Genomic DNA, 72,089 nt, shown 5'->3' with positions numbered 1-72,089 from the left:
AGCTCTCCAGTGACCTGGCTTGCACCCACTGTGTAATCCACACCCCTCCTGACCATGAGGGCGACTGAAAAACTTTCTAAGGAAAATCCTGTAGCCCAAAAGAAAAGACATACAGCTCTGGGATGTGGCCAAGAAAATGGTCCTCTCCCTAATCACTAAATTATGAAGCCCCCAAGTTGATAAGCCCACCTCACACAGAGAACATGCAATCAGCTTTTCCTTGCCTCATTTTTAAATAAGAATCACCAGATGCTTACACAAGGCTACAAAACTAAAGATAGAGACCAAAGCTAAAAGGAAAAAAGAAACTCACAAAAAATAGAGTAATTCAAGAAGATAGAAAAACTTAAAACAAATCTATACTTTTAATACTGTCAGTGGGATAAGACCAATAAAACCAAAAAGATTTTAAAAAGAAGCACGTGAAGAAAAAGAAACAGCTGTTAAAAATTAAAAATGTGGGCCAGGCACACTGGCTCACACCTGTAATCCCAGCACTTTGGGAGGCTGAGGCCAGTGGATCATAAGGTCAGGAGTTCATGACCAGCCTGGCCAACATGGTGAAACCCCGTCTCTACTAAAACTACAAAAAGTAGCTGGGCATGGTGGCACGTGCCTGTAATCCCAGCTACTTGGGAGGCTGAGGCAAGAGAATTGCTTGAACTAAGACCCGGGAGGCAGAAGTTGCAGTGAGCCAAGATCATGCCACTGCACTCCAGCCTGGGCGACAGAGCCAGACTCCATCTCAAAAAAAAGAATAAAAGAACATTTTTGGACATGCAAAGTATTAAACTAATCTACCTTTTATGTTTCTCCGGAAGCTACAGGAAGATATGACATTTAGGAAATCAGTGATGCAGCATAGAAAAAAGGGGGGCAAGAATGCTCAAGAGGTAAGCGAAGGAAATCCTTCGGGCACAGAGGGATCCTCGAGGAGAACCACCAAGAACTAAATGGAGGTTCATCCAAAAATTAGAAATAGAACTACCCTATGATCCAGCAATCCCACTTCTGAGTACTTATCCAAAAGATGTGAAATCAGTATCTCAAAGACATATCTGCACACCCACAGTCATTGCAGCGCTATTCACAATAGACAAGACATGGAAGCAAACTAAATGTCTACCAACAGATGAATGGATTAAGAAACAGGATATATACATATAATAGAATATACAGTATGCTAAGTGAAATAAGTCAGTCACAAAAAGATAAATGCTGCATGATTCACTTATATGAAGTAATCAAACTAGGTCGGGCACAGTGGCTCTCACCTGTAATCCCAGTACTCTGAGAGACCGAGGCAGGAGGATTGCTTGAGCCCAGGAGTTCAAGACCAGCCCGGGCAACACAGTGAAATCCTGTCTCTATTTTTTTTAATAAGATAAAATAAAAAATAAAGCAATCAAACTATAGAGGTAGAAAGAAGAATGGCAGTTGCCAGGGGATGAGGGGAGAGGGAAACAATTACTGTTTAATGAGTATAAAATTTCAGTTATGCAAGATGAAAAAGCTCTAGAGACCTGTTGTACAACATTATGCTTATGGTTAATGATACCGTATTACACACATAAAAATCTGTTAACAGAATAGAGCTCATTATGTTTTCTCACCACATACACGCACACAAATGCAACTCGGAGAGGCAATTATTAACTCTAAAAAAATTATTCAACAAACAAAATATAGTCAAAATATATGAAATGGTGCCAGGCACAGTGGCTCACACCTGTAATCCCAGCACTTTGGGAGGCCAACATGGGCAGAGTGCTTGAGCTCAGGAGTTCAAGACCAGCCTGGGCAACATGGCGAAACCTCATCTCTACAAAAAATACAAAAATTAGCCAGGCATGGTGGCACACGCCTATAGTCCCAACTACTAAGAAAGCTGAGGTGGGAGGATCACTTGAGCCCGGAAGGTCGAGGCTGCAGTGAGCCATAATTTCCACACTGCCCTCCAGCCTGGGTCACAATATGAGAAATGGCTTCCTGTGGATGTTTACTGTTATAATAAGGATATTAATTTTGAATACTCATTTAACTAAAGATTGTGGTTTCACTATTTCAGGAAGATGTAGCAAGATGTGTGTGTGTAGAATATCTAACAAAATATATTCCTAATATCCTACAACTGGAAGTCAATATAATTAAAATATCAAGAAATAGCAATTAAGTATGTTGTTTCAAAAATATGGTGATAAGAGACAGTAGAAGAAGTAGTCAAAAATAATTGAATGTCATTATCTCTGGGATAGGTATTCAGGGGTAAAGAATAAGAAAAAAGACATACATGTTAATTTTCATAAACATAATAATTTTTCTAAACATATAATTGACAAAATTTCAGTTCACTTTTCAAATTACAACAACATACCGCTCAATTGCACGAAGCTTAACCTTATTCATATCCTTTAGAACGTCCAACATGTTTGGAATATCTTTATTTCTCTGGCTTTTTGAATGATGACTATAATTGGTCTTATTAGCAGCCAGGTTCTGTTTGTTCATTTCAGTAGCTGGATTATCTGAGTCACAAATATTACTAGATCTTGGTTGTACGGGAGGAAAACACAGTGGCTGGAGAGATGAAAACTGAGGAGGAAGTGGTGGTGGAGGAGGAGGAGAAGAAAGCACTGAACTTGGAAACTGATCCGGCTCCACATTCAGATGGGCAGCCCGCGATGATGACAACTGGCCCAAACTAATGGGCTTGTCATTCAAGCCAAAGGAACCTACAAACAAAGTGGTTGATTACAAAATCATGCACAATTATCTCTAACGTAATATATATTAATAACACTAATTAGAACCAAAACAGGAGCAATTTCTGTAATGCTACTAAAAGTAGCGATATAGTAGCAAGGAAAGAGAATCAATTCCATCTGCTTAGTAATTTAAGAGTCAGGTCAAATTGTGAATTCATTTTTAATCCAGTTAGGAATTTTCAGTGTAGGCCCAAGAGCAGAGGGGGTTGGAGAATGAATTTTAAACAAACAAACAAAAAAGTGTGTTTTTTCAGTAATTCGCATATACTCTGAACTTCATCCTCTATTTTAAAAAGCTAAAACATAATCAACAACTTGTAGTTAGAAATACAATTTGATGTATTCACTCTATAATGACATTGAGAAATAAGCATATTATTTTCTAAGCAAAGCTTAAGATAGGTACTGAGTATTTAACTTTTCCACAACAGATTTGCTCCTAAAGGACTGTGGGTAAACATGATTGCTTAAGAAAACTGTGTATAGTTATATATCATTTTACTTATTATGTATAAGTTATTATATATTATATAATGTGTTGATATGTAAATTATGTTATAAATATATACTGTGTAAATATATTAAATTATATGTGTATTTATGCATTTGTATACATATGTATTAAAAATTTTTTAGCAATTATATTTACACACAGCCCTTTACAGCCAAATCTGTTATGAAAAGCATTCAGTACCTAGATTGCTTTACATTTTATACACACATACACAAATATATACATGTTGTGTGTGTGTGTGCATGTGTTTAAAGCAAGCTATACCTCTATAAATTTATAAAACAATCATCAGGAAAACATTACTCACCTCAACTTGCTGGACGTGTAGCAGCAATAACTAAAAACTATAAACATATGATGCCTCAAACCTATATCCTCTTTCAAACCAATGCATTCTTCCTCTTTAATCTCCAATGCTTTCATGAAGAGTTAGAAAAGCTTTTTGAGGGCCGGGCACAGTGGCTCATGCCTGTAATCCCAGCACTTTGGGAGGCCGAGGCGGGTGGATCACGAGGTCAGTAGATCGAGACCATCCTGGCTAACACGGTGAAACCCCGTCTCCACTAAAAATACAAAAAATTAGCCAGGCATGGTGGTGGGCGCCTGTAGTCCCAGCTACTCAGGAGGCTGAGGCAGGAGAATGGCGTGAACCTGGGAGGCAGAGCTTGCAGTGAGCCGAGATCACGCCACTGCACTCCAGCCTGGGCAACAGAGGGAGACTCCGTCTCAAAAAAAAAAAAAGAAAAGAAAAGCTCACATAGAAGACAACAGACTTTTTAATACAAAAATACAATCTTCTAGTATAGTGAAGCTAGTTCTTCTTTAAATCAAAGCCATCCCCTCACTACAAATGTGTCTTAATTTATCTTGAATAAACATCAGACATAACAATTTTGTATATCCAACATCCTTTTATGTGCATTTAATGTTTTCATGGTACTTATTCAGAATTGTACTCACTTAAACACTAGATGTTCCTGTATGCTACTGTATGTACTATATTCAGTACAGTATCATGCTGTACAGGTTGGTATAGGCTATCCCATGAGTTATCATCTAACTGAAACAAAACTCCTGGTGTTACTTACTAGAATTTGCACTGTTTTTCAGTTCCTGCATTTCTACAATTGCTGCAATCTGAGAGCGAAGAAAAGTCAGCTCATTTTCAAGGGCAGCTATTTTTTTAATTGTAGCTTCATTTACAGGCATATCATTTTTCACTGTTTCTTTCTGTCTTACAGCAGGTGACAGTGTATCCCGAACTAGTTGCAAAGGATGAAAAATTTCCACCTTCTCTTCTTCATTTTTCCATATACTATTTCTGTGGGTGAAAAAAACAAGAAATGAAAATCAAAAGACAATAAAACAAAATAAAAGCTACTCTCAGGCCAGGCACGGTGGCTCACGTCTGTAATCCCAACACTTTGGGAGGCTGAGGCAGTGAATCACCTGAGGACAGGAGTTTAAGACCAGCCTGGTCAAAATGGCGAAACCCTGTCTCTACTAAAAATATTTTTAAAAATTAGCTGGGTGTGATGGCGTGGCCCTGTAGTCCCAGCTACTCGGGAGGCTGTGGCAGGAGAATCGCTTGAGCCTGGGAGGCAGAGGTTGCAGTGAGCCAAGATCGTGCCATTGCACTCCAGCCTGGTTGACAGAGTGAAACTTCGTCTCAAAAAAAAAAAAAAAAACTACTCTCTACCCCCCATGATTGTTTCCAGAGTCACTGAGGACAAAGAAAACATCTTATTTAGCTTTGTATTCCCCATACAAACAGAACGTAGCCTCCAATAAAGGACCATTCAGTGACCAGGGAATAAACAAAACAAACTTTGCTTTTAGATTATAAAACAAAAATAATTATCCTGCAATTGCTCTACTTACTAACTTTAAATGCAGGTAAGTTAATTTATTTAGAAGTTCTATATAAGTTAATAAAGAGTCTTACATTCAGGATTACGTTAGGGTGAAATGTATGTTCTTTTAACTATCTGAAAATTGGTGCCAACAGGTAAGTTAATTTATTTAGAAGTTCTATATAAGTTAATAAAGAGTCTTACATTCAGGATTACGTTAGGGTGAAATGTATGTTCTTTTAACTATTTGAAAATTGGTGCCAGTTTGATACATAAAAAAATCAGCCAGAATACTTAAATAATTGACACTGTGCTTAGAGCCTGTATCTGAATATACTAACATATAAGGTAATACTCTCTAGGAGTAACACATCCAAATTTTGAAATACATTTAACATCATTGCCTGGTGCACAGTAAACACTATGTAAGTTTTGGCTAAACATATGATTCTAATATCCCTTTGATAACCACTCCCTCCTAGGCCTGGTGTTAGGTTTAAATGTGCATTTAAAAAAAAAACTGGCTAAAAAAATGAAAAACAGCCAGGCTTCTTTACTAAGAAGATATAGTAGGGCACAGCACAGTTTGAAGATAAACAAAACAAAAAAAAGCTCAATCAATCGGACCAAGCTTCGACAAAAGCAAGAATTCAGTTTATAGCCCATTTCCCAAGGTAAGCATAAAAAATTACCGAAATCTGAGATAACTGGCTTCTTCATCATTTGCCACATACAAAATATCAGCAAAAGAAGGAACCACAGATCCACAATTATCAGAGTCTACAGAGTTCAAGAGCGGGATCAACTAAAGTAAAAAAAAAAAAAAGTCAGAGCTCTGCAGGGAGTCAGGAGAAGACACATGCCCCATGGTATTAAATTAGTTAATGATCCAAAAGAAAGAAAAAGAAAAAGAATATTCAATAGAAAAACATGCACCTGTTAGCAAGAAAGAACACTGGGAAAAATGTTATGCTGAAGTCTAAGCACTAAGCAATATTCTCTCTGGTTAATTTCATCTATCATAAAATGCAAAATAAAATTAAATAAGCTCTTCAGTTATTGTTCACACTTGCCCATCTGTGAATGTCATTACAGACATGTACCACGTAACATTTAGGTTGATGATGGACTGCATATACATGGGGTCACATAAGATTACAATGAAACTGAAATATTCCTACCATGAGTATTTACTATATTATACTTTTTATTATTTTAGAGTGTATTCCTTCTACTTTAAAAGAAAAGTTGGCTGAGCATGGTGGTGCATTCCGGTAATCCCAGCACTTTGGGAGGCTAAGGCAGGAGGCTCAATTAAGGCCAGCAGTTCAAGACCAGCCAGGGCAACATGGCAAGATCCTGTCTCTATCAGACAAAAAAAAAGTTAGCCAGGTGTGGTGGCGCGCACCTCCCAAGTAGTTCCAGCTACTCAGGAGGCTGAGGTGGGAGGATCACTTGAGCCCAGGAGGTTGAGGCTGCAGTGAGCCATTATCATGTCACTGCACTTCGGCCTGGGCGACAGCAAGACCTTATCTAAAAAAAAAAATTAAAAAAAATAAAAAGTTAACTATAACGCAGCCTTAGGAAGATCCTTCAGAAGGTATTCCAGAAGGTATTGTTATCGTAGGAGGTGACAGCTCCATGCATGTTATTGCCACTGAAGGTCTTCCAACAGGACAAAATGTGGAGGTAGAAGACAGTGATACTGATGATTCTGCCCTGGGTAGGCCTAGGCTAACATGTGTGCTTGTGTCTTAGTTTTAACAAAAAAATTTAAAAAGTACAAAAAATTAAAAAAATTTTAAATCATAAAAAGCTTATAGAATAAGGATATAAAAAATATTTGGATAGCTGTACAATGTGTTTTAAGATAAGTGTTACTACAAAAGAGTCAAAAAGTTTTTACAAAATAAAAACATTTATAAAAAAGTTACAGTAAGCTAAGGTTAATGTATTATTGAAGAAAGGATTTTTGTATAAATTTAGTGTAGCCTAAGTGTACAGTGTTTATAAAGTCTACAGTAGTGTACAGTAATGTCCTAGGCCTTCAAATTCACTCGCCACTCACTGACTCACCCAGAGCAACTTCCCGTCTTCCATTCATGGTAGGTGCCCTATACAGAGGTAACATTTTTTATCTTTTTATTAGACTGTTACTGTACGTTTTCTATGTTTTTTTTTTTTTTTTTTTTTTGAGATGGAGTCTCGCTCTGTCGCCCGGGCTGGAGTGCAGTGGCCGGATCTCAGCTCACTGCAAGCTCCACCTCCCGGGTTTACGCCATTCTCCTGCCTCAGCCTCCCGAGTAGCTGGGACTACAGGCGCCCGCCACCACGCCCGGCTAGTTTTTTGTATTTTTTTAGTAGAGACGGGGTTTCACCGTGTTAGCCAGGATGGTCTCGATCTCCTGACCTCGTGATCCGCCCATCTCGGCCTCCCAAAGTGCTGGGATTACAGGCTTGAGCCACCGCGCCCGGCCGTTTTCTATGTTTAGATACACAAACACTTATCATTATGTAACAACTGCCTACAGTATTCAGTACAGTAACATGTTGTACAGGTTTGCAGACGAGAAGCAACAGGTCATACCATATAGCCTGGGTGCGCAGTAGGCCATATACCATCTAGGTTTGTGCCAGTATACTCTGTGATGTCTGCACAGTGACAAAATCACTGAACAATGCATTTCTCAGAATGTATCCCGCCATCATTAAATGATGCATGATTGTATTTAAATAAACAAAACCACAAAAACATATATGAAATGGCTTGTTCCCAAGGGTAAATTAAAGGTTTTTGGCTTGCAGGAAATGTTTCTTCCTTTGTTGTTCTACCCTGTATCTGTCAGAGTACCTAGGATTATTTTGTACGTGGTACTATGTTGACTGACTTACCTCAAAATTAGGTCTTCGACAAGGTTCTAATGGAAGCATTTTCCCAATAATACGAACAATACTCCTAGTTGATCCATAGTCTTTATTTTCCCAAATCAGCAAAATCTATTTTAAACATAAAGTATGAATTAAAATGCACTCTGATTAAGCAGATTTATATAAGTATGAAAAAAGGAGATGTAAAAAAGATGCGGTGGCATTTTTTTAAAAATACAGGGAGTCCTGTAAAATACATTTATTTTTAAAAAGAAGTATAGAATGGCAGAGGCTTTCTTCAAATAATAGAACTTTATGAGTATTTGTCTTAAAAAAAGATGGTAGTAAACATATATATATTCCAGGAAGATCTTTTAAAAAGCACAATTCATTTTGTTCTGTTTCTGATAATGTCCAAATACCCTGAAGGAAACTTTGTTCAAAAAAATTGCATCCCCTCCTCCAGCTACAAATCCCATCTTTTTGGCCCAACCAAAAATTGACAATTTCAATTTATCCAAGCAACGAGGTAATACGGAGTATACTTATGTAATATCCTTTAAAGGAGAAATAAAAAAGGGAATGAATAAATCAGGTCCTAGACAATTCAGAGTTATTGACATAAAGCAAAATGTATCTGCTGGCAGTAAGCTCTTGAAAAGGTATTAGAAGTGCAAATGTGCCACTATAGCTCAAATACTACTTCGTCCTTCAGTGTGGGCTTCCCAAATTAGTGTAAACCATTGCCACAGGAACTACTCTCCCCTACCAGCCAAAAGATATAATAAATTGGACATTTTTCCTAATATCCCAACAGATACAAGTAGCATCCTATAAGCATCCTCGTTAAAACATCCAATAAACAGCCTGTCTCAGCTGTTAAACAACAGCAACAACCAAAAACGGCAGGCTAAGTAAACTGTGGGTTATGCACCTGTGTGTTGATTGTGACCCATCATATGAGGTGAGGTGTAAAATTTTCCCATTGTGGTGTCATGCTGGCACTCAAGTAGTTTGGGATTTTGGAGCATTTCAGATTTCAGGTTTTGAGTGATGCTCAACTGATAATATTTTTAAATTGCTAAGATTATTGGCCGGGCGCGGTGGCTCAAGCCTGTAATCCCAGCACTTTGGGAGGCCGAGACGGGCGGATCACGAGGTCAGGAGATCCAGACCATCCTGGCTAACACGGTGAAACCTCATCTCTACTAAAAATACAAAAACGAGCCGGGCGAGGTGGCGGGCGCCTGTAGTCCCAGCTACTCGGGAGGCTGAGGCAGGAGAATGGCGTAAATCCGGGAGGCGGAGCTTGCAGTGAGCTGAGATCCGGCCACTGCACTCCAGCCCCGGCAACGAGACTCCGCCTCAAAAAAATAAAATAAAATAAAAAGATTATTTTACATTTTTTTCACACTCAGTCTTCAAAATCCCTTATATAGTTTACACCTACAGAAGATCTCAATTCAGATATTTTGAGTACTTAAAAGTGACATGTGGCCAGTGGCTATCATACTGGATTTCACAGCCTAGAGGATATAGATCCCAGACCTATTACTATTGGAATATTTGGAGGATTGAGCATCTATATTTAAAGTGTTCTATAGACCATTCATCTGCGCAGCCCTGCTAAGAACCACAGGCATAGAGGCTTTGCTACCATGAGGGCTACCTACGGCATATACAGTCACCCAAGAGTTGGGTTTGCTCTTAGTTAATTTAAATGATACCTTCCTATCTTGCTCAGCAGTTTCCATCCTAATAAACTCCTGTCCTTTCTCTCATTCCTTCATTGCCCCTGGACATCTTCACTACTTCCGTTGTTGTTGTTTGCTTTTTGAGACGGAGTCTCTGGGTCGCCTAGGCTGGAGTGCAGGGGCATGATCAGGGTTCACTGCAACCTCCATCTCCCGGGCTCAAGCAGTCCTCCTACCTCATCTTCTGGAGTAGCTGGGACCACAGGTGCACATGACCATGCCTGGTTAATTTTTGTATTTTTTATAGAGACGAAGTTTCATCATGTTGCCCAAGCTGGTCTTGAAAACCTGAGCTCAAGTGATCTGCCTGCCTCAGCCTCCCAAAGTGTTGGGATTACAGGAGTGACCCACCACATCTGGCCATCTTCATCATTCTTGTTATTTCATCTTCCCTCTATTCCTGGTCTAGCATCCACATGTCGACTTCACTAATTTTCCTACCAAGTATGGATTTTCTGGTTAATTATTTCAGTAATATGTTCAATGTCACTCAAAAATGGTTCATTCTTTTGATATTATGTGTTCCCACATTGCTAATGAATACATGACCCTAATTACTCTTAGCTAGGAAAAAAAAAAAACGACAATATTTAGAAAAACTACGACTCCATGAGGACTTCAGCTGGGTTCTCACAGGTATTCTGAAATCCCTTCATAACAAGTTAGATTCTATACCACATTGCCCAGAGCAGTCTCCAATCTCTGAAATCCCTTCTCAAATCCCACCACTTCATTACCTGCAAGTGACCTTGTCTCTGCTCTTACTGAGAAAACCAAGAACTTCAACTTGACATACCTCAACTTCATTTCTCTTACTTAGCTCCATTCAAAATCTCTTTTCAGGCCGGGCGCGGGGGCTCACGCCTGTAATCCCAGCACTTCGGAAGGCCAAGGCAGGTAGATCACTTGAGGTTAGGAATTCAAGACCAGTCTGTCCAACGTGGTAAAACCCCATCTCTACTAAAAATACAAAAATCATTGGGCATTGGTGGCAGGCTCCTGTAATCCCAGCTACTCAGCAGGCTGGGGCAGGTGAATCACTTGAACCTGGGAGCAGAGGTTGCAGTGAGCCAAGATTGCACCACTGCACTCCAACCTGGGCAACAGAGCAAGACTCAATCTTAGAAAAAAAAAAAAAATCTCTTTCACTCTCTCTCACTTTCATTCTGTTCTTTAAGGCAGGAGGGTCTCTCTCCTTTCCAAGACTTATTTAATTAGATCCCTTGCCCAACTACCTTCTCAAAGGTGTTGTTCAATCACTCTCTCATGTGTATCTTAAATTTCTTCCTGTCTGTTTCTTCCAGAGTGATGACAAATATGCTGAAGTTACTTTTAACTTTAAAAATAAAAATAAAAATTCCATTCTGCAGCCCCTTCAGGTTGATGGCCTCTCTCAATTTCTTTTCACAAGCAAACTTTTCAAAAGAAGGTTGCTGATCCCACTTCCCTTCCTGACATTTTTCAAACTACTCCAACACAGTCCCATTCTCCACTTACAGAAATTCCTAAGGGCATCAATAATGCAATAGTGATAAACAACTGTTCAGCTGTTATCTTCAGTCTCTTGATTACTGAAACGTAAAATGTTTCAATCACATCTAATGACATTTGCCATTATCAAGGTCCATGGCTTCAAATATCAAATCAAAGCAGGTAACCCCTAAAACTGAACCTTTTTCTTTCCTACATTCTAAAACCATATATATATATCCAATTGTCTGAAGGATATTTCTACTTACATGTTCTAACATCACCTCTGACTCACCTCATCTCCATATTCAAACTACTTTCTCATACTAAGATGCCAATTCATAATAATGGCACCATCATTTTTCAACTTACTTTTGCTTTAAAAAAATCTTAAATTATCCTTGACTACTTTCTTCTAATTCACCCCACCTGTTTTCCTTATAGTCAATCTCATATTCTAGTTATCTTTATTGTTTCTTATTCCTCATATTTTAAGCATTATGAATACAAGAACCATGTATTACTCCTCTGTATTACCTGCAGAAACAAGCGTATTGTCTTTAGATACAGTAGATGTTCCACAAGTAGATAAAATTTGATTTGCTTATGATAGAGTTTGGCTGTGTCCCCACCCAAATCTCACCTTGAATTGTAATTATCCTCACGTGTCAAGGGTGGGGCCAGGTGAAGATAACTGAATCATGGGGGCAGCTTCCCCCATACTATGCTTGTGGTAGTGAATAAGTCTCATGAGATGTGATCGTTTTATAAAAGGGAGTTCCCCTGCACAAGTTCTCTTGCCTGCCACATGTAAGATGTGACTTTGCTCCTCATTTGCCTTCAGCCATGACTGTGAGGCCTCCCCAGCCATGTGGAACTGTGAGTCAATTAAACCTCTTTCCTTTATAAATAACCCAGTCTCGGGTATGTCTTTACTAGCAGCATGAGAACAGACTAATACAGTTTATAATTCTCAGGCCTAAATCATCCTCTTTCCATTAGATTTATTCTGGATTTATCGAGGTTTAAATATTGAACTTGTTTATAAATTACCCTGAATGGAAGTTTTAATGTATCTGTGCAATAAATGTAATTCTGTGAAGGTCATGTCTATATTTTGCTTCCTTTGTATCTTCTGTTGGCATTTGTCCTATCAGGTAAATATGTTCTCAATAATCTCATCCCTCTTCTAACTCAAACCATCAAAGCTATACTATTGCAAACTCACCTTTGTTCCACCTAAAAAGAAGTAACAATTTTGCCTTAAATCAAATGACTACATACAAGTCATTTCAAAATGAAACCCAAGAACAAATACAACAGATCCATTCCAATCCATTAAAAGATATTTACCTGGTCTACAGGAACGCCAAAATACTCCAGCATCTCTCTTAAAATATTCAGTACGAGAGACATTGATGAAGCAAATACAGAAGCCAATTCAAAGGAACATTATCAGTTTCTCGGTGCCTTTGGGGAAAATTTTAGAAAATGTTACTCTTGACAAATAAATGCCACACAAATTGTACTACATAACCTGGAAAAGTCCTCTTGATACACACTACACCGTCAACTAATTTCTCCTAGCCAGCACTATTTTGAAGGAAGTCAAAGAAAAAGAAAGGAAGGGGAAGTCTGGGGGAAAGAGAGGGTTGTAAAGGAAATTTCAATTTATTGGTTAAATTACATTAAAACCTCATAGGATGTCTGAGCTTATGAAGGGGCCTAGTTAATAGAGACCAATCAAGAACAAACTGGACATCTACTTAGTAGGCAAGGCTTCCAGTTACATGCCACAGCGAAGCTCGCTTTCCTGAAAGCTTTGGGCTGAGACTCTTAGCAGATGGGTGAGTTTAGCCGACCCTTGAAAGCAGGTAAGGGCCCGACTCAGTTTTTTAAAAATGAACAGCTCTTCTCACACACATATCGAAGTACTGCCCATCCCTCCTCGCTCTTTTAAAATAAGGAGCATGAATTCCAGATAGGTGACGTGACTTGGTCACCCATCTAGTAACAGGCCGTGACCAGAGCCGGATCGCGTCCCTCGCTTTGGCCACAAGCTTCCTGGTGCTCTCCAAACACAGCGTGGTAGCCTTGCTCACCTTCCTCCGAAGCCGAGCCCCCGGGAATCACCAGAACATCAAGTGGAAGGGTTAAGAATTCTCAATCAAATTCCAGACTGCGCCACTCCTTGTCCACATCACTCAGACGTCTACCCAGACCTCGACCCAGTTTCCACCCGCGCGCCTCGTCTTGCAGCCACAGGCGGTAACGATGACCTCAGTGAAGAACAAGAGGTCGACCCAGTGCCCAGCCCTGGAGCCTCACGTTCAGCCAGGATAACGTTACGGGAAGCTCGCCCACCTCCTCCCGCACCCAACCAACCCACCTTCTAGTCCCTAGGACTGGACTGCTACTTCCGCATGACGAGACAGCTACTTCCGCATCCCAGGACGAAATCAAACTCCGCGGGCTAGGACCCGTACCCAGTCTCATTGGGCAAAACTGAAGATCGCTGCTTCTTATTGGTCATTGCATGACGTCAGGCAATTCAGGAAGCGACCGCTTTTCCTTCTCAAGAGGCGGGTCTTCCGAGAGGCAGCCAATAGGAGATGACGGGCGGGGCAGGTCGCGTTGGGACGGCGGCGCTCGCGCAAGGCAAGGTTTTAGGTACAAACCCGTGAGCTGGACTCGCGGTCCAGAGTTCGTACTCCATGTAACTCTTCGCAGGGAGTGTGTTACTCACTACAGCCGGACCCTAAGCGCATCTGCCTTCCCAAGTTCACCTGACACAGTCGCGATTAATTTTTTGGTTATTTCATTTATTCAGCTAATATTAAAATACCTGTGGGACTAGCAGAAGCCAAGCACTACCCCCGAGGGTTTTGAAGCTTTGCAGTGGCTAGGATTCATTTGTTAGTTCACTAAATACACCTAAGTATCCAGGCTACCGAATATGGGTCGGACATTCCTGGCTTAGCCGAGGATGGCAAGTGATGACAGGTGATATCTGTTTTCATTTCTGATTTGAGATTATTGGCTTCATACGAAACAGCTTCCTCTTCTGAATTTCAGCAAGACGTGCACTGGAGTAATATAACAATTTAAGATGTGTGCCTGCTACTGACATAATTTGAAAGTGTAAGTTTTTAACTAATTTATCTAAAATTTATTTTAACTATTTATCAACATCATTTACTCATTCAACCAATAATGGATATCTACTAGGTAGCAGACACCATTCTAAGCACGAAAAATGCCTTAATGAGCAGGGCGGGTCCTTGTCTCTTGGAGCTTACATGCCAGTGGGGCATCTCTTTCCATTCTAACCCTAATGTGCTTTCTCTATAGCACTTATCGTCATATTCAGATATGCTTCCCCTACCACCAAACAAAATTGTAGACTCCAGCAGAACAGGAATTTGTTTTGATCCATGCTGTATCTTTCCCCAGTGCTTTAGAAGAGTGTCTGGTGTATAATAGGCATTCAGTTTGTGTGTTGAATAAAATACCTAAATGTGGTATGACAGAAAAGATGATAAAGAATGATTTGGGACTAAGCAACCAGCAAAACAATTGATAGCAATTATAGTGATATGCCCAGTAGTCTGAGCTGGATATGGCTGAAAGTTAAGTGCAGAACAAGGATAATGATGGATCAGAAACCCCACATTAAGTCACAATTTTCTCAAGTTCCTTGTCCTTCCCTATACCCTTGTGAATAAACCACGGCTTTATAACCCCCTCCCTTTCCCACTCTTATCAAACAGCAGAGTCAGAATGAAAACATTCCTGCAGAATAAGAAGGGAACCACTACTGTTCCAGCTGCACTATTAACATAGCTTAATATTCCAACTGATTTAGGTAGCAAAGAGGGCCCAGGTCAAACACTACATCCATGAATGCTTTGCTGACAACTTTCTTCTAAATTCTTCAGATATTTCCTCCACGGTTTACTAAAGCATTCATAATTCCATTTTGACAAAATCCTTTTATGTGATTGGACATTTTTTCCATTGCTCATTTTTACATGAAATTAGATTTTCCTGAACTCTTAGAATGATAAGGTCCAAGAAAGCTTTTCTGACACCACAAAGCTAGCTTTTCTGTTGTCTCTGAGTAGTGTTCAAAAATATGCTGGCTTGCTTTCTGAGGTTTTCCTGTGTTCCCCTCCCCCAGTTTGATCCAGGCAGAAAACTTGCTATTCACAAGCTGCATGTAACACTTTTTAAAGTATCTAGTTGTCCATTATTAGCTCATTATATTGAATTAGCTCATTATATTGAGCTCGCAAGCCTATGTCCCTAAGATTTTTTACCTACTGACTCTGATTTCTGTCCTTTAAATATGTAACATGTTAAAATGAGGAGATCGGACAAGGAAGTATCAAATACCAGTCTCCTGATCCTATGTGATTTGAACATGTCTCTTATCTGGAAATGCCCTTTAAGGATTTGAACACAGCAATCAAGAACCTATCTCGGCCAGGAGCGGTGGCTCACGCCTGTAATCCCAGCACATTTTTAACACAACTCAGAATGTACTTGTTTCAAGCAGCAGCAGCAGCCATAAAATTAAATCAAGCCTTTATAAATATGGAATTACCATTCTTTCATTTATACACTCAAGGACCTTTTATTACATAACTACAGTATGTGTGCCAACCACAATACTAAATGCTAATTATTTTATTTTGGCGGAGACACGTAAGTGGAATGAATTACTAGTCTAAAGGTATGTGCTGCATTCAGTGGCCTCAGAACAAAAACAGGAATTGGAAAGTTTTTGCTAGGGTGTAAGACTTTAAGATAGATAAGTGAACAAGTAGCAGCATAAGGCAAAGCGGCCAAAAACAGTTCATAGGGAGTTTCTACAGTTCATCATGACTAAGGTTCATAAAACAGGAAGACATCAATGAGTAAATTTTGGTTTTAAAATTATTCTAATTTTGCACTTGAAAAAATCCCAGAGATGGCAATATAAAGATTAAATTTATGGGTAGAGTCCAAACTAGGAGACCAATGCAGCAGTTGGGGATAGTGATGAGCATCTATTATTGGGGTGGGGGTTTTGGGGGGGCAGCGGTGGAGAGGAAAAGACAGAGCATACACTTTATAGGGATGTCCAACTAGCTTAATGGATAAAGGAAAGAACATCAGTTTGCAGTAGGATGGGGTACAGGTGATGAATTCAGTTTGGAGTGTTGAAGTTCCAGCAGAACTATCCAGGGAAGAGTTGGAGAGAAAAAATGGAGTTCAGAAGAGTTTAAGAGGTAAATTTCAGAGTCACCACCATCTAGATAAAAATGTTTGAAAACCTGTCATTCACAAAGTACTTCCATTCTTGTTCCTTCCACATACCAATGTTATTTACTAATTTTTGCTACACCCTCCACCCTCACTTTGTAAACTTAGCCATAGACAGTACCTGTGAAATGCTGGATCTGAAGTGCTAGAACATGTTTAACACTAACCTGAAATATGACTGCACCATGAAAACTCTTTACGGCTGTTCCAATTACTTTCAGGGCTTCATCTGAAATCTGTATTGCCTTTCTACTTCCTTTTAAACAACAGCTTATCTTCTGGAATATTCAAATAGTAAAATGGCAAGAGAACTTTGTATAATGGTAGGCTTGGAAATTTTGAATAAAAGTGGTATTTAAAATAATGTAAGTTTGACATTGAAAATGAGTAATAGGCCGGGAGCGGTGGCTCGCGCCTGTAATCCCAGCACTTTGGGAGGCTGAGGTGGGTGGATCACAAGGTCAAGAGATCCAGACCATCCTGGCCAACGTGGTGAAACCCCGTCTCTACTAAAAATACAAAAAATTAGCCTGGGGCATGGTGGCGGGCGCCTGTAGTCCCAGCTATTTGGGAGGCTGAGGCGGGTGAATCACTTGAGCCCACCAGGTGGAGACTGTGCCACCACACTTGAGCCTGGTGACAGAGCGAGACTCCGTCCCAAAAAAAAAAAGAGAAAATGAATAATTAGCAATGAGAGGTTTAGTGTCATCACCTACATTTTTCTCCTACACTTTATCCTACTATACATTATAATACCTTATGCCAGAAACTCTATTAGCTCAGGAGATGATCCATTTTTGTCTAAAATACCTCTTATGTAAGGCGGTCATATTCCTTGATAAGCTTTAAACAATTTAGCACTGGGTTGGTATTATCAGAGGATTCTGACGTATTAGATTTTCTCAGATGGATATTTAACCCTTTAGACAGTTGTCACACCCTAAAACTTTTTCATCAAAATTTTTATTAAATATAACCACACATTTCCAACTAATCTTTTATGACTTAGGATTAACACTGTCATATTGTGTAGTTCTGTTATGCAGTGATACTCCTAAATATTACTTAGCCAGGCGGGACTTAGCTTGACTTTTCAACTCACTATGGTATTTTAACTTTAGTTCTGCTGTCCTTTTTCTTAATGGCGACTATCAAATGGCTTCTGCAAACAGTACATTCAAAAGAGGTTGTTGCTGTTATACATATGAAATTTATTACTGGGCAGTGTTGAGAACTATTTTTGAAACCTCTCCATAAAGGATCTGCTCCTTACCTGTTTTGTTCTATCAATACTCACATCTCATTTTCAACGTAGTCCCTCAATGTAACACAGTGCAGGACTGACATTTGTCCAGGATACCAGAAAATTATGTTAAAAAAACATGTCAACATACCATGTGTCTAAAATTTGTAGGCTTCCCAGTGTTTAGGAAAGAGGCGAGTCTAAATAGATGAACCCTGAATCAGAGACAGAGAACTTGATCCTTAAAAGTATTAAAGAGTTACTAGAAGAATCCTGATTTGCATATTAATACTCATTTGGAACCTAACTCATTCAAAAAATAGTCTATGATTATATAAATATATAATGCAAGAAAATATTTTCACATATTACAGTGCAAGAATAAAAATGAGAAAAGGGCAGAGCCTTATCTTGTTGCTGCTCTAGTGCCTAGCTCATACTTATCAAACTAGTGCAACAAAACATAGAACTTTAAAATTGCAAGTTATATCCATGTAACGGTTGCTTTAAGAATATATATCCTAATCCAATTACTCTGCTACATATTCCTAATACCTGGAGCACTATCATATTCCGGTAAGATGGTTTTAAGGCCTCTTATTTTTACTGTTACACTCTGGCATCATGCCCTCAGCCACCAGAAAAAAATGTTGCAAGAAACACTCATTTGAAAACCTGTTCCTATTCTAGGAACATCAACATCTAAATGAAAACCTAAGAACAAGTACCTCAAGATTTGGTAGCAGGAATAGTTAATGCTTCCCAGAAGTAGTTTCATTTGACACTGAAAATTGCATACCTTATTTCCCTTTTTCATATAGCTACTATTGGCCAATTCAAGCTCTGAATCTTTTTCCTTCAGTGACAGACTAGTCAAATACTTCCTAAGTGTTGCTCAAGTTGAGAATACAGAATAAAATCAAGATAAAATATTGTCCTGAGTGGGCAGACAGCTAAATCTGTAACTACATGAGAAGCCATATGCTTTTTTTCCCCCAAATTCTCTAACCTCCCCACACCTCAACTAGAGTTTGACATTCTAAAGCTAAGATTTCAGAATCATTTTATATAACTCAGTTCTGTTAACTGAACCTTATCTTTTGTAAAGGACAATATTCATGTTTATAAATACGGAAGATTATCTTAAGGTTGTAACAAGGGAAAAAAGTATACTTTGAAATCTAGAAAGGACTCCAAAAACAATGTGTTTTAGGTTTCCCGTAAGTCATGAATGGAACTGTTTTCTTTTAAATGAGCAGCCATCAATTTTTCACTCCCAAGTTCTATCAAAGACTTCCAAGACTTTTACATCCCATTTTCCAATTAAAAGTACAAATTAAGTTTTAAAAGATAGTCATTTCTCCCAGCTGACAAATCCCCTTACTGCAGTATCTGAACTCGATCACTCAGAAATCTGATTCCTCACTTCTATGTTGAGGTGATATTACTCCACAAGTCTGTATCTTCAAGCCATTTTAATAATAGTATGCTGATGTTAATCAGTTAGGTTTTTTTTTTGTTTTTTGATTTTTTTTTTCCGAGACAGAGCCTAGCTCTGTCACCCAGGCTGGAGCGCAGTGGCACGATCTCTGCTCACTGCAGCCTCTGCCTCCCGGGTTCAAGTCATTGTGGTGCCTCAACCTCCTGAGTACCTGGGATTACAGCGCGTGCCACCATGGCCAGCTAATTTTTATATTTTTAGTAGAGGCAGGGTTTCGCGACGTTGGCCAGGCTGGTCTTGAACTCCTAACCTCAGGTGATCCGTGTGTCTCAGCCTCCCAAAGTGCTGGGATTACAGGCGTGAGCCACCACACACAGGCCTTTTTTCAAAGTACATTTGGTAATGATATTCAACTTCTTCCAAAAATTATTCTGGAGTGGGAAAATCTTTGGTAAGGTAAAAAATAAAAAAATAAATTAATCCTGCAGGCTGGATGTGTGAGAAGTAAAATTAAAACTTAAAAAATTCTGGCCAGGCACGGTGGCTCACGCCTATAATCCCAGCACTTTAGGAGGCCAAGAATTAGAGACGAGCCTGGCCAACATAGTGAAACCCCACCTCTACTAAAAATACAAAAATTAGCTGGGTGTGGTGGTGCACACCTGTAATACCAGCTACTCAGTAGGCTGAGGTAGGAGAATGGTTGGTACCTAGGAGGCGGAGGTTGCAGTGAGCCGAGATCGAGCCACTGCACTCTAGCCTGGGTGACAGAGCAAGACTCCATCTTAAAAAAAAAAAAAAAAAAAATTCAAAGTGCATTTAACATTCTTTTTCATGGCCACCTTACAAGTATCCTGAGAACTCAACAGTTTAGTTTTCCCTTCTAGTACAAATGAGACTGAAAAATTATTTTCCATAGTGAAGGACTCAATAAGGTAGCAAGTAAACCACTATTCTGGAGGGTGAGTGGTATTTTTTATTGTGGCTCTTCGCATTCCATGAAATTTGTAATCACTATGACAGTACCAAGAATTTACTGCCAAATACACAGTTCATGCTGTGATTATAAATCATTTCACACCACCTAAATGTACTGTGTAGCTATGATCATGTACTTTTATTAAAGGGAGAGCTCATTATTAATGAATCTGGAAGCTGGCCAACTCCAAAAGATTAAGAAAAATTTGATGCATATTCTTGGGGGAAAAGCATTAAAGCCTGCTCACCCAACCTTTTTCTATTTTGTAAGCATATTACCTTCTGCACTTTGTAAGTGCTACAAATCAGTTCACTGTGGCGAAACACCAAAAATATCCATAGGAAAACTTTTCTTATACACAGATTACAATTAAGACACATTATTTGAATGTTTCTAGTTGCAGTGGAATACTGTCCTAATATTGCCTGTTCTCTTTCATCAGTGAGACTCATTTTTAAAGGTCAAAGTATAGTCTGGTAACATAAAGAGAACTGGTACCCTTAATTAAATGTACAAGTTTGGTCTCATTACCATCCCTGACACATGTTAATTATTACTGCATGTTTCTAAAACAATAGGAGTCCAACTCACAAATTAACAATCTCTGTGGCTCTTCAATTAAATACAACTAGATTCCATATATTCCCGAATCCTAAGAAATGTAAAACTTGTTCATTTAAACTTCATTAGGACAGTGTACTACTTTTTAAGTATCTACCCCAATAAAATTTGAAACAGATTTAACAATAGTATCAACTATTTGAGAACTTTAAACATATAATGGATATTACTTTCTCATATTAAGGCTCAAGAGATTGAGTCTAGCCAAATTAATCCCAATAACAATCAAGTTTATTTCTCCATTTGCCTTCCCCTTCAACTTTGTAAACTGAGAAAGGCCTCTGTACTTCTGTTTCTGGATGTGAAAGTGTATTATTATTCCACAAGGAAACTATAGATACATCCCCACCAAAGGGATTCCAGTTGAAACCCAGAAAAAGTAAGTTAAATAAATGTCCTTAATAATGCAGCATACTTATATAAGAAATTTGTATATAATATTACAATTAGGCCGGGCACGGTGGCTCAAGCCTGTAATCCCAGAACTTTGGGAGGCCGAGACTGGCGGATCACGAGGTCAGGAGATCGAGGCCATCCTGGCTAACACGGTGAAACCCCATCTCTACTAAAAGATACAAAAAATTAGCCGGGCGAGGTGGCGGGCGCCTGTAGTCCCAGCTACTCGGGAGGTTGAGGCAGGAGAATGGCGTGAACCCGGCAGATGGAGCTTGCAGTGAGCTGAGATCCGGCCACTGCACTCCAGCCTGGGCGACAGAGCGAGACTCCGTGTCAAAAAAAAAAAAAAAAATTACAATTATCCAGTATAACTAAGCTACCAATGATCTTACACAACCCTTTACATGCATATATACGTACATACAGCGTTCTTATTTCTCTCACAGACTTTTTAAGGACTAATTTGCCATTTGCATGAGTCAAAATGTGTCAGTTGTCATAGCACACAAACTTCTATGAAAATGCTTTGTTAAAAGTGACAGGATGGCACATGGTAACAATTATACCAGATCTTACTCAAAGTGAATGAAAAGACCATTCTTTTTAGTTATTCACTAGCTACTGCGTTTTTAGAAAGAGAAGTAATCACCATATTATTACGGGTGTAAGGTCCCAGATTAACATAAGAAAAAGAGGACAAACTAGAAATCCAGAATTCCTATATTTCAAAATAATGGCTTAGATTTACCAACTGTAAAATTTCCCACTTTCCCAGGGGAGACAAGGGAAACAAAAACAAAAACAAAACACAAAAACAGTAAAGAGAGGTTTGAGGGATTTTATAAAGCATTTATCAAGCCTTACCACACCAGTAATCTTCCTAACAGATGTACTAGTATTCTAAAATAGGCCATAAGTAAGTTGTGTGAAATAGACACAGGTAAACAAACAACAGCGGTTATTACTTGTGACATTTTATTGGCGTATGACAATTTACAAGGGTCCCTGTTGCATTATACATCACACTGAGTAAGAATCGTTTAGCCATCTACATTCAATGTTACTTACTGGGTAATATTTTTCTCAAATTATAATTCCCGACACTGATTTTACCTGTGACAAAAGGAACAATAGTAATTCCTTGAAGTAGACTGTAATTGGAAAAACGTTTTGCTTTTAATATAAAAATTCCTAGGATGCTGAAAGGTACACATACACACCTAAAGAGTCATGGCCTTCTTAAACAACTTTCTTAATCCTTTCTACAAATATCCTTTGGTTGGTTTTTATTGCCCTTCTCTAGGCAAAATACGTTAACGCAGGTATCAATGAGTTATTTGCTAGCATTTGTAAGCAAATATCCTTGCCAAGAGGAACCATTCAACTTTTATAATGTCGTAAAGTGTGGAGTTAAGATGTGTTTTAAAAAAATATACAGGCTACTTTTTATATGCTTGATCTGAAAAAGATAACATCCAAAATGACATTCTATTACAGAGTTCTTACAATCACCCTAGCCTACTATATTCTAGTATAACACTCTTTTCTCAATTTTGTTTAATAGAATAAAAGTAACCAAAGGTTAAAGCAGTGCATTTGAACTTAAAATATAACCTGCCCACAGGAATTAAGTAGCTTTATTTCCACTCCCTATTAAATAATTTCTCATATCCCCTTTTACCTATTGTCTTAAGTAGATAAGCACATAGTCATGCACACAGATCTGATGTCTAACCAAGTAACTGTTATGTATTTATTTGTATACAATAAAAGGGTCATGAAAATTCTGTGTTGGGGATCACATCCATGTTGCTTTCACACGTAAGTATTATTCTGAACAGGAAAGTATCAGTTATGTCCTGATTAATGCAATACATACTTCCTTTGGCAGGTATTTCCTCTGCTTTAATAGAGAATTTCAGAAAGACATGTTAAGGGGGGAAAAAAATCACACAATACTAAGGATCTGAGGGCCATAAACATCACATATGTTGAGTCTGCTTTTAGTTTTGTTTCCAATAGCTCTTAACCAACGTCCCTGGCTGTAATCTAGGTGCTAGACGCATTGCAAATCCTCGAAAATGTTTTAAGATGAAAGAGCAATACATTTAAGATCTTCAAAAGTTTACATTAACAGAATAAGTATTAGCTCCTTTTAACACACACAACTAAATTAACAAATGAAATGTGTCTACTTTTATATATGCCCATAAAGCAGATAGACTTAACATTGAAATTTAATATTTTAGATTTTCACTTCTTTAAGAGCTATCAATATACAGACACAAAAGATAATTCACATTTGAAAAATTATCTACCTGAAGAATAGAACCCTTAAGAGGAAAAAGAAAAAGCCATTTTACAAACTGCAACTGAAAAGGGGGGGGCAGGGGCGGAACAAGTTAGATCAATGCGGCAACAAGCTTCCTGCCAAAACTTTTATTGGTGACATTTGAAAAACAATTTTCTTAAAACACTATTAATGAACAGTATGTTGTGTTTCTCTATTTTTACTAATAGTTACACTACAAACTAATGTTCAGCTCAAATAAATATGTAAGATATGAAATCAGGTACTAATGTATCAACTTATTCTGCAGGATAAACCTCCTCCATACCAACCCCAGGATTATAGTTTTTCTTCTGTTTAAAACTAGGATGTTCAGTAAAAATGGGGTTTCTATTTGCAGTATTATTACAAACCAGTTTCCTCTCACAAATAGCTAATATCTAAGACCATGACTCAAACTATCAAATAGGAATAGAAAGAGAACACTCGGTTTTGAACGCAAATAGAAAAGGCTCCTAAGAATGTTCTTTATAGGCCACTGCTTGCTTTCAGTAAAAATAACATTTTTCTCAAAACTTTTCAATCTAATTTTTAATAGCTTGTACTTTTTAGCTATTGGCAAAGCTTTTTTTTTTTTTTAATTCCTTCTTACGCATTTGCTCAAGTGTTAAACTAGCTTAGTTTACCAAAGTAACAACCTTTTGTCTGTGGTATACTTCAAAAATTAGTCACCCTACAATGTAGTGTGTTCAAATTAAACAGATGTATACAGTTAAAATAATTAGTGTAGTCTCTATAAACAATTTCTGTTCCAGGATTTATATGTAGAGCTAACGTTTACTTCAGAATAAAACATTGACAAACAGGGAAGGAAGAGAATCAGAACTTTCACAGAGCTGTACTTGACCATATCTTATAGACAAAGCAGAATTACAATGCATGTAACAAAAACGTTAGAAGTTTTTTTTAAAAGTTGATAGTTACAAATATGGTACGTAACAATTTTCTACTTTATTTCAGTACAATTTTCAACATACAGTCTACTATTTCTCAAGATACTTGAAAACTTAAAACAAAATTTCTATAGACTACTTGCAAACAGTAAAATTTAAGTAAAATGCTTACATTCTTATTTGAAAACAAAAATCAGGTAAAAAAATGGTGGGTGCAAGTTCTGCTCTGCTGTAATCTTACTTCATTATTATTCCTAAAAGAGAGAGAAAAAAAATTGAAGATTAACACAAGATGTGGAGAGTTAAAAGGAACCATATTAATAATTGTTCCTAAAAATGAAGTAACTAATTCACCCACCAAACCTGTATCCAAAAAAATCTGTCAGAATCGTAAGGTGAAATTTTATACCTTTTCCTCCTTGCGTCTGTCCTTCTTTTCTTCATTATTTTCCATGGTCTCTTCTTCATCTTCAACAATCCCATCCCCTTGGTATTTGTCATGAGTCCATTTAGGACTGCTACCTGATTTTTTGAAGTTAAAGCGCCCTCTGCCACGTTGAAAAGTACCACGACCTCTTCCTCTTTTGGCCCAATAATCCACACCATCATCTCTGTCGTCATGCTACAGAAAGGTTAAAAACAATTGTCAATGAAATGTTTCTTGTAAAGATCATTTCTCCAATCATAAACCATAGTATTAACCTTCTGAAGATTGGACATATGAGATTGGTAATATTCTAAAACAAAACCAGTAAAACTGCATTTTTCAACAAAAATATATTCCATCGTCAAGAGAATAACTACATCTTACTACTTAGCAACCCAAGCACTGAGGGTTACCCAATCATTTGGAGAATCTCAACTGCTAAATTACCACTGATTTTTAGAATTCTCAGTTTTGTTTTTGTATTATGTCAATCCAAGTCCACTTATTACACCAAATGCAATGAGATAAAATAACCAGTTTTTCTGGTTATTTCTAACCATCTTAGTCATAAAGATGCGGCAGAAAGTCATAAAAATATCACTAATGTTCACTAAAATGAAACTGGTGGTATGAATTTTATACTTTACATATAAAAGCAGATTTTAAATATACTAAGATTGAAATCTAGATCAATGTATAGTACATATCAATGTTCTGGGCTAGAGAATTTCAACGGTAAATCATGACATGGTCCCTAGAATTAACACCTCACTCAGTTCTTCTTCATCAGTCTGAAGTACTGCAGTTATCACGTCCCAGCTTTAATTATTAATTGTATTCAAATACAGATGTTCCCAAAATTATGAATTGTTCTATTAAGCAAAACAATCTGCAAAACTGAAAAGTACTTGACTTTGTAGATGAGTAGAAATGGGTATTATATTCATACAAAAGGCCAAAGGAGTGCTGTATGTAATTTAATTAACTGCTAACTTACTAACTTTGTCACCCACAAAAATGGGAAATAAAGCAAAATGCCCCTTTATGAGAAAAGGGGTATAATGCAAACAAAATGTTGTGTCATTCATAGAGTACTAGTAGTGAGCAATCATCCAAAAGCCACTAAAACTTTTTTTACATAATATATGAGGTTTTTTTTTCCAAAACATAAGACTTTGCCTTTGGACATATTCATTTAACTGATCAACCCCCTTCATGACTTGAAAAGTTCAATTATATGGGCAACTAACAGGCTATATGAAAGAGAACTTACCAACTGCTAATAATCTATCCTTATCAAATCATTCAAAGATTACTAGGTAGAAGTGTACATGACTCTATAATGAATGAATTTTGGAACTATCAAAAGTGTAAATTTAAATACAGCAGTTTATTGCAAACCCAAAATAAACTACTTTAAAACAGCCTGCCACTAAAAATAATACCCACTTGACTACATAATTTCATGCTCCCTTATCACATTAACATACCCAACTCTTAAGTGCTTTTTTATGATATTTACACAATATGCCATGGATTCTGGGAAGACGTTTTGGAGTAGAAGCACGGATTTAAATCTTATCACAAACTGTGTGACTTTGGGCAACCCCTCTAGAATTTACTTCATTTTAATAATATGTTCCTTGAGGGAACACAGATCAGTAGAAAGTGCCTGGCCCAGTGTCTGACAAGCAAGCACTCAACAAACGGTGGCAATAATGTTTCTATAGTGTGTAATATAGGTCTGGTACTGTTCTGAACACTTTACATGTACTTATTCATCTAATCCTCACAACAACCCTCTAAAATACTGTTACTATCCCCATTTTAGAAATAAAGAAACTGAGGCACAGAGAAATTAAGTAACTTGCCCAAGGTCACAGAGCTAGCCCTTTCTTCTACCCCTTGTGACCATCACCCATAAAACATATTTCCCAGATACCCTGGTGGCAGTATATGATTACCACACCAGGTAGTTAAGAGTTAGCAGAAACAGAAAAGCCAATGGCAAAGCTAAACACTGGGGTTAAACTAGCCATTGCTTTTAATATACAATCATCTGAAACTTGGTAAACACAACAGCACCTAAACAATAACTGTCTTTCGTAGGGTATCCTGGTAGCTACTTAATTGAGATTTTTGATGCTAAACATATTCTTAATACTCAAGTTTTATATTGAAGATTTCAATCTCATTATTAAAATTTTTAAATTTTAATTATCTCAGATTAAAATGGGCCAGAAGTTAGATATTCATACACAGCTAAGAACATGTTAACAAAGGAGTCTGTATTAGAACCAAGACTTTCTGAATCTTCTTCTCTCTTCTCTATACAACGATCAAGTTTCAAACAGTTAATTACCAAAACTCCAATCCTGAACCCCCTTCCCCACCAGGGATTTTCTCTTCCTTTGAAGGCAGCAACTCAACAGTGAGAACCTTCAGTACTTTCCCACTTGCTCCAACTCTTCACACTCATCACTCCATAGAATTTCAGGTTCTAACTAAAACTAGTATCTTTCCTGGAATTTTTATTATTGAAAACATTACCACACCTTTGCATAAAACAAATCTTAGAGATAGGAAATTTCAGAAAAGAATGCAACAAAGATAACTATAACTCAGTACTGGACAACAAGTAATACCAACAAGACCTTTCAGAACCCTGACTCTGGAGCCCAATGAGTTAAGTCCTGACCCCACTGGTACTAGCCACATAACTGGTTAAGCTACTCAACCTCTGTACCTCAGTTTTTTCCATCCACAAAAATGGAATAACGGCCCCAACTCAAAAGGCTTTTTAAAGTATTAATACGTACGGAACACACAGAACAGCACCAAGCATGGTACATAATGCTTAATAAATGTTATCTATTATTACTAAGCTTTGTTTTGTTTTTTTGAGACAGATTCTCGCTCTGTCTCCCAGGCTGGAGTATAGTGGCGCAATCTTGGCTCACTGCAACCTCCGCCTCTCGGGTTCAAGCGATTCTCCTGCCTCAGCCTCCTGAGTAGCTGGAACTATAGGCACGTGCCACCACGCTCGGCTAATTTTTGTATTTTTAGGAGAGACAGGGTTTCCACATGTTGCCCAGGCTGGTCTTGAACTCCTGACCTCGTGATCTGCCTGTCTCAGTGTTTCAAAGTGCTGGGATTACAGGCGTGAACCACCGTGCCTGGCCTGTTATTACTAAGTATTAATGTTTCATCCAAATGGGCAAACTCTCTTAAACTGGTCAAGTGTTCTGAAAGAACCTAAGGGAATGAATGTCTAGTTTTAGAAGACTTTCCTTCTGAATCGTATTTTTCTTTTTTTCCCTCAACATTCCTTTACATGTAAGATACAAAATTTTTTAATTCAACTATCCATGTGAAAACCAAAGTTGCCATTTCAATGGCTCATAATTAAGTAAAAACCAAAATAATTAACTTTGGGAATTGATTTATAAGGAAAAAGTATGTAATTTTGCTTGATATTCTAGTGAACACCATCAGTCTGTGGCAAATCAATGTGTATGGTTTTATACAGAGACCAAGATTTTTAAATATAACCCAGAAAAACAACATATAAAAATACTACTGCTACTTATATATGGCTAAATTCTTAAAATAAGACACTCTTCTTAATGAAACTACTGCCTAATTAAATGCCAACCCAAAATGAGTATGTATTTTTTAAGGGATAGCAGATTCTTAAGAGAATGCCATAGAAAAAAAGGCCTAAATTTTGTATTTGTAAGTTGTTAAAAGTGGTAAACAATTACTATCTACATATTCACTTCTCATTTCTTCTTGACCTCCTGACCTATCATACCTGGTCTACTTCTCTGGCATTTTTACTCTCTCTCACTTTTCACCCCACCTTTGATATGCTGGTCTTTATCTCTTCTCTTCTGTGATCTTACCACAGCTTTAACGGTGACCTATAAAATTACAGCATTTTTTGTTTCTCTAAATTTAAATTACCAACTATCCACTGGACAGCTCCATTTCTCCCAAGCACTTCAAATTCAACCTGTTTAGAACAGAACTTAATCTTTTGAAAGGAGCTTCCTTCCTATAGATTTAGATTCCTTCCTCTCACTACCAACATCCCTGAATTCAAGTCCCCATAAATGTTACTTTTTCTCAAATCTAGCCCCTTAGTTCAGACACTGTATTTTCTCAAATTGCTTAACTTTTAACACCCATGACTTATGTAAACTCTGCTTAAAACTCTATTTTCTTAAAAGAATTAAGACCTTTGACACTGTGACTCCTTGTACTCAATTTTCCCAAACTTATATACCAACCATCTAGCCATCTGAGTACTATAGTTCTCTACACCATGCTGTTTCACTCCTTCTGCTATGTGCAGTACACTTGCCTACCTCTCAATCTCAAGATTAATTAAGGTCAAGTTCCTCTACAAAAGTCTCTTCTAATCACTCTCTCGTTTGCAAAAATCCACCTATCCTTCTTTGGGAAAAGCAAAAAGCCACCATATATATTTAGAATGTTTGTTTCTCTACTACTAGTCTCTAAGTCAAAAATTGGAATCACATCCTACTTGTCTTTCCATCCTTAGTACCTAGCATAAACATAATCCTTCTTGTCTTTCCATCCTTAGTACCTAGCATAAACATAAGTCTGGTAATACACAAATTCTTGAACTAAGAAGTAAGTCAAAAATTGGAATCACACCTACTTGTCTTTCCATCCTTAGTACCTACCATAAACATAAGTCTGTTAATACATAAATTACTGAACCAGGAAGTAGATGGATCGTTCACATTTTTCTACACATCAAATGCCTTTTACTTTCCAGAATGTCAATTCAAGCCACTCAAGAAGCATAAACTGAGAAAACATTACACATAACACACTCTGTAACTTTTTTTTTGGTTCTTGGTCATTAACATGCCAAAAAAGAGGCAAATGGAAATGTATTTTTGAAATAAATATATTGTTTTTCCAGACAAAACAGAGATCCACTTCAAACTACAGCTATAATCTCTAAGTAGGTATGTCATGGACATTGAGGTTTATTCAAATACATTCACAAAAAGCCAACTGAAAAAGTCAACAACTCTTCAAGTCCAATACAATTTTCCTCCATGGAAGCAACTAGTTTTCAGAACTAGTCTCTGAAACATAAATTCTCCGAAAAGCCATGACAAAAAAATGAATACTTCTGGTAATAGTTTTGGTATATTCTTGTACACGTCTATAATGCAGCAAGGACCCTTTTCCCCATGCCAAACAGCAGAAAATGCCCATCCTTATCTAGAGAATCCTTCAGGACCTACCACCTCTAGCTTCATCCTTGAAAAACTATTTCAGAGGGAAAAGCACCTCTACCACAGGAAGCACCAAATTAGTGTACCTAGCAGCAGCTTTTCTGTAATGTAAGTTTTCATCATCTTTTTTCACCAATGAAAGCTGACAGCCTCCCTAAAATTCTTAATTACATGTACTTTGAAAAAATTCTTCTCCTTTTCATTTAAACAAATAGCTGTGATGATGGAAGGTACATCTTAATGTGAAGTTTCTACAACTGTCACTGTCTTATAGACAGATATAAAACAAACATTAAGCTCAACTATAATACAATGTTCTTCTCTGAATGTGGGTAACAAATTAGGTATATTTTTCGCTTACCCTGATCAGCCTATGTTTAATATCAAGAAAGTATGAACAGGACTAAAGGGACCCACATTTTTCAAAATTTCAAATCATCTGGGTAATTATTTTAAAAAAGGTTTCCCACATAACGGTGAATCTTCTTATAGTAGTGGTTATCTGTACTTAAATGTATTCACCTAGTATGCTTTGAAAATTAATGCAAACCAAATAAACACAGATGTCTAACACCCACCAAGAAGTACTTCTTGCTCTTTGGGGTATATTCTGGATCCCATTCCTCTTCCTTCGGTCTCTTTTGAAAAGTAGTATTTGAGTTGTTTGGACCAGTATTTGTCCCAGCAAAAACTCCTCTGGCTCTTCCTCTGCCTCTAATTCGAAACTGATTAACATTAACAAAGTTGTTTAGTGATGCAATCAAAAGGTATTTAGTTACATGCAAACTCTAATTTTACTGCAGTAACAAAAAACATACGCCCTAATTTCCTATCTAAATCTCGTAGCCATTGAGGATGAAAAGGATGGCCATTTTATATCACAGGCAAAAAATTCTGCCAACTAAAAGTTGAGTAGGTTAAGAAGAAATGATCAACCTAAGTGTTAGAATACTGTACTTTCAAGGACTGAACTAACTTTTTTTTTTTTTTTTGAGACAAGAGTCTCGCTCTTTCTCCCAGTCTGGAGTGCAGTGGCGCAATCTCGGCTCACTGCAAGCTCTGCCTCTCAGGTTAACGCCAATTCTCCTGCCTCAGCCTCCCGAGTAGCTGGGACTACAGGCGCCCATCACCACACCCGGTTAATTTTTTGTATTCTTAGTAGAGACTGGGTTTCACTGTGTTAGCCAGGATGGTCTCGACCTCCTGAACTCGTGATCCACCCGCCTCGGCCTCCCAAAGTGCTGGGATTACAGGCATGAGCCACCGCGCCCGGCCTGAACTAATATTTTTAAATAATCAAGCTGTTTTTCCTTTTTACTAGCCAAAAGTTGTCTAATTTCTTTGAATTACCATAGAAGCCCCAAGTATTCAGCCATACCTAACACTATATAAGCAAAGCTCTTCTCTTTCCCAAATTATCTAATTAATGAACTCCACCAAAACCCAACTAGATACTCGCTCAAGGTAGGAGTGTGAATCTAGAAATTAAAGAGGCAAGAAGATGCACTACCATAAAGTCATTATATTAATAATTATAACGACTTACGGAAACATGGGGATAATGTATACGCTATGTGAAATATTTCTATGATTTCTATGATTGATACCCATATAAGCAAGGATTTGAAGAAAGCAGGTAAAATGAATGTAACTGTAATACAGAGATGAACATACAGGGGTTTTATTAAGGCGTTAAGGTACCTTTTCAAAAACTAAGTGATTAAAGAAATGTTATTACCAATCAGTAACTTTCCTTGACTCTTGGTCTTTAAGGACTAGGTACAGTTATTGATCTTGAAGTCAAGAGAAGTACCTAGTTTATACAGATGCTTCTAGATCTCAAAATGGCATTTCTAAATGAAGGCAGCACTTCAAACACCACTTCATGTTTCAATACTACCTCTGATTTTAGGAATAATGACACACCTAACATCTCTAAATCATGTATATGACCTTCTTTATGTACATTACTCTAAGATAAACTCCTACCAAGGAATCAAAGATAATTTTTTCACTTACAAAGGTTCCTCGTGGTCGGCTAACTCCTGCAAAGCCTGAGTATTCTTTCATTTCATGGTGAGTTTTAAATTCTTCTTCTCTTTCCTTCTTACTCTCCTTTTCTTCTCGAGAACTGGGAGAAGAAGGTGATGCTGAAGAGGATGAAGATCGAGAATGATCTTGCTCTCTACTTTTATGTTTACTGCAAAATAAAGAAAACAAAAAATGTGCTACTTTTAAAAAGATAAAGACCCTGCTGAATCTTACAACAGAAGAGATATTTTTCAAGTCAAAAACACTATCCCCTAATAAAATTATGTAAATAAAATAATTGGGTGTTAAACTTTGACACAGTCTGTTTCCATTCTCCTTCAATATGTATTTTACATCAATAATGAAAAACATGCTAGGGCCTGCCAGTTAGAAAATAGTAGTCTGTAAAGGTCAAGAATAAGGTTCAGTTCTTTAGTATTTTTAAATTAACTTATATCTTTTATTACTTTAACGAAAGGAAGAGAAGAGTAGGAAAAAGTAAGGATGTTCTTAAGGCCAAGTTTCAAAATGACTGCAGTTTGTACACTGGGTGAAAATAGTTGGTATAGTTTGGGCTATAGTACCATTATAGCAAATAAAAAGCATATGACATTACAAATAACAGCCATAAATTTAATAACACAAATAAAATCCACCATTTACCTAATGAATAGCAAGGAAAAAGATTATCTATAATACTTTGTGTTCCTATTTGCCTCTATGATGATCAAATTTACATGATTTAATGCAACACCCGAAAAGGTCATACCTGTGGTTAACTCTTACCACTGCTAACAGTTTCCATGGAAATATTATTTTGAAAGACTAATACACATTGCTATTTCTAGTCCTTCCTCCCCCCCATCTCTCCCATGTTAAACCACTAGATATCAGTTTAAAATTCTTGTACTCTGGGTGTTATGAGTTGAAAAAGTGCGGAATCAAGCATAACGAACCAAAGTTCTTACACAAACTGTTTCTAGAAATGCACTGCATTGAAGTCCAACCTCCTGATGTAGCCTGGATAATAGGACACATTAATTTGTCATTTTTTTTTTCAGTGTTAGCTTGCTATTCCAAAGTTTTTGTCCTCATCCACCATAAGCCGTGTAAAAGACAAATACATTTTTGCTGTAAAACAAATAATTTTAATTGTTTAAATTTAAACATTCGATTACACAGTCAAAATTGAAAGCAATTAAGCTGACAATTATTAAAGGCTAATTAGAAGCTAAAACCTATCTTAGTCAGTTTGAACAATTACCTGTCATCTTTGTAAGATTTGTATTCCTTGTAATCTTTTGGAGTTTTTTCCTGCTTTCTCGATCCACTGGATTCCCTGGAGCCCTTGGAATCTCCCCGTTCTTTACTTCTTTCTTTTCTACGGCGATCAATGTCATGCCGAAGGTCAGCAGAGTCACACCTTAATTTTTTATCTCCCTATAAAAGACAGACGTAAAATACAGATTTCAGGGGAGAAATTGAAAAAATATATATACACATATTATAGAGTTAAGTTTTATGCCAGCTTCTAAACTGGCATTTTAGTATCAGAAAATAATGAATCATATAAGATACTATCACTTAGTTTTTGTTAAAAAGTACTTGATTATTTTTACTAAACATCTGGGTATACAAAGTCAGTGGAACTGGGGAAATTATTAAAAGCTAAGTATCTTGAGAATTTTGCAGGTTTTTATCCAAAACAATCTATAATAAATTTTTGTACAGTAAATGATACAAGTATTTTTTCCACTCAGCACATCCTATTATCCCTCATCCTTCCAAATGCTGTTTTCAATAGTTGAATAATGACAGATGTTATAATCTGTAGTTGTGATGTAGCCTTCTACCTAAAAAAGAGAGATCCTAACATAATGGTTCTTATTACTTAAGCCTCATTATGATCAAGCTCTTCCCAAATAATCTGACCAACCCAATTAAAAAAAAACTTCAAAAGAATTCTATAATTTCTAACATGCACGTAAAATATGATTAATGAAATCAATTGAGGTTGAACAAGGGTAGAAACAAAGCCAGAAAGAGATATTCGCAATCCTGTACTCAGTATCTTGGGCCATATACTGCCCTTTCTCAATTCAGGTATTGCAACGGACATTAGTTTAACTGGGTCACAATTCACCTCCTTCTTGTTCCATTGCTTTTTCAAATACTATATAATTTAGGAAGATGGAAAGAGGCATCTAGGAATGAAGAGAAATTATACATCAGTAAGATGCTAAGCAATGTGGACATCCTTGCTAGTATTCAACAGTAAGTAGTATTTACTCTGGGAAGTCTGACTATAATATTCATAAGCATTCATAAAACTGAAAGTACAGATCTCCAAATGGTATCAACTACTCACCTATTTGCTCCCAGAGTCACAAAGAAAAATATCTAATCAAGAGCAAAAAAACCTTCCTATTCACCTAGGTATTACCAAGTCCACAAGTAACAAGATAATATAAGTGAAACCACTTTGTAAACTACAAACTATATATACATAATTACATATTAACATGTTATTCATCCAGACAGGAAGATAAAAACCAATGGCATCTTATCTATTCATCAGTTATCTCTACTTTTTCTCCTCTGGATCAAAATCTGGTCTAAGTAATGAGGAGAGAATATACTCACTGTCAGAGCATGAGGACAGACTAAACTGTTGGGAAAACTAAATTAACAACTTTGAACCCAAGGTGTTATTTAAGTTAAAAACAAAAAAAAGTATTCACTTCTCAGAATCTGTTCTTTCAAGATCAATACGCCCCATACAAAACAAAACAAACAAAACACCTTATTTGTAAGCTCTAGATTCCCCACATCTACTAATAGCATGCCCTATTAAACTTGTACACTACCACTGTCCATAATAGCTTCTAGTAACAAATGTGCCTGTTTTCAAAATAACCCAATTACTCAACAACTCTGCAAAACAGAAGCATTCCCGTTTTTCTAATTAGAAAAGCAAGGTTCAAGACGTTATTTTCCAATTATCATGTAGATAGTACTTAGTGACAGCCAGAAATGGAATCAAGCAGTACTTCCAAGTCTCCTAATCTCTTCAAAACAATTGTTCCCTATCTTTCCCCACATTTCTACTACTAGACATTTTATGGCCTGATATAGTCTACCTGGCAAAGGTCATTTTGAATTGTCAGAGTGTATTGGAGACCCCTTAACCACTGAATTCCATTCTCACCAAGACCCCTCAATGTCTTTCATAGGCTCCTTTCTCATGTTTAAAAGACATTCCCCCATTCCCCAAATATTCCAAGAGTGATAACAGTCTTTGTTCCAAACGTTCATTTGTAAATCAGTTCTTAGAATGCTTATTTCTTAATCCACATCAAAAGTGCCCAGTAGCATGGGGATTACTTCTTGTTATCTGTGAAGAACCTAGAGATATTAAATTTAGACACACAAATCGAGAAATATTTACTCTGGCTAATGAACCTCATCTCAAAATTCTAATTTTTATCTTTGATTTTATAATTTTCCTTTGTCTACCCACTGATTCTTTACGCTTTTCTTAGGACTATTTTTTTTTCCTTTCATTAGCATTTGAAAAAATACTCTTGGTTTAAATTTAAGATAGTATAGTGTCAGCTCAATTTCTTCCGGGAAGGAACAGTATGTATACTACCATGATGTAGTTATGAATTAAAAGTAGAAGATATCTATAGACATTTTACCTTGAGAAACTATATTTGGTACAGTATCATTAACTAAGCTAAACTTAACATGAAAAAAATTACATTCAAAAACATACCTTCTGATTTTCTTCTTTAAAAACTCTCTCTTCCCCTGCTAAACGGGTATGCTTCCTCAAGGTACTTGGTGAGATGTCAATTCTCCTTAATGTGAAACAAAGTATATTTTTAGTCATATTACTAACTTTTTGGTTCGAAAACATCCACACCATCCACACGATTATCCATTTTCCTACGACAGTTATTTCTCTCCCAATCAACTAATTTAGCACACCAAGACTATTAAGTTACTAATACACAATTAAGAAAAAATATCCACGAAGAATGAATTAAAATGCTCCAATCAGATATTTTTATATAGAAGTCTGGCCTTTAAAACATCCAACTTATTTTATTGATCAAAAATAGAAAAAATGTGTCTTGATTAAACTGGGTATCATTTTAAACATCAACAAACACACAGGAATAGGATTATTTGTTCCTGCCTTCAATATTTTTAGATACCCAGTGCCCCCTTGGTTTTATTCTGCGCCTTTCCCTTTTTAAGTCAGTATCGGTTGCAACTACCCAGTGCTTCTTTAGCAGCCATCACCAAAACCACACCAACTGTGTACGAAGTACCAAGTCAGATACTTCAGAGCCAGTATCACTGTCACTGCCACCCTGCAAAATGGGCATGATTATCCACATTTCGTATATGAAAACACTGATGCCCAGGGATTAAGCTGTTCATCACAATGCAACGAAGAGATACAGCCAGGATTTCAACACAACTATCTGACTTCAGTGCTCATGCTTTTGTTCTCTCTCTCTCATGGAACATTTTTTATTTCACAAACTTACTAGAAATTCAAAGGTTACTCTAGGCCTTCACTGCCCCTCCCAAAAACCAGACTAACTGATAACTATTTAATTCCATACTGCAGAGAAGTAAGAGTTAATATTTCAAGTTCTAACAACCAGTTTCAACTAAGCTGAAAATTGAGAATTACAGAATTTTCAAGACTTAGAAATATATTTAAAGTATAAATGAGGAATAAAACCAAATCTGTATCAATGACAAAAGCAAACTTCCAATACAATCTTGTTTTAACAGAGTCTTCCTACCAAAACAACGTTTTTATATGTCAATTCAGCAGGATACATACCTGTGTATTTCAGGGCTCTTTTGCCGAGTACTATGTTCTTCAGTGGCTTTCTGATACGAAGTGAACCGCTCGTTTAGGGTCACTGCAGCTGACTTGAAGTATTGCTCTGTTGATTTAGAAGAAATACTGTCCAATTAGTTAACTTTACTTTAAGAGAGATTTGTTTGTGACAGAAGGGCATGTAGCAGGAGAAAATAAAAATACTCAAGAAACCTAGCAAAAGAGAATTAAGTGTTACAAGGAACTCCTACCCTTTCAATTTCTTGTACCTCAACAGGAAAGTGCTTCGAAAGTTGCTCACAGGTCCCTGTCAATGCTACATCTAATCCAAGAACAATTAATAGATTAAATCAAGAGTCTCTAATTCTACTTCATTAATACACTACTTCCTCAGAATAAAAAGGAACACAATCTATGGATGTTCTAATACCTTGCCAATATGAACCAATGATGTTACTACTTCAAGTAATCATTTGCAGAAAACAAAAATTAACAGGAAAATATGGAGTTAACCAGAAAGCCAGTTTGAGTAAACTATTAAATTTCATCAGTGACTACGCTGCCATATCAACAAAAATGGATTTATAAAAACACTGAATACTATCATTGAAATTGGAAAAATATTTTTAAATCAATTAACATTCAATAATTATCCAAAAATCTGGCATCTTGGCAAACCCAACAGCACATTTGATATTGCTGTTTTGTCTCTCTTTAAACAATTTTCAAACTAGTAATATCAATACTGATTATTTTAAAAACCAGTTAAAGATATGTTGTAAATGTAAAATAGAAAGACGTATAAAGTCATGAGCTATGAAATGTCACATTATGAAGCAAGCTATCTGCTTAACAGGTCAACATACATCTGTGTCAACTTACCGCCCAATATCCAGCACATGTCTCATAACCAATCATTAAAACTTGAAACGGCCACTACAAGGGTAGTGCCTCAATCATAATTCCATGAAACCCAGGAATTTGAGCTAGCAACTCAGTTTTTATGCCATTTTTGCCAGGAAGACAGAAGATTCAACTTTGCCTGTATCTTTCAACAGCTATTTTACTTTGAAACATGGATTTTGCCATTTCAAAACATATTCCAGGACCTAGTTACAATGAAAAAGAAAACATCACTGGGCATTTTCAGCTCTATATAAAGTAAGAGCTGTTCAGATCGGTTGCACAATACCAATTATGAAACATCACTACAGTTTTTTTTAAAAAAAAAAAAGAAAAAAGAAAAAGGAAAAAATTTATCAAAACCTGATCTCAAAATTCAGCAATAAATTGTAAAATGTGGAGACAGGCCAAAAAAGATTAAAAAATTTAAAAAAAGAATGTTTCATATTTTATGTACCACAGTAATATGGTCATAAACTGGTTCACAAACCTACTTAGAGTCAAATAGCAAAACTGTCTTGTTACCGTGTTTAAATAATTACAGCCCAAAAGAAATTCATTTAACTGTTCACTGTTCTATCAACTGCATAAAGAACTGCTAGAGCCAAGTTTCATCTATTACAGTGAGCTGTTCTCATGTCAAAAGACAAATTTTTTAAAAGCTAGGAGGGGATTAATTTTAAAGGACAACAGTCTTTGAAGTTCCTGGGAAAGAACATGTCTCATAGTAAGTTGCTTTTTAAACACAAAAACAAAACTTAACCTAACCCAAAACAGATACCTAAAAATCTTTGAAAATCACTAGTAACTTTGCAACTATAATTACATACTGGTAAAAATTAAAAAAAAAAAAAAAATCATTACTTTAGTTGAAATAAACACCCTTATCTTTAGGACCTAAAGTGTCATCATTATCCTAATTAGTGACTATTCATGTAGTCAGTATTTATATAATATTCTTCTAAATTTCCTGAACGTTTTTCCTCTAAAAATCCTGATAAATTTTCATTTTATCATTTTAAGTTTATATACTAAAAATTAAGCGCAAAAAAGAAAGTTTTTCCACTTCAGATTTCTTTAAAAGTTGAAAAGAAATTCTTAGTAAAAATAATATTCAATAATCCTGTCTGACTGTTATAAATCTATGCGAACATTTACTATCACAAGCCATAGGCATGCAATGAAAGACTATCTGTAAGCCTTCTGCACTTCAAATACACTACAATGACATACTTAAAAAACACTTTTAGCATTCAACAAATCTACATCATGTTCTACCATGATACAGATTTTTAGGGTATGGTTTCTCCAGCATTTCAATCACTTTTTATTAACTATCTTCCTAAGTTTCAATGCTATCAAGACTAGGGACTCTTCCATGAAACTACTTTTCCAAGTTTTAATAGCATTGATGTATATTTGCTAGCCCTGGGGTACATGAATCATTAAGCATAATTACTCATTTTTTTATTTGCATGCAAGATAAATTTAATTCACAATACTAAACATACTAAGCATACCTTTAACATGATGAACCAAGGACACAATGTGTTGAATAAATGACTCTGAAGTGCTTTTGCTGGCCTGTGGCAACTTAATGTGGTCAAAGATGGATCGGAACTCTTGCTCCTTCTTGACAGAATGGACAAGTGTACTAGCAAGCAGCCTGTCTTTAGTCAAGGAAGCAGGTCTGGAACATATTGATAACACACACACACAAAATATACCATTGGTTTAAATAAAAAAAGGTATGTTCAGAAAGTTTAAGATAATTAACTGGAATATTAACTACCCACAGATTATTTACTGGGGATCAATATGGAATTACCTGTTAGAATCATCAAGAGGAACAGGTGCCATTTTGAGTTTGACTTCAGGACGATGAGAATCACTCGCTATCATTTTGATCCTAAGTGGGCTTTCCTCTCTGAAGGTAGATTTTTCTCGTGCATCCAGATTCTTGTGTAGAGGGGGACTGTAATCAAAGAGGTCTTTGAGCTTTTCAGACTTTACCTGCTCAGGTGACTGAGTTTCTTTCTTTACTGTTATTCTTTCAGAATTTTTGTCTTCTTCTTTGTGCTTATCTTTTGTAGTGCTAGGCCTTTCCACTACATATCCAGTCTCTTTAAGTTTATAATTTTTTTCTTCTCTAAATCCATCACTTTCTCTATTGCCTTTCAGTGAAACTTTGGACTTGTACTTGAGTCCTTCCTCCTCAGTATTCCGGTGAGATGCAGTAGTAAAACTTTTACCCTGATCTGCGAGGACTGACTTCCTGAACTGTCTATAATCCTCTGTCTCCTCTGTGTCATCCCCTTCTGAATCATTAAACTTTTGTTTTCCAGACTCTTTATCACTGAAGTAATCTAGAGCTTCCTGATCTTCCCATTCTCCCTCTGCCCTCCCTTTCTCTGATCCTTTCTCTTTTGAAGCCTCTTTATCCCTGGTATTACCCCTATCAAGCAGGAATACTCTAGACTCTTCATCTGTGAACCTGCGAATAAGCAAAGAAGAGGATAGTAACTCTGGATTGCATTCATTGTAGATCGCTTCCATATTTAAATGTGTTGCCCAATCCCTCAGGACCAGCAAGAGAGAAAAAACCCTATTGAAAAGTGCTTTTTCAGTTCCCACTTTTAAAAATCATTGAAAGCATCCATATAGAACTTATGTACTAACTTTTAAAATAAATTTACATTTGACTTCTGAAGTTTAAAAAGTAAAGCCAACCAAAAACCTGTCCTATTTAGTCACAATCCACAATTCTGCACTATCACGAACTTCTAGAGATTGCCTGAATTTAATTTTTGAAGCTAAGAACCACTAAGGATAATACACATTATGTTAGAATTCTCTTGATAATTACCCCCCAAAATTCAGACTGTTTCACTTACTTATCTATTAATATAAACAAGAGTTCACACAAATCGATTTAAATACCATTCCAGTAATACTCTTTATGAGCATCACAAAACAGTTCATATATACTTGCTCTAGAAAAATAATGATTTCTGGCACTGTTTCATAGAAACTAACGATCAGTTCAATCACAAATTCTAGGTTGTGCAGTGCTATTCCACAAACAGCATGTTTCCTCTATTTTCTCACTTTTAAGTCAAATCACAATACATGAAGCAACCAATTTTCATTGTTAGCAACTTTCAGCAACACTTGAGATCAGAATTTAAACAATGTATCTGTTTCAGATGTCATTAGTCAGTGAGAAATACCATTACCTTTTGTATAGTCAGGCTGAAATCATTAAATATTAACAGCCAGACTGTTTATGCCACCTAAGAACATGCAATATTGCTGCATTATTTATGTAGGTCACATTCTAATAATGAAAAGAACAAAATAAGCCTCCAATGCTTTAATAAACTAAATTTCTATAAGATCTACAGTTATTAACATATATCATTTAGTTATGCTCTAAGCTACTCAACTTCTCCTCATCTGTATTTTTAATTCTGGACCGAAAATGGTAAAATTAAGAGGAGAAACAGAAATCAGTGTTTTTTTTTTTTTTTTTTTTTAAAGAGACAGGGTCTTGCTCTGTTGCCCAGGCTGGAGTGCAGTAGGCACAATCATAGCTCACCAAAGCCTTGAACTCCTGGGCTCAAGAGATCCTCCCGCCTCAGCCTCCTGAGTAGCTGGATAAATTAATTTTTATTAAAACACTTAGCTTCCAAAGTTCACCAGATAAAGGTAAAAACAATTTGGAATTATCTTAAAATGAAGGAAGTCAAGAGTAAAAACTGCTAGTTAAATATGTATCACAAATTTACGTCTTTTAATTCCAAATAGAATTCAAAGAACAAAAATAGTATTATACTGTAGATTCTGTATTTTAGTTTTTACCTTTTTAAGAACTTCCCAGTCTTTGCAGTTTCCTGATCTCCACCATCAGGATAAAATGAGGAACGGCCCCTAGACTCATCTCTTGGAGCATTCTGTGGTGCGATTGTCTTTGCAGGACTTCTTCGTGAAGGGATGTGATGAATTGGACTATTCTGAGAGGGACTGTATCGACTAGATCCATTTCCAACAGAACCAGACCCAGACCTTTCAGGACTATGCTGAATGGAATGTGAATGCTGAGAAGGAGTATTTTTTGCAGAGTGAACTGTACTGAGCATGGGAGCATCAGAGCAAGATGAACTCTGACTAGGTGGTGTAGCAATAGGCGAAGGACTATGGGGTGATCTAGGACTATTATCATAAGCTGAAAGGCCAGGCCAAATATCACCAGATGTGGCTGATGACTTATTAAATTCATCGATAGATTCAGATGGGTCATGTTCAAATGTATCTTTCGGTTCCTCCTGTGATTTACTTTTCAACGGACTCTCTTCTTGGGGTTCCCCTTCAGCTTTTTTGGTTTGTTTTTCCTGAGACCCTCGTCTTTTAGAAACAGGAGATTTGCTATATGGGGATGAAGAACGAGAAGAGGATGATCTTGGAGACCTAGAAGATCTATATGACCGGCGAGATCTGCTTCTGGATCTTTGAGAAGAAATGGATCTTCTTTTTGGACTCCTGGAACGTGAACGACCTCGTCTAGGACTCCTAGAGTGCCTTCTATTCCAGACAGGTCTATAACCACCTCGATGATATCTACCTCCTCCTCCTTGATAATACCCTCTACCCCTTCCTCTGTACCCGTAAGGTCGTCTCATTCCTCTATTATTTCTGTAATCACGACGATAATCTCTAGAATACATACGATCTCTACTACGAGACCTTGAATATGTTCTGGAACGAGACCTAGAACTAAAAATGAAATAAATATCAATGCAAGAAAAATAAAGCATTCCATCCTACCATTCTAAATACTCTGATTGAATATAACATGTAAATAAACGGTAAAGGTAAAAATAGACTTTTTTAAAAAACCTCATCTGTACAAAAGTTTATGATTTCTAATCAAAAAGCCTCACTAAGGTAAATACTGAGAGAATAAAGACCTTAAAAATGAAGGCACAAAACACACACACACACACTTGCATGTGTTATATATATATCACACACATTAGGACATATTAGCAAATTGTAGTACATCTAGGCAAGCACTTAAACTGATAATTGTAAAAGAATATTTAATGGGATGACATAATATACAGTTAAATGGGGAAAAGATTACACAAAACTGTATCAGTGAGATATTATTAATTAAATATATACATAAAATAAAGTTAAGCCTGGGGGGGAAAAAGAATAATCATCAACTACTATTAATTCTTAATGGGATTATGGTCATTTGTACTTTCAATTTCTGGTTTCTGTTTTCTATGCTAAGTATGTATTACTATTTAAAGAAAAATAACCAGAGTTGTTAATTTTTTAACAAAAAAAATTATTTTGTTAGAATTCAAAGAATCAAAGTCGGAAATGAGAAACTATAAAACAATACGCACAGATTTTTCACTGTCAAGTTCTTGCATTACCCAATTCATCTCTTAACATTGTGGACAAATACAAAGAAACCTACCATATATTATACAGTAAAATTTGAGACCTGGAGTCAGACTAACTGGATTTCAATCCAAGCTCTGCCATTTACTAGAGCTTGTTAGTTGGACATTCTCAATTTCTCGCTTACAATAAGGGTAACAACAGATCCATTTCACAGGGTTCTTTGAGAATAAAATACATTTTGGGGTTTAGCACTGTGTTTAAGATACACATTCAACAAATAATAACTGATATCATTATTTTAAAAATTTAAAGCACATTAAATCACCTGTATCGCTTCTTTCTAGAATGAGATCTTGATCTTGATCGAGAACTAGACTGTGATCTAGACTTTGACCTTGAAGAATGTGATCTAGAATTGGAGCGACCCATTTCTTTTCTCCTAATCAAATGATAGGGAAAAAAAAGGTTAAAATTACAATATGATTTTTTAAATTTTCCGTTATTTATTTTCAGATAAAATTTGATTTTTACAAAAGTTTCTCAAAGGCTATTATTATTCACCATCATTTTCAAATCAGTATTCAGAAGACAAGTCAATTATCCCTGACTAAAACTATTTTCACCTGCATGATAGATACTGTAGATTAAAGACACAACTGAAGATTTTTATGGACTGCCCCACTTATGTGCCTCAATCCAAAAAGGCAGCAGCTGCAGAAGCCGGAAAGACCAATGAGATCAGACTGCAGCAGCATGTTATGTGTTATTCCATGCCCAATACAAATGCCTACCTCTCCTGTAAGAAAGATAAATAAATAAATAAAGGTATTACAGATAAGGCAACTGAAATAAAATAAAGTGTCACAATACTAACAAAAAATAAACCTACTAGGCTGTTATCATAGTGCTTTACGGCCTTGAAAATGAGACTGAGCTGACCACTCCATATACACAATACTGTCTGGAGTGGTACTATATAGTATACAGGACACTAAGTTTCTGAACAGCTGGAGCCGTGGGTCTGCTCTCAGTACTCATGACTCCAGAATAAAGTGGACTTTTGTGACAATGACTAGTTTACCCTGAAGCTTTCTGTTAAGAAGATATAAGAAGAATAAAAGATAAAGAATTGGAGGGATTACTTCAAGAAAGATTTATTAGAACTATAAGAAAAAAAACTTGGGCACCAGTAGTTTAACTTTTCTAAACACTACATGGTATCCAATGCTATAATTAGACCTCAATGGGTACAGAAATCAGTAACTGTCAGAACTAATTGATTTATAAGATCTACTCTTCACAAAATTGAAAAAATATACATATATAGCAAATCACTGCATGTACATCCCAAATGTCACATTTTCAACTTTTCAATAATTGAGATATCTTAGCCTCTCAAGCTTGTTTTTGCTGCATAGAACTATTTTCAAATTTATACTAACATACTCAAAAAGTATTCATTTCAATAAAAATCAACTTATTAAACTTCAAACAGCTTGCAATTCCCATAATACTTAAATAGTATCTCTTACAACCAAATATTTTTGAAGGCACTTATTTTACCTACCTAGACTTTGTTGAGTTTAATAAAATACTATTTGGAAGTACTAAGATGAGTTCAGTTATAGAAGAGGTAATGGTAATACCTGGATAGTTCCTCATCAAACAATATAAATAACAAATTCGAGATGTTTGAGATAAATGCTGATTTCAAAACAGAACATAACTATCCTCTAATAGACTACCACCTTTGTCTTCTTTCACTCTTCTTCTGAATCCCAAGGGAGCAAGAAATACATAAAGACAGAAATAAAACATAGGTTCAGGGTTCAAAAAGGCAGAATAAGAATTCCACAACACAGAAGAAAGAAATTTAGCATTAACGCAGAAAGATCTGATACCTCATAGAACACAAATTTGGTTCAGCAACTGTAGTTTTGACGACAACATGAAATTGGCAAAAACCAAATTTACAGCCTGCAAAGGAAGGAATCTTGGCCACTGGGAACTGCGACATTCTAGTGCTATCTGATTTCAAAATTCTGTCCTCCCAAACATTTTAAAAGAACATAAATATGTAATTTACATTCATTGTGATCAAATTTACTTTAAGATATTTATTTTTATCCCACTCTGAGATAATCAGACACACTGTAAGAAGAAACCAGAGCTGGAAACAATTTTGGAGATCCAGTCCAGCAATAAGGCAACATTCTTTTCCACTGTATTAATCCGTAAATAAAACACTATGAGTTTACTAAGAGCTAGAGATGCTGTGTTGTGCTGTATCTCCAGAATCTCTGTTTCTGGCTCTTGAGGCTTTTTGGATGGTAATTTCTGTTAAGGTTTCATGAATTCTGCAGGCTTTTCCAGTCAACAGGATGTAGTTGGGCTTGTGGCACATAAGCACAACAGGTATTTAATAAGTAACTATCAAATGAATGCATTCCCCAGAACCTGGATATTTTTTAAAGCAGCAAGTTTATTTTTAAAGGTTTGTGTTTTGCTTTGCTTTTTAATAGCTACACCTGAAACTTGAAAAACTAATGGAAAGAAAGCATGCCTATCAAATAGCAGTCTAAAAGAAATGGATATCTTCTGCTCTACTGCAAAAATACACTTAGGACACTTAAATGCTAAGAACATGGTCTCTGCATTTAAAGTACATGAATTCAAATTCCTTAAGCTCTTTGAGCCTGTTCCTCAACTGTAGAATGAAGAAAATAACAGTGCCTACTTCGTAGACTTGTAGAGGACTTAATGAGTTGATAAACTTAATTCACTTAATACACTTAGCACATAAGAAGCAACCAATTTGAATTACCTAAACACTACAGTAGAAACAAGTTATGAATCTCCTCTTGTTTACATTAGGGAAAATGGGTTAAGTAGCAGAGTTTATCTTGTATGTCCTGAGTCTTTTAGTAGATGTGTTTATAGAAATAGAAAAAGCAGGAACACAACCTGGAAGAAGAACCTTTTCCCTAAAACTAACTTAATATCTGACTTACTTCATACAAGTCACCAAAATAAACAAAAAACTGAATCATCAATTCAGTAGCGACATTTCCTCAAAAAAGTCAAAAGGTTTTCACTTTTGAATGTGAAAAATGAATGCTCTTTACCTTGGCTTTTAAGCAGGATCAAGAAGTCAAGTGAAGTCTTTCAGATACTGTAAATATTCCTCCTGGAGAGAATGCTCTGAGAGATTAAACTCTAAATTCAAATTCCTAGCGAAGACAAAAAAAATTATTTTGATTTATGTCAAATTAAATAACCATTATTTACAATGCATATATGGGCACTGCAATAAACTCTAATAAATGCACTTACAATTTCAGGGAAGGAAAAACTAATTCAGGAAATAGGAAACTTTTAAGCATAAAAGCCTAAAACTCAACTTTTTTGTAAACCACAATGCAGTAGTGTGTTACGAAACTGACAGCATCTTTTTAACTACTTGAATTCTAATTGTAGCAATTTGAGCTTTAGGAAACATGATATGTTGTCCTTTCATCAGAAAATTCCAAGGTAGCTAACATAATGCCATCTTGCTACAGGGGCAAGGCAGCACAAGCCTGTAGTCCCAGCTACTTGGGAAGCCAAGGCAGAAGGAGTTTGACACTGCAATGTGCTGTGATCACACCTGGGACTAGCACTTTAACCTTGGGAACACAGCAAGACTCCATCTCAAAAAAAAAAAATGTAATCTATAATTTTCATAATGCTCTACTTTATAACATCTAAAATATGAGTTTAATGTTTTGCTACTTATTCTCTTTGGTACTTCCTTTCACACAATTTAGTTTCATGTGAAACGATTTTAAAATCCACATTAACAGCCATCATAGTAACTTCAAATTCTGTGCCTAAAAGCATCTTGATACATGTATATTCAAATAAAAGAACAGTCAGCAATGAAACTTTTATCTATTGAAAGTAAATATTCTTCCTAAAATATCATTACTCTGTAAATACACTTTGCACAAAATATTCAAGTTACCAATACTGAAAAGTTTAACTCTGCGTATATTCACATCAAGTATGTGCAAAGGATAGTCTAAAGCACTAGGGGAACAGCAACTAAGGAATACAAGATTAATATACGCCAGCACTCAAAAGAATTCATGAACAAGTTTAAATGGAAATCTGTAACTCTTACCAAGATCCAATTTTAAAAATAAAATGAGACTGAAAATACAAAGAAGAAATGTTAACATTTAACTGGTGAATCAAGAATAGTGTCTCCTAAAATATCCATGGCTCTCCAACTGGGGAGAGATTTGAACTTCAGGCTAGGAAGAAGGAATCGGAACCTATTATGGGAAACTTACTAAAAAAGTAGTAAAGTCAAAAAGCCAAGTAAGGCTGGGTATAAAACAAAAGGATTTCTAAAGGACATATAAGTTTAGTTTTTAAAATATCAAAACCCCAAGTGGCCAGAGGAAAAAAATGGCAGTATTTTAAACTGGAGTACTGTTAAAAAACTGTATTCTGACCTGGAAAGTCATTACTACTGATTCACTCCTAGAAGTGATACAAGGCTCATTTTAGCTAACATTTCCCTAAACAATTTCAAAAGGCTAATTTCTATATATATCCAGAGAAGACTCAACTGCCAGATCTCTTTACTTCAAGTCATGATATTTTGAAGTTCAAAGAAAATAAACACTAGATATAAAAAACTGACAGAAGAGGGAACATAGGCTGTTAGACCAGTGGATATACATTCCTGTTCACAATCTATAAATATATTCAAGTATCCACACCAATAACTCAAATAATACACAAAATGTGATACAATAAATAAATCAGTATCAAAGCTGATTAGTTCAGCTAATTTTTAAAAAATGAAAGCCTACATACAAAGCACAATACTAGTTACTATAGGAAATATGTCTATGTAAGTGGTCCCTGCCTTCCAAAAACCAAATCAGGAACAGATATCAGCAACAAATCATAGCAAATTAAACATCTAAATATCAACCATGTGCAAAGAACCGTGCTAGGTGACTTAAATAAAATAATCTCATATTTGATCCTGATAATCTCATGAGCTACGTATTAATCCCATCTTTCAAATACAGAGAACTCTAAACTTTCCAAATAACTTGAAATAGGTGCCTTACATGCCAGACACTACTACTCTAATGCTGGGAATACATTTTAAGGAGGACTTGAAGTTCCCTACTCTCTTGAAGTTTTCAGAGAGAGGAAGACAGAAAACAAGAAAAAAATCAAATAGTGGCAAGTGCCACATTGGAGACGGGGGAAAAAGTACAAGTTGACATGCAGAGGAGGAGGGCAGGGGCACTACTTAGGTGGATCCTTGGGCCCTCTTTAAGGAGGTAACATTTGGGTCTAAGGACAGGGAACACAGAAAAGATCCACAGAGGGAAAAGCATACTAGGCAGAGGACACAAACTTAGCAAATTCAGGACAGAAACACCAATAAGAAGGCAATGTGATCAAGTAGTTGAGTGTATGAAATAAGGCAGCAGGAGGAGGAATGGACCAGATCAAATAGCATCTAGTAGATCATCAAAAGGGGTCAGGATTTTACTTGGTTGAGAAACCCTTACAGGGTTTGCTTGACTCATCTGATTTCATTTTAAGATGGCTTCTATATAAAAAATAAACAGCAATGAAAAAAGAGGCAAATTCAAGATGTGGTTTGTCAAAATGACTTGTTAATGGATTGTTAGGGGTGTGAAGTACAGAGAGTGAGGAAAAATGAAAAATCACTAGTGCCCTTAAATTCTAGGTTTTAGATTTAAACATCTCGGAGGAGGACAAGTTTGGGGGAGAAAACAAAAGATATGTTTGCCGTTTTTTGCGCCCATAGTCGGGCTGTAAATGGTTAATCCAAAATTTGACTGAAATCTCCTGACTCCAACTCCAGTGCTCTCTCTTCAATACCCTAAAAGGTGCCTGAGGTGGCCAAAACCCAAATACAGAATTAAAAATGCCAAACTAATCTTCCCTTTATTACAACCAAGATCATTTAATAGATTCCCACTTGTATAAAGACATAAGGAATAAATTGCAGTATGTATCTTTAGCCAATTGATACACTAACCAATGAGGAACACAGGATAAAATAAAACAGGTTTTATTTTTAAAAATAAGGTTCTTAAATATCTTAACAGAGCCTATCTTTCATGAAATAATACATAATGACCAGCTAGAACATATGTGATCAGAAACCAGCTAGAAAACAATTATATCAGGCCAGGCACGGTGGCTCACCGTGTAATCTCAGCACTTTGGGAGGCCGAGGTAAGCAGATCCTGAGGTTACGAGTTCGAGACCAGCCTGGCCAACATGGTGAAACTCCGTCTCTACTAAAAGTACCAAAATTAGCCAGACGAGGTGGTGCACGTCTACAGTCCCAGGTACTCCAGAGTCTGAGGCAGAAGAATCACTCGAACCCAGGAGGCGGTGATTGCAGTAAGCAAAAATTGCACCACTGCACTCCAGCCTGGGCAAGAGTGAGACTGTCTCAAAAAAAAGAGAAAATTTGATCAGAGCAAAGAAACTGGGCTTAACAAAATATCCAAGACAAAGCCACCCAAAATGAATTCTTTAAGATTACGATTTCAAGCATACTTGATCCTAGTCTTCATTTTAGCAGACTCAAGGAGTTTGGTCCCCAGATTGTTATAAACAAAGTAATGCTATTTCCATCTTTTCAAATCCTAAAAATATAGCCCATGACTATTATTCCAGTAGACTAGATTCAAATCCTGGCTCAGCCATTAACTAACTGACCAACACTGAACAAGTTAACTTAATCTGTCAGCTTCAAATTCTGTTGGTGTTTTTTTGTTTTTCATGTTTTTTGTTTTTGTTTTTTTTTAAGGCTACTAATGGTACTTTCTTACAAGTACAGGGTTAAATGAACTAAGGCACATAAACAGCTTAGCTTAATGTTTGGCTCATGGTATACAATCTAGCATTAGCCATCATTATTGGTAAACCTTGTTTAGGCAGCCTTTCTGCAAGCTAACCATGTTTACTTAAAATGATTCTTGCAGGTAAGGTTACCTTAATACTTTTGATACAGCATTAATCAGCATCATTTAGAAGTCTTTCCAGATATGCTTAATAAAATGTCTGGGCTGGGTGCAGTGGCTTAGGCCTGTAATCCCAACACTTCGGGAGGCCAAGGCGGGCGGATCACCTCAGGTAAGGAGTTTGAGACCAGCCTGGCCAACATGGCAAAACCCTGTCTCTACTATAAATATAAAAATTAGCCGGGCGTGCCAGCGTGCGCCTCTAATCTCAGTTACTCTGGAGCCTGAGGCAGGAGAATCGCTTGAACCCAGGAGGTGGAAGTTGCAGTGAGCCAAGATCATGCCACTGCACTCCAGCCTGGAAGACAGAGCAAGACACCATCTCAAAAACAGAAAAACTAGCCGGCCTTTGTGGTGTGCACCTGTAATCCCATGTAATCCCAGCTACTGGGGAGGCTGAGGCATGAGAATCACTCGAACCTGGGAGGCAGAGGTTGCAGTGAGCCAAGATCACGCCACTGCACACCAGCCTGGGTGACAGAGCAAGACTGTGTCTCAAAAAAAAAAAAAAAGAAAGAAAAAGAAAAAGAAAAAAATTAGCGGGACATGGTGGCAAGCAGGCGCCTGTAGTCCCAGCTACTTGGGAGGCTAAGACACGAGAATCGCTTGAACCAGGGAAGCGGAGGTTGCAGTGAGCCGAGATGGCGCCACTGCACTCTAGCCTGAGCTACAAAGCGAGTCTCTGTCTCAAACAAATAAATAAATAAAATTAATGTGTTTGAAAACTCTAAAATACTACACAAATACAGGCTAGTATTATCTTCGTGTTAATATACTGGTTGGTTTTCAGCCTTAGGGACAGTCAGAAGATATTAAATGCTATGACTGAGGTAACACTTATTACCTGAGTGTAAACACTTAACAAATTCATATCCAACAAGTACCCAGAGATTTTAGCTTCTTAATTCCCTCTTCTACTTATTTGCTAAATAACAAATCACTGTAAATTACACAGCTGAAGTCAGCTAGTGTGCAACTACTACTGATTTCCAACGTAGTTTCCGGAAACTCCCAACCCAAGCCCTACATAGAACTGGTAAAACTTTCTCCATTTCTAAGTCTTCTCATCACATAGTTAACCTTGTACAGCTTGCTGCCCACAAAAGTTTAATAAATTCAACCGAGGACGGGGACAGGGGCTCACCCCTGTAATCCCAGCACTTTGGGTGGGCCAGGCGAGTGGATTACCTGAGGTCAGGAGTTCGACACCAATATTGTGAAACCCCATCTCTACCAAAAATACAAAAATTAGCCGGGTGTGGTGGCGGGCGCCTGCAGTTCCAGCTACTCAGGTGGCTGAGGCATGAAAATCGCTTGAACCCGGAGACGGGAGGTTGCAATGAGCCGAGATTGGGCCACTGCACTCCTGCCTGGGCGACAGAGCGACACTCCGTCTCAAAAATAAATAAATAAATCAACCAGACCTGAGCAGAGCCTACCAGTGGGCCTATCAGACCTACAGGTCTGTCACCAAGTCTTACAATACCACTGTTCTTCAAAGTCAAGAAGGGCTCTGGCTAAACAGTTTCCTTTGCCACCATTTTAATTACCTGAATTAAAGAAGATATTTCAGTGTTCACCACAATGTAATGGTTAAAGTATGATATCACTAAGAGAAGATGCTCCAAGGTTGTTTACCATGAGCTACCTTTTTAAGTAACAAGGTCTCACTCTGTTGCCCCCGCTGGAGTGCAGGGGGACGAGCATAGCACAGAGCAGCCTCAACTCCCACCGAGGAGTCACTTTTTCCCTTTCCCTCCCATCAAATTATTTATTCTGAATTGGTTATGATCAAAAATGCACAAACCTTGTAGCAGTTTTTCCTACGTAAAGGTTATTTACTGTCTAAACAGTATCCTAACCATTTCAACTAGAGTCGAACTGAAATGAGAATTCACACGAGGAACAATACATTTTGTTTTGCTTTGTAATACCAAAAAATTTGAAAGACGCTGTTGCAATGAGGTACAAGTCTGAAGTTGCTCATCTTTTTCATCAGTGTTAGCCACACTTGCTTTCAACTTGTCTTAATTTTTTTCCAATTCTAAAATGCTTTTTCAAAAAGTCTGAGGTAGCAAAGTAGCTGCTGGTACTTCAGCTTGATTCTGAAGAAATAAATTTTAAAAGCGAATCTTAAAAGCCAACTCATGAATTTAAAATGAAGGCAAAGTCCAATTCGCCACTCCCACCCATTTCTCACACCAGCTGTCTACCAACTGTGGCTGCAACTTTTCTGACACGACTAAATGGGCTGAATCACTTGCTGAAAAGACTCGGCTTTGCTAGTACTCGTGAAGAACCGCACTTTCAGCCGGATGGGGCAGGGCCAGGCTCAGAACCACCAGCTAAGACCCAATCCCCTCGCTAGGGAAACGTAACTAGGCAACCACCACAAGTCAACAGCGCGCGCTAGCTTCAAAACAGCGGGTTGCAGCGGGTACTGAAATTAACTCCAGAGAACTAGGGTCAGCAGCCAGGGGCGGAACAGAGCCCTAAAACCTAGTAGCATCACAAAAATGAGGCATCAACTGACGGGTAGTCTGAAGCCAGGGAGGAATTTTAAAGACCACGAGAAAAGGGGTAGACTTACTCAACGCACTTTGCTGCGGGTCACAGTTATTTTTCTCAAAACCCCAAAGGCCAGGAAGAAAGGTGGCAGGCAGTCCCAGCCAATGAGAGGCGGACACAAGTTGCACCTCCGGCGGCCGTCGGCGCCGTAGGCGGGGTAGAAAGAAAGCGACGAGCGCGCGTGCGCGGAAGGCTCAGTCGGGCGCGCGCAGAGATACGGGCTGAAGAAATGGGGGAAGGGTGGAAGAGGAATATATGCGCACGCGCACGGAAGGCCGCGCGGGCCCCGGGTCTCGAGCCAGGTTCGCAAACACGAGCGCGCGCGCCGTTAGCACTGCTCAGCGCCCCCGCCCGGCCTTTTCGGCCCGTAGTGCCTCCAAAACCTGAAAGAAGCTGACGAAAAAACGCATAAATAACGGCGCAACGTCTCCTTCGTTCTCCTTTTGCCGCCAACCCGTCACCACCCACAGAAGAGTCAAAAATATGGCCTGTCCTCGGTCTTCACTGCCTCTTGAGTAACTTGAATACAGCGCGAGGCCTACCTGACACGCCGAATCGCGGTTCCGGGGATTTATCTCCGTTGCAACCACACAGCGGCCATTTCCCGACTCAAGAACGCGAGGAAAACCATAGAGGTACCTTCGACGCGCTAGTTCGTCTCCGTCACTTCCGATCTGGGGCGTGGCCTCGGGTGCCCCTAAATATGCGGGCAAGCCCCGCCCACCCTTCCGCTCTGGTCCGGCTTCCCGGCTGCTATTAAGATGTTGCCTGAGGCCTTCTGGGAAGTCGCGTGGCTGGTCTCGCGCGAAGGTGTGGCAGCCCCGCCCTCCGGTCCGTAGCGACAGCTTTGGCCGGAGAGGCGGTAGAGTGGGTTGGGTATTTTCCTAGGCCTGAGTTAGCTTGGCCGTAAGGGGATTTTCGCTGGCGTCTCTGCCTAGTTCCGAGGAGACCCTCTAGACCTCACCGCCGCCCCTACTTTTTACCTCAGTAAGCTTGTCTGGTCTGTTCTTTCTGTGGGGCCAGCTTAGACCAGGCAAAAAACAAAAACAATCCCACACTGAGGAAAAGACCAGGAGGCGAAACGCGGCTGTGATTGCAGACACGCTGCTCCCTCAGCCAGCAAGGGCCACTTTTCTTCCTCTTGGACGCCTAACTGGAGATTAGAAAGCGTGGCTTTTGCTTTGCTATTAAATGCGGCAGACGCACTTAGTTGAAAAATAGCCACTATCTAAATCCCTTTCCTGAGTGGCGTCTGATCAAATCGGAGCTCACGCCGCAGCAGCCGGAAGCCTCTTAGGCTGCTCGCGCCAGAGGAGGCCGCCCTCCTGACGGCGTGGTGACGGCTTTACCACATCGGCAACGTTGGCATAGGCATAAAAAAATAAAGAGCACGAAGCAGTTGAGCTTTCAGCCTGTGACGATGATTTGTGGCAGCCGAGGAACACAGCCCAACGTAGCTTGGTTGGCCAAAATTATAAGTCAGATTGAAAATAGGCAAGCCACATTTGATTTGAATAGAATTTAAATAACAGCCTTAGCACATTGTCCATTAATACTTCTCCGGGCTGCACTTTCTTAGGGCCTAAAACCGCTATTACTTTGATGTTTAGGGATGTTAACTACCTTGATGGATTTCAGACTTGTAATTAGCAACCAGAGTGTCAGTGAATGAATCGAATCTAGTATTGGGCCCTGGTTGTGAATTTACCACTGTGCTTAGGGCATTCTTCACAGTCCAATTTACCAGCTCAGCTAGAAAAACGACAACATTTTCATGGAGTGAATCGTAGGTTTTTTATTGTACAATCTGTCCCTCACCCCATTAGCACCTCAGGATGTGGACACAGGAATCTTTGGCCTTTTTGTTGTGCCCTGATGTCCCAAGCATTCGCAGGTATCAGGGGAAACCCCACCCCCGATATTCAACGTGGGTTCTATTTCCCTAAGCGTCGGCTGGTCTGAGATATTCTCAGTAAATATTTGTTGAGTGAATGAACTATATTTAAAAAAAAAAATAAAGGCTCAATACACCTCTGCTATTCTGCATGTATTGGGAGTCGGGGCGCTCAGGGCTGACAGCTTTTATTCATTTATTCAAAATACACCAAATTGCAGGCTAGGATATTATCTTGAACCACCCTCTGCAATTCTATTGCACATGTGTTGGAAATTAAGTCATCTATTTGAGGCAATATAACTGATTATGATTTTATTTACATAACATGAGGTAGTAACAAAGGAGATCCTTTGGAACAAAGCCTTTAGTAAATGGAATTTATCCAGACTTCTCTTGAAATAATAGATCCATTTGAATCGTGATGCTTTCCCAATCTACAAAGTAGGAGGTTCTTGAATTTAGATGTTTTATACACATTCTTGTTTTCAAAACCTGAAATTCCACCATTACAGATTCATTCTTTGTAATAAATGTTTTTTCTATTAAAATACAAACGCTGAAAAGAGGAAAAAAGAGCCCATTTAACAAATGGGTATTGGGGAAAAATAGAACATTATCTCAAGAAGAAATATAGTTGTAAACAAATGACCAAAACTGCTAAGAAGATACAAATGGAATGCTGAGATAAATTAGTAAGCTGATTTTAATTTTTTTTTTTTTTTTTTTTTTAAGACAGAGTCTCGCTCTGTCACCCAGGCTGGAGTGCAGTGGCGCAATCTCGGCTCACTGCAACCTCCGCACCCCGGGTTCAAGCAAGTCTCCTGCCTCAGCCTCCCAGGTAGCTGGGGTTACAGGCTCCTGCCACCAAGCCCGGCTAATGTTTGTATTTTTAATGGACATAGTGTTGCACCATGTTGGCTAGGCTGGTCCTAAAGTCCCAGCCTCAAGTGATCCGCCCGCCTCAGCCTCCCAAAGTGTGGGGATTACAGGTGTGAGTCACCGCACCAGGCAAGGTAATTTTAATTTATGGTCATGGAGAAGTTATTGTTAATATGATTATAAAACTCTTTCTTGAGAGATGTTGCTTTTGTTTTGGTTTGATTTTAATTTAAGATAATTGAAAAAGAGAAATGGACCAGATGCTGTGACTCACGCCTGTAATCCCAGCACTTTGGGAAGGCGACACGGGCAGATCACTTGAGGTCGGGAGTTCGAGACCAGCCTAGCCAACATGATGAAACTCTGTCTCTCCTGAAAATACAAAAATTAGCCGGGCTTGGTGGAGGGCACTTGCAGTCCCAGCTACTTGGGAGGCTGAGGCAGGAGAATTTCTTGAACCCAGCAGGTGGCGGTTGCAGTGAGCCAAGATCACTCCACTGCACTCCTGCCTAGGCAATGGATCAAGACTGTATCTCAAAAAAAAAAGAAAGAAAGAAAAGGAAAAAGAGAAATGGAGAAGAATGGATATGTGAAAAGGACAAAGACAAGAAGATAGAAATGAGGATGGAGTTGGAAGTCTAGCACAAAGGCAAGCTCCAAGACCTGACTGGTTTTGTTTGGTTTGTTTTGTTTATCTTTTTAGGTGGAACATCTGAACTATTTCCATATTTGGGGAAGTTGAAGTTGAAGTGGTATTTGGAGACTCATTCTTCACACTCCCTGAAAATACTGGCATTGGGAACCCAACAGTAGTAGTGAGAAGCAGGCAGCAGAGGAAACAAGACCAACAGAGATTCCCTAACTAGAGTGCTGATGGAGCCGGACTTTGGCTGTAGCTCCTGCTGCATTGCCTCCATTTATGCATATCCCTCTACAGGCTTTGTGCTAATTTCTTTTTTTAATTTTAAGTGATAAAATATGCATTGATTCTTCGAGCTAGCTGGTATCCTTCCAGCAAATTTATTTTCCTGATGAGTTAATCAGAGTTGGTTTCTATTGTTTGCTAAGAACCCTGAACTCCATGCACAGTTTTGAGTAGAAGCAGGTCCTATTTATGAGGTCAGTTTTTTTAGATCTGTACCAGTGAAATAAATAGTTCCCCTTGTCTAGACTATTTCATTCCTACTGGTGGATAAATTAACTGGGATATTTTCCTTATTTTTCTATCCCCTTTTACGTACTAAGAATGTAGAGTTATTTATTTAAAATATTTTAATTTTATTTTTTCAATTTTAATTATTTTGGTTTGAAATTACCAAAATTATTTAAGAATTATGTATTTGCAGTATTGTTCCTTAGTATTCATTTCTCCATTTTGAAAAAAGAATTGAAATATCAAAATGAGCCAGGTATGGTGGCTCACACCTGTAATCCCAGCACTTTGGGAGGCTGAGGTAGGAGGATCACTTGAGTCAAGAGTTTGAGACCAACCTAGGCAATATGTGGGACCTTGTCTGTTTGAAAAATTTAAATATTTGGGTTTTTTTGTTGTTGTTTTTTGGTTTTGGGTTTTTTCTCTTTGAGATGGAGCCTCTCTCTGTTGCCCAGGCTGGAGTGCAGTGGTGCAATCTTGGCTCACTACATTCTCCGCCTCCCAGGTTCAAGCAGTTCTCTGCCTCAGCCTCCCGAGTAGCTGGGGTTACAGGTATGCACCACCACACCTGGCTAATTTTTGTATTTTTAGTACAGATGGGGTTTTACCATCTTGGCTAGCCTGGTCTTGAACTCCTGACCTCGTGATCCACCTGCCTCAACCTCCCAAAGTGCTGAGATTACAGGCGTGAGCCCCCGCGCCCAGCCGAAAAAATTAAATATTAACCGAGTGTGGTGGTTCCCACTTGTAATCCCAGCTAGCTAGGAGGTTGAGTTAGGAGGCTTGCTTGAGCCTGGTAGGCAGAGGCCACAGTAAGCCAAGATTGTGCCACTGCACTCCAACCTGGGCAACAGAGCAAGACTCTTTCTCAAACAAACAGAAAAATATCAAAATGTGACTGTTAACCATTGTTTCTAAGTTCCACCAAGATTAATGCACATCTTTCTCAGAAAGATGGAAACAACAAATAGAACATTAAATTCTTTCAATGTTTTCATAAGAAATCTTTGCCCAGAAAGTATGCCAGCTTGCTGTTTGATGTAACTACTGAAGAACAAAGAGGGAACCCCCTAAAAGGGGGCAACAGAATTACGATGAGATTCATCCGCAGAAATCATTTCTTCCTTAAGAGACGTTATAAGAGTTACAGAACACCTCCTTCTTTTAAAGCAGTCATCCAACAAATATCTCTGTTTGCCCCCTGAAAAGTCTGAAAGCTCAGTTCTACCCAGACAATTCATCTCACAGAAGGCTAAAATCACCTAAGCAAAGGGCTGCAACCAATGATGACATTTAAAAGTAGTGAAATACAGAGCATAGAGTATTGGAGGAAGGAGTGAGGTAGGGGAGCCTCTCCAGATGTCTTGGGGTGCTGAAATTTCAGCCTCATTGCTTATTTTAAAAGAACTAAGAATTAAGCCTGGCCTGGAGAGGGAGTCACCATTGATATTGACAAGCCCTAATGCCGGTTTTCTTAAAATGTAAAACAAAAGCCAACTCATGAGAATAACCTAGGTTGTTTAAGAGAACTGAGTCTCATTACACATTTATTGAGGTAGAATCTGTGGAGTTAAGGATACACACTAAAGTTTTAGAACCACTGATTTATTGAACACCTGTCATATTCTAGATATTACAGACCAAGGGTCTCCAACTCCCAGACCAGTCCACACAGAAGGAGGTGAACATCAGTCCCGCGAAGCTTCATCTGTATTTGCAGCCACTCCCCATCATTTGCATTACCATCTGAGCTTTGCCTCCTGTCACATTAGTGGTGGCCTTAGACTCATAGGAGCACAAACCCTATTGTGAACTGTGCATGCAAGGGATCTAGGTTGCAGGCTGCTTGTGAGAATCTAAGGCCTGATGATCTGTCTCCCATCATGCCAACATGTGATCATCTAGTTGCAGGAAAATAAGGTCAGGGCTGCCACTGATTCTACATTATAGTGAGTTGTATAATTATTTCTTTATATATTACAATGTAATAATAATAGAAATAAAGTGCACAATAAATGTAATGCACTTATATCATCCTAAAACCATCCTACCGCCCTCAGTCTGTGAAAAATTGTCTTCCACAAAACCGGTCCCTGGTGCCAAAAAGGTTGGAGACCACCATTACAGACTGCAAAGCAGTATAAGACATCATTGCTGCTTCTCTGTTGTAACTCAAAATCCAGCAGAGATAGAGTGTAACTCTCACATCAGTTCTACATGGGAGCAAGTACCAATGGAGAAAGAGGGAAAGAATTAGCATTTTTAAAATGAGTGGGATTTCACCTGTCATTTATTAATTTGTTTATTTAGTCAGCAAATTTGCCTGAAGCATATGTCATTTATAGGTACTAAGCCAGGTGCTCAGAATGGAGCAGTGATGAAGCCTAACGCTGACACTGCTCCCAGGTAGACTTCCTCTCTGTGAGGGAGCCAGAACACATGTAAGCAGACACAAAGTCTGCTATCAATCAGGAAGTGATAGAAAATCAAAGAAGGAGACCTTATTTATTTATTTATTTAACTTTTAAGTTCAGGGGTACAAGTGCAGATTTGTTACGTAGGTAAACTCGCATCCTGGGGAGTTGTTGTAAAGGTGGCTTCATCACCAAGGTATTAAGCCGAATATCCATCCTCTTCTTCCTCCCACCCTCACCTTCTTAAAGGCCCTAGTGTGTGGTTTTCCCCTCAGTGTGTCCATATGTTCTCATCATTTAGCTCCCACTTACAAGTGAGAACATGTGGTGTTTGGTTTACTGTTCCCATGTTAGTTTGCTAAGGATCATGGCCTCCAGTTCCATCCCTGTCCCTGTAAAGGACATGAGCTCATTATTTTTTTATGACTGCATAGTTGTCTATGGTGTATATGTACCACATTTTCTTTATCCAGTTCATCATTGATGGACATTTAGGTTGATTCCATATCTTTGCTATTGTGAATAGTGCTGCAGTGAACGTATGTGTGCATGTTATCTTTATAATAGAATGATTTGTATTCGTTTGGGTATATACCCAGTAATGGCATTGTTGGGTCAAATATTTCTCTTTTTTTTTTTTTCCTTTTTTTTATTTGAGACGGAGTCTCACTCTGTCGCCCAGGCTGCAGTGCAGTGGCGTGATCTCGGCTCACTGCAATCTCCGCCTCCCAGGTTCAAGTGATTCTCCTGCCTCAGCTTCCTGAGTAGCTGGGACTATAGGTGCGCACCACCACACCGGGCTAATTTTTGTATTTTTAGTAGAGGTGGGGTTTCACCATATTGGTCTTGAACTCCTGACCTCGTGATCCACCCGCCTTGGTCTCCCAAAGTGCTGGGATTACAGGCGTGAGCCACCGTGCCCTGCCTAGGTCAAATATTTCTTTTTTAGATCTTTGAGGAAGCGCCACACTGCCTTCCACAAGGGCTGAACTAATTTACACTCTCACCAACAGTATATTGAATTTCTTTTTCTTCACAACCTCACCAGCATCTGGTATTTTTTCAGCTTTTTAAGAGTAGCCATTCTGCATTCTGGCTATATGAGATGGTATCTCATTGTGGTTTTTATTTGCATTTCTCTAATAATCAGTGATGCTTTTTTTTTCTGTTTTTTGTTTTTTGTTTTTTGTTTTTTTTTGAGACAGTCTCCCTCTGTCGCCAGGCTGGAGTACAGTGGCACAATCTTGGCCCACTGCAACCTCCGCCTCCCGGGTTCAAGTGATTCTCCTGCCTCAGCCCCCCCGGTAGCTGGGACTACAGGCGCACACCACCAGGCCCAGCTAATTTTTGTATTTTTAGTAGAGACGAGGTTTCCCCATGTTGGCCAGGATGGTCTTGACCTCTTGATCCTCCCGCCTCGGCCTCCCAAAGTGCTGGGATTACAGGCCTGAGCCACAGCACCCTTCCCAATACCATTGTAATAGTTGGAAAGATTGGAGAGAATGATAGGGAAGGGAAAAATGAAATAGATTGGGAAAAGGGAAGGAAATCAGGAATTCAATTTTGAATATATTAGGCTTGATACGTGTGAAACTTTTAAGTACAGAGGGACGGTATGAAGTCAAATGTGTGCATCCGTGGTTCAGAGGTGAGTTCTAGCCAAGAGATAAAGCAAAAAGATTATATATTAAATTATTGGATGAGTCTTGGTGCATTGGCTCACGCCTGTAATCCCAGCAATTTAGGAGGCCACGGCAGGAGGATGGCTTGAGCCTAGGAGTTCAAGACCAGCCTGGGCAACATAGGGAGACCCCGTCTCTATTAAAAGTAAAAAAAAATTGGCTGGGTTTGGTAGTGCACACCTGTAGTCCCATCTACTTGGAAGGCTGAGTCAGGAGGATTTCTTGAGCCCAGGATGTTGAGACTGCAGTGAGCCATGATTGCACCACTGTACTCCAGCCTGGGTGACAGAGCGAGACCATTTCTAAAAAAAATAAAATAAAATAAGATAAAATAAAATCCTAGGATGAGCAATATAGGCAGACAAGAGAAGACAGCCCAGGAATGAACCCTAAAGAATCCCAACATTTAGAGATTTGTTAAAAGAGGAGGCAGAGCCAGTAAAGGAGACTGAGAACAGCCTATGAAGTAGGAAGTAAGTGAAATCAAATGTATTGGTTATCTACTGCTGCGTAATGAATGACCCTGAATTTACCAGCTTAATGTTTACTATCTCACAGCTCCTGTGGGTCAGAAATCTGAGAGTGATTATTTGGGTGGTTCTGGCTTAGGGTACGTTGAAGTTGCACTCCAGCCTGGGTGACATAGGGAGACTGTCTCTAAAAATAAATAAATAAATAAATAAATAAATAAATAAATAAATAAATAAATAAGTAAGTCAATTTAAAAATCTCATTTAAAAGTTTATCTATCTATGTAGAAACAGAAGAATCAACCTCAAAATGATACTGATCTGCGTTTGTATTGAATGACCACATTATTGGCAATTTTTAAACCATTTTCTTCCTTTGCTGTTCTGTATTTTCCAAAATTTCTACAATAAAAATTACTTTTATAATATTAATATCAAAAAAGCTTTTAAAAATGTAGACCACTGAATTTTATTTGAATTGTGTAAGATAATGAAGACCTAAAAACTGAGAGGTTTTGTTTTTGTTTTTGTTTTTCAGACGGCGTCTCGCCCTGTTGCCCAGGCTAAAGTGCAGTGGCACGATCTCAGCTCACTGCAACCTCCACCTCCCGGGTTCAAGCGATTCTCCTGCCTCTGCCTCCCAAGTAGCTGGAATTACAGGCATGCAACACCACGCCTGGCTAATTTTTGTATTTTAAGTAGAGTCGAGGTTTTACCATGTTGGCCAGGCTGGTCTGAAATTCCTGACCTCAGGTGATCTGCCCACCTCGGCCTGCCAAAGTGCTGGGATTACAGGCATGAGCCACCACGCCCAGCGAGAGTTTGTGTGTGTGTGTGTGTGTGTGTGTGTGTGTATGGTTCTTCCAAATCAAGTGTAAAAGCTCTCATTTAATAAGATAATAAGAAGAATAAGGATGGGTATGGTGGCTCATGCCTGTAATCCCATCACTTTAGGAAGCCGAATTGGGAGGATTACTTACACCCAGAGTTTGAAGTGTATGAGCCACTGTATTCCAACCTGGGTGACAGAGAGAGAACCTGCCTCTAAAAAATACATACATACGTATATACATTATAAAATATCCATTACTAAATCACAGTCTCGATAAGCCTAATTATAAACTGCTTCTAGGAGAATATCTGCTTCCAGAGAGAATCTTTTAGATTTGTTTTTGTGGGATTTTTGGGGTTTTTTTTCCTAGAGTGCTCTAGAGCCCTCTTTTAGCTGCATGAATCTTCTGTCGAGCAATGAAGGGGAGTACTTGGTTCAACAAGAGGAAAACATATATAAAATTGTTTGCTTCCATTTAAAAGGAACCTTTATACTGAATTCCAACCAACTGTGATAGTTAGACCTGAAAATGGCTTAATCCTTTGCAAGACAGTTATTTTTCAAAATTCTATTTGTCATATTAGGGTCTGGCTAGTTAAGTTAAAAGCACCACTGGCTAGATTTCTTAAGTTCAATTTTAGAGAGTATAATAAAAGCGCAGACCTGACTTTGTGTTTCTAGTATTTATTATCTAGCCATTATTTTTTTAATCTACATTATTAAGCTTAACTTTGTACTGTAATGAGGTTAATTTCTGCCCACACAAGCCCATCCAGTAACTTTTCCTAAACACATTCGTTCTCCGTTATATATTCCAGGGAAATATTTCTGTCAATGGCATGTGAGATTATCTATTGACCCCATGATGAGATGCTTACTGCTTGAAAACAAATTCATTCACATGCTTAAAAATTGCTCAGGAGCACGAACTATACAAATATTTATTGTTATTGGCCATTTATAATTTATTCATAGAGATCTAACTGACAAACATCTGCTGCATAAAACTGAAAATTGGAAGGAAAAAAGAGTAAAAGTCACTGGAAAAATATAATTTAGTCTCCATATGTCTTTGATACATAATTCAATTTATTACTTGCTAGTGGTATGAGATGCTCTGTAATAGTAGATACATATATGAAATTTAACACAAAGGGAAATTGAAATTTTACTCAAAAGTGTATGTTGAAGGACAAAGTGAAGACAATAGTAATAATACAGTAATTAGCAAATGTATATTGGCAAAGATAGTATAAACTAGACTGTGATAAATAGACTCTAAAATACATAATGGCTTACATGCAATAGAAGCTTTTTCTCAAACAGTCCAAGATAGTTGAATTAGGTTGGTAAGTATTTTCTCCATGCAGTGATTCAGGGCCCCAAGCCATCTTGTGACTTCACAGGTAGAACTCAGGGGTCTACCAATTCCCAAGGAATCCATGGATAGACTTCAGAGCTGTCACTACAATTTGTTGTTGTTTTTAATTCAGTAGTTTTTTAGGTGGTTTTTGGTTACATAGATGAATTCTTCAGTGGTGAATTCTGAGATTTTAGTGCACCCATTACCCAACCAGTGTACACAGTACCCAGTATGTAGTCTTGTATCCCTCATACCTCTCCCAACCTCCCAGAGATGTCACTATATTTGTATGGGAAAAATTACATCCCTGTTGGGGCCAGGCATGGTGTCTCACACCTGTAATCCCAGCACTTTGGGAGGACAAGACGGGCAGATCAACTGAGGTCAGGAATTCGAGACCAGCCTGGCCAACATGGTGAAACCCCGTCTGTACTAAAAATACAAAAAAATTAGCAGGGCATGGTGACAGGCACCTGTAATCCCAGCTACTCGGGAGGCTGAGGCAGGAGAATTATTTGAACCCAGGAGGCAGAGGTTGCAGTGAACTGAGATCGCACCACTGCACTCCAGCCTGGGCAACAAGTACGTCCTTGTTAACTTCAACTAAAATTTATCATTTCCCTTAATTATGAATGTAGGCAAAACCACAGAAGTATTACCAGTACTTACGACTTTGAAACAAATAAAAATCACTGATTTTTAAAAAATCATTACTGTTAGGCCAGGCATGGTGGCTCACGCCTGTAATCCCAGCACTTTGGGAGGCCAAAGCAGGCAGATCACGAGGTGAAGAGTTCGAGACCAGCCTGGCCAATATGGTGAAACCCTGTCTCTACTAAAAATACAAAAATTAGCCGGGTGTGGTGGCACATGCCTATACTCCCAGCTACTTGGGAGGCTGAGGCAGAAGAACTGCTTGAACTCGGGAGGTAGAGGTTGCAGTGAGCTGAGATGGTGCCACTGAACTCCAGCCTAGGCAACAGAGCCACAGCAAGACTCTGTCGCAGAAAAAAAAAAAAAAGATTACTGTTTTGCAGATCTTTCAAAGAATCATTTCTACTTGGAATGTTTTCAAAATTATAGCAGTTGTATACCCGCCTCTAGATCCTCTACTTTCATATATTTTTTAAAAAGCATGTTATCGTAAGAAACCTTTACGTTAGCTCCCAGTGATCCTGGTTTCCTGGCATTCATACCCTTGTGTAATCCCCTTCCAGTGACAGAATATGGCAGAAATGATGCGATGTTATTTCTGAGATTAAGTGTACTGAATCTATATTCTGTACCCTCTCTTGGAGCACTTGCTGTAGGGGAAGTGAACTGCCATGTCCTGAGATAACGAGAGATTGTGGAGAGCAGTGCCATGAGTCTGTGGAAAGGTCAATATGACAAAGAACTGAAGCTTGCCAATAGCCATTTGAGTGAGCTTGGAAGTGGATCTTTCCCCAGGTAATGCCTCCAGATGACTGCCTACTTAGTTGGCATCTTGATTGTAGCCTTGTGAGATACCCTGAGCCCCAACCACCCAGCTAAGCTGGTCCCAGATTCCTGACCCCCAGGAATGTGAGAGAATAAATGTTTTAAGCTACTAAGGTTTGAGATAATTTCTTATATATCAATAGAGAGCTAGTATATACATATATCATATCACTAACTTTTTTTTTTTTTGAGACGGAGTTTAGCTCTCGTTGCCCAGGCTGGAGTGCAATGGTGCAGTCTCGGCTCACTGCAGCCTTTGCCTCCCAGGTTCAAGTGATTCTCCCTGCCTCGGCCTCCTGAGTAGCTGGGATTACAGACACCCGCCGCCACGCCCAGATAATGTTTTTTGTATTTTTAGTAGGGACGGGGTTTCGCCATGTTGGCTAAGCTGGTCTCAAACTTCTGACCTCAGGTAATCACCCACCTTGGCCTCCCAATGTGCTGGGATTACAGGCGTGAGCCACTGCACCCAGCCCATATCACTAACTTTATAAGTGTTTTTAGAATTGTATTCAATATAATTCATTTCCTTTATAATTCTATCATTTTATTTTATGCATTTTAAAACATTATTTTGCCAGGCTTATGCCTCTAATCATAACCATGCAGGAGGCTGAGGCAGGAGGATTACTTGAGACCAGGAGTTTGAGACCAGCCTGAGAAACATAGTGAGACTCTGTCTCTAAAACAATAAAAATTAAAATTTAAAAAATAATAAATAAAATGTTAGTCTGAGAAGGGATGCAGAGCATTCTTCAGTGTGCCAAACAATCCATGCATGGTACAAATAAGATTAACCCTTCCAGGCCAGGTGCGGTAGTCTGAGAAGGGATGCAGAGCATTCTTCAGTGTGCCAAACAATCCATGCATGGTACAAATAAGATTAACCCTTCCAGGCCAGGTGCGGTGGCTCACATACATAATCCAGCACTTTGGGAGGCCAAGGTGGGCAGATCATGAGGTCAGGAGTTTGAGATCAGCCTGGCCAATATGGTGAAACCCCATCTCTACTAAAAATACAAAAGTTAGTTGGGCATGGTGGCATGTGCCTATAGTCCCAGCTACTTGGGAGGCTGAGGCAGAAGAATCGCTTGAATCCGGGAGGTGGAGGTTGCAGTGAGCTGAGATTGCAACAGTGCACTCCAGCCTTGGCAACAGAGTGAGACTCCACCTCAAAAAAAAAAAAAAAAAAAAAAAAAACAAGAAAAGATTAACCCTTCCTGTGGCCTCGTTGTTGCCTTGTACTAGCTGGCTAAAGGAGGACAGAACAGGGAGGAGGCCTACCTCCTTTTAATATCCTTGACCTAGGAATAGCAGACTTTTCTAATCACATTTATTGCAATAAACATGAACACATCTTGATGCAATAGAGACTGGCAAATGGAGTTCCTGGGTAAACTAGCATTTGCTCTGTATGGTGCAAGGACCTATTTTGATAGTACCAGAGCAAATGCCAAAAATGTTAATAAACCAACGAAAAAAAATCTGCCAGAATAGAATCTTAGGGTTTTTTGAAAAATAAACACAAGGAATCAAATTAAAGAAACAGATGCTGATGACATAAAAAATGTTGTGAACTTTTATTCCAAATGATATTTGTAGACCTGAAGATGTGAATAACTGATTTGAATTTAGAATCTAGATCAGAAATCAAATTATTCTTCAGTCTTCCTTAAGAATGAATAAATGTTGTAAGATTATGAACATAAAGTCTTAATTTTCCTGAAGTCATGGAACAAAGAATGGGATAGGATCCTTGCTGTTTATTTATTCAGTAAACATTTGCTGAGGGTCTACTGTGTAACAGGGACTGCACTAAGAACTGGGGGAAATGAGACTGCCAAAAATATGACAAGACCCCTGCAATGGACTGAACGTGTTGCCCCCAAAATTCCTATGTTGAGACCCTAATCTTAATGTGATGGTATTTGGAGGTAGGGCCTCTGGGTAGTAATTAGGACATAAGGGTGGGGCACTCTTAAATGTATTAGTGCCCTTGTAAGAAAAGCCCAGATAACTAGCTAGCTTTTGGTAGAATTATTGAAAATGCACTGTGATGGTTAATGAGTGTCAACTGCATTGGATTAAAGGATATAAAGTATTGTTCCTGAGTGTGACTGTGAGGGTGTTGCCAAGGGATATTAACGTTTGAGTCAGTGGATTGGGAGAGGCAGACCCACCCTCAAACTGCGTGGACACCATCTAAGCAGCTGCCAACTGGGCTAGAAAAAGCAGGCAGAAGGTGGAAGGAGATGACTTGCTGAGTCTTTGGGCCTTCGTCTTTCTCCTGTGCTGGATGCTTCCTGCCCTCAAATATCATACTACAAGTTCTTCAGCTTTTGGATTCTTGGACTTACACCTTCAGCTTTTGGATTCTTGGACTTACACCAGTGGTTTTCCAGGGGCTCTTGGGCTTTCAGCCACAGACTGAAGGCTGTACTGTCAGCTTCCCTGCTTTTGAGGTTTTGGGACTCAGACCAGCTTCCTTGTTCCTCAGCTTGTAGATGGCCTATTGTGGGACTTCCTCTTGTGATCCTGTGAGTCAATTCTCCTTAATAAACTCCTCTTCATATATATATATATCCTATTAGTTCTTTCCCCCTAGAGAACACTGCAGAGAACACTGCCTTTATGAAACCACATAAATGGTGGTTTCATAAATTCAGTGTTGTGTGAAAAAATTAGTTATCTTGATGACTAATGACTCCTGGAGAAAAATCAAGACACAGATAAGTTGGGCTGCCAATAGCTCATCAGATGACTTTGAGACGATGAGGCAAACCTACCCTTTCCTTGAACTTTCTGCCACTTGAGGATACAAGGAGAAGTTGGCAGCTTGCAACCCAGAAGAAGACCCTGACCAGAACTGGACCATAGTGGCACTGGATGTCAACTTTCCAGCCTCCAGAACAGTGAGAAATGTTTCTTTTGTTTGTAAGCCACCCAGCCTATGGCAATTCATTCTATCAACCTGAACTGACAGTCAGCCTGTTTCCAGAGACCTTATACTGAGGGAAGTGGCTTAGCAAAGTAAATCTGTACAGTGATCTCTACTAAGTTCTGTGACATACATAAACAGAGTGCTAAAAGCAATGTGCTAACAGCAAAATCATTCACAGTTTTTTAATTTCAACATCACTGGACTAAAACAATAAACTGGAATATCAGGCTTCAATTGTTAAATAGGGTAGGATTCCTATGGGGATAATTTTATGCCTTCCCAGGACCCTGAATCCACAAAGTAAAGCTGTCCCCCAATGTTCACAGAAAGTTTTCAGAGAAGATCTTAGGCCTCTGCTAATGGAGAATGACAAGAAAGACTTGAAAATCCATGATGTGGTTCCATAAATGCAGTGTCATGTGAAAAAACTAGTTATCCTCTGCTCCCTCCAATGTTTACAGGCTGACTCATGACTGATGACTCCTGGGGAAAAATCAAAACACAGGTAAGCTGAGCTGCCAATAGCTCATCAGATGTCTTTGAGAAGATGAGACAAACTTACCCTTTCCTCAGGCTGAGGCATCCCCACGCTTAGGCATGTGGCTTGAAGAGCAGGTGAGCAGAGTGCAGGCTGGAGCTCGGCCCCCTTTGAGCCTTTGGCTATACATTCTGGCACAGCAGTGGCCCTACCAGAAGCTCCTTGGCAAAGAAACACCTCTCCCCACTGCACCCTTCCTTCTGAGCACCTATTAGTTTGTTATTCATCCCTCAGCAACTTGGGGTTCCTGGGACTATGTCATTCTTCCTGCTTAGTTGACAGTGTTATACAAGATTATATTCATTTTCATAATGTTGAATATTCATTCTTCAGTCAACAAATATTTATTGAAGAATAAATGTAGTATTTGAAGAAATGAAGTATTATACACTCATGACAGATAAATAATAGAATATTATCTCATTGAAACCCAGGGTCACGTCAAGTAACTGGTATAATCTGTATTTCATTGAAACACCACTGTTTGTCATTGCATATTTCAGGAAAAATAAGGGAATAAGCAAATGAGTAACCCAGTTCTATTTAAGGAAATATTTGATTTTCAAGAGGTGGTCTTCGAAAAGTTCTGATTGCCTCTCAGGAAAGATACTAATGCTGGCATTCTGCCCAGGTGATTGTATTTTGCCTATGTGATATATGTATATGTATGTGTATATATATGATAATGTATATCCTCCCTGCACTAAACGGTTTTTAACAGTGATACTCAAGCCTGTTGTTTTAACATACTGATGAGTTGTACAGCATTTTCAATGTGACTTACTACCATGTGGGCTGAACTGAGATAGTCCTTCTTCCTTCTTCCAGGAGAGGAAGGGTATTCCCATTCATCCCAGTAATTCTAATAGAGGAAATAGTCCTTGGACCTGCAGCAACAGCATCATCTGGGGACTTGTTAGTAATGCAAGTTCTCAGACTCCACCATAGAACTACTGAATCAGACATTGTGGGTTGAGGCCCAGCATTCCATGGTCTAACAAACTCTCCAGGTGACTGTAATGTACATTCAAGTTTAAGAACCACTGCAGTAGACCCATTTCCTGGTTGATTAAATGGCCCTTATAGTCAAATATTCCTTCACACAATAGGCTAGGGCTGTCATTTGACAGGATCATAGTCATTTTAACAGGAGGGATATGATGAATCTGAAAAGTGGAAACACTGTTTGCAATGGCAGTTGTGTGTCCCTATGCAACATGAGGCGGGGAGGCCTTGAGGATTCCACTGATGGAAAGAATTGAGCTGAAATCTGAGCACCTACTATCCTCTTCCTCCTCTTCCCTCCCAACATCTGCATGGAACCACAGCCCTCCCCTCTTTCCTTTGGAGCCGGTGAAGCACGAAAAGGAAAGTCATTCCCAGCATCCACCAAGGTTTAAAGGTAGTGCCATAAGCAAATATCTATACCACCAAGTTCTCCAGTAAGGAGGGGCAGAGGCAGCGTGTGGGCCACACACACTGAGTTTGAAAAATAGCAAAGTTTGAAAAGGAGTTAAGGGGTTATGGGCAAGAGATTAGGTGGCCAGTGGGAGGAGATTGAGAATAAAGCAAACCAGAAATCCTCAAAGACCTGAGGCATGTGACTTGAAGAGCAGGTGAGAAGTTGTTGCCTGCCCATGCAGTTAAAAGTCGCAAATCCCAGTTCATTCTAATAGATGCAGCTTTGGGAATGATTTTACAGTAAAAATCCACTGCTTAATATGTCATTATAGTTTGTTCTGGGAAGACAGGTGAAGTGGCACTCCATCCTGGAAAGACAGCTCTGCTTTCTGATCAGGCAGGACTTTCTCACTCCCTCTCACACTTCAAGTTGAAAATTCAACAGACAGCTAAACCAAATGGCCCGCACACAGTTGCGTCTGACTGACCATTGTCAACAGTAATGTCTCTTTGTTCTCTGTGAAGTAAGTGGAATAAATGGAGCACTGCCTTAATGCCCTTGCCAACTGAGTACTCAATAGTTCTGTTGTTTAAGGGCTCAACCCCTCCCACTACCCAGAAAGTAATGTGCTCTGAAATCTAGTGACAACCCAAGGTAGACTGGGCACTCTGGAAAGGAGGCATGGCCTGGTTGGTATAATGCTTGTGATATAAGATATTTTTAGGACTAGAATGAAGTGAAGGATATTGAAAATTCCAAAAAAGGCCCAGGCACGTGACTTATACCTGTAATCCCAGCACTTTGAGAGGCCGATGAGGGCAGATCACCTGAGGCCAGGAGTTCCAGACCAGCCTGGCCAACATGGTGAAACCCCGTCTCTACTAAAAATACAAAAATTAGCTGGGTATGGTGGTGCATGCCTATAATTCCAGCTACTTGGGAGGCTGAAGCAGGAGAATCGCTTGAATCTGGGAGGCAGAGGTTGTAGTAAGCCAAGACCATGCACTATACTCTATCCTGGGCAACAGAGCAAGACTCCGTCTCAAAAAGGAAAAAAATAAAAATTAGCAGTGCATGGTGGTGCGTGTCTATAATCCTAGCTACCCAGTAGGCTAAGGCAGGAGAATTGCTTGAACTCAGGAGGCAGAGGTTGCAGTGAGCCGAGATCGCGCCACTGCACTCCCACCTGGGCAACAGAGCAAGAATCCATCTCAAAAAAAGAGAAAACTCCAAGAAAAGTAATATTCACACGTAAGGTTTAGTCTAGGCTAAATGTTGCCTTAAACCAGGGGTGGGCAAACTATAGCCCATGAGCCAAATTTAGCCTGCAGCCTGTTTTTGTAAATAACGTTTTATTGGAACACAGCCAGACCCATTCATTTAGGTACAATACATGTCTACTTTTGTCATACAACAGCAGAATTGAATAATTGTAATAGAGAACAGATGGCCTGCAAAAGCCTGAAATACTTGCTGTCTGGCCTTTTGCAGAAAGAATATGCTGGACCTGCCTTACACTCAACTGTAACCTTTGGGGCTTGGAAGTCACCACAGGCCCTCCATTTTTAGGGCTGTTTGATCAATGCAAGGGCTTAGTTATGTGAACTGCTGTTACCCACCAGTAAATGCCCCAATTTTTATCAGAATAAAGTAGAATATCTACCTCTTCTTGTCTATTTTGCTTTTTCTTTAGTTCAAAACCACATTTATCATTCACTTTCCCAAAATGATGAGAAATTTTGCTTATCCCAGTTATATTTAAAGAAATAATTGATTTTCAAGATGCCTCTTTGCCTTTTTTTCAACAATGACCCCGCCTTCTTGGCACCTTCAGTTGACAGTTTCTCACTACTTCGTACTAGGTGCTCATTTGTCGACCACCTCCGAGTGACTTTACCATTTTCCTTATCTTCAGCCACTGACAGCCAACATATTTTTAAAATGCAGTGGCCTGGCTGGGCGCGGTGGCTCACACCTGTAATCCCAGCACTTTGGGAGGCCGAGGCAGGTGGATCA

The 72,089-nt window shown here is 38.4% G+C and overlaps 2 protein-coding genes across 7 annotated transcripts in view; both read right to left on the bottom strand.

The window, feature by feature from the left end:
• MTFR2 (mitochondrial fission regulator 2) overlaps positions 1-13,674 on the bottom strand; it is a 20,040-nt gene extending 6,366 nt beyond the window's left edge. Inside the window, exons 1-7 of one of the 3 annotated variants that reach the window (XM_011962104.1) lie at positions 13,614-13,642; positions 12,578-12,694; positions 10,990-11,090; positions 8,025-8,129; positions 5,825-5,937; positions 4,368-4,600; positions 2,375-2,732 (exon numbers count right to left, since the gene is read on the bottom strand). In XM_011962104.1, coding sequence (XP_011817494.1) covers positions 2,375-2,732; positions 4,368-4,600; positions 5,825-5,937; positions 8,025-8,063 — 743 coding nt within the window. In that variant the 5' untranslated portion in view covers positions 8,064-8,129; positions 10,990-11,090; positions 12,578-12,694; positions 13,614-13,642. Of the gene's footprint in view, positions 1-2,374; positions 2,733-4,367; positions 4,601-5,824; positions 5,938-8,024; positions 8,130-10,989; positions 11,091-12,577; positions 12,695-13,326 lie in introns of all 3 variants that reach the window. The other 2 variants (XM_011962102.1, XM_011962103.1) reach the window with 2 other exon arrangements.
• An 8,491-nt stretch (positions 13,675-22,165) lies between these two features.
• Positions 22,166-53,719, bottom strand: BCLAF1 (BCL2-associated transcription factor 1). 4 transcript variants are annotated; one of them, XR_001004038.1, is made up of 14 exons: positions 53,566-53,719; positions 46,505-46,609; positions 43,705-43,818; positions 41,823-42,734; positions 39,790-40,455; positions 39,482-39,651; positions 37,059-37,164; positions 35,970-36,054; positions 33,456-33,631; positions 33,160-33,322; positions 32,180-32,360; positions 30,739-30,885; positions 24,864-25,076; positions 22,166-24,708 (listed from the first exon to the last, which is right to left on the bottom strand). XR_001004038.1 is itself a non-coding variant. In XM_011962099.1 (13 exons), the coding sequence occupies exons 3-13, from the start codon at positions 43,806-43,808 to the stop codon at positions 24,703-24,705; spliced, it is 2,766 nt and encodes a 921-aa protein (XP_011817489.1). In that variant the 5' UTR covers positions 43,809-43,818; positions 46,505-46,609; positions 53,566-53,719; the 3' UTR covers positions 22,166-24,702. The 4 variants fall into 4 exon arrangements, 3 of the variants coding, with proteins under 3 accessions (XP_011817489.1, XP_011817491.1, XP_011817490.1); XM_011962099.1 differs by lacking the exon at positions 33,160-33,322; XM_011962101.1 differs by lacking the exon at positions 33,160-33,322 and having other exon boundaries at positions 39,790-39,936.
• Positions 53,720-72,089: the final 18,370 nt, after the last annotated feature.

The sequence above is a fragment of the Colobus angolensis genome, unplaced genomic scaffold (genome assembly GCF_000951035.1).
Source record: "Colobus angolensis palliatus isolate OR3802 unplaced genomic scaffold, Cang.pa_1.0 Scaffold58, whole genome shotgun sequence".
NCBI lineage: Eukaryota > Metazoa > Chordata > Mammalia > Primates > Cercopithecidae > Colobus > Colobus angolensis.
This window is presented reverse-complemented; position numbering and strand designations above follow the sequence as displayed.

Coding starts and splice junctions, on each gene's coding strand:
- BCLAF1 (XM_011962099.1), bottom strand. CDS start 43,808: ATGGGTCGCTCCAATTCTAGATCACATTCTTCAAGGTCAAAGTCTAGA. Junction 39,652..39,789: donor CCTCTTGATGATTCTAACAG/GTAATTCCATAT, acceptor AATATGTTCCAG/ACCTGCTTCCTTGACTAAAG. Junction 36,055..37,058: donor AAGAGCCCTGAAATACACAG/GTATGTATCCTG, acceptor TTTCACATTAAG/GAGAATTGACATCTCACCAA.